At 37.3% G+C, this 60,948-nt stretch overlaps 2 long non-coding RNA genes across 2 annotated transcripts; both read right to left on the bottom strand.

Moving 5' to 3' along the window:
* Positions 1-24,430: 24,430 nt before the first annotated feature.
* On the bottom strand, positions 24,431-37,173 carry LOC127436549 (uncharacterized). The gene is made up of 3 exons (XR_007896425.1): positions 35,969-37,173; positions 30,990-31,106; positions 24,431-25,267 (listed from the first exon to the last, which is right to left on the bottom strand). It is a non-coding gene; the product is annotated as an uncharacterized LOC127436549 (long non-coding RNA).
* On the bottom strand, positions 27,733-30,975 carry LOC127436548 (uncharacterized). Its single transcript, XR_007896424.1, has 2 exons — positions 29,677-30,975; positions 27,733-29,382 (listed from the first exon to the last, which is right to left on the bottom strand). It is a non-coding gene; the product is annotated as an uncharacterized LOC127436548 (long non-coding RNA).
* Positions 37,174-60,948: the final 23,775 nt, after the last annotated feature.

Raw genomic sequence — 60,948 nt, 5'->3', positions numbered from 1 at the left:
TCAAACATAATTTTCTTCAAACCTCACTTGTCTAATATTTAATTTCAAGCACTCTCTCCACTGATTCCCCCCCCCCAAAAAATAAAATAAATATATATATATAATATTATCAGTGAAGAGAGTGCTTGAAATTAAATATTAGACAAGTGATGTTTGAAGAAAATTATGTTTGAATAAAGTGACATAAATTCATTTATATATAAAAAATTTTGAGAAATTAATAGAAATCAGTAGAGAACAACAGATAACGAAATGGTTTACATTAATTTCATTCTTTGTTTAGATTATCATAGTTTTAAACATTAAATAATTAGTATTTTTATATTGGATTTCCATAGTTTAATATTCAAAGTCTGGGTCTGGGACATGGCTAATACAGTACAATCTGTACATAAAAGGCAATTGAATAGTAACAAATAATAATAATAATAATTTCACTCTAAAGGTTATGTTCACATTAATGTCAACATTAATGCAAACATTTTCTCTTGTGGTCACAGACATTACCCCACTGAAGCACTATTTATTGGTCAAAGTACTCTTGTGCAAATTTCCAAACACCAAGACATAGAGGTTTTCTCGTGTCATGCCAGTGCATTCAAAGAGTGTAGAACATCTGATTTATTTAATCTGACTGGACTCTGAAAATGTTATCAAATATTCAAAGCTGTTAGCCTCTGACAAGTTACACACAAACAGTCTGCATTAAGAGTTTACCAAGATGTCTGTAAACTTCAAGGGCTCCTCCTCTGAGATAAATAAACAAACATGGCATACTCATCTAACGTCTGAATAAATGTTAATCAGTCTTTGTTTATATATGCCACGATTATGTTGCAGGATCAACGAGCTCTTATAAAATCAATCGTTGTTTTCCAAAATCAGTCAGTCAGTCTCTCCTTTGTCAAATGTTCAGGGGTTGTTTTGGCAGAACAGAACAGCTACAGGCATTGATGTTGCATCAGCACAGATTTTAATGAGCTAAATAAATGATGGACCTCAAAATATGCATGTACCAAATCTTCTGAAACTTTTGCAATATCCAGATCTTTAGGATCGATTCTAAGAAGCTCATTAATTCAAATCTTAATGCAAAGGACTTTAAAACCTGATCTAAGGCTATAATATTCCTAAACATTCTTGGAGTGTCCTGAAAAGATTGCAAGACCAAGTCTCTTGTAATGCCCATCATCTTAATCTCAGAATAGAGCTGTTCTACCACATATTTTCTCCACAGTTTGACAGAGGTAAAGGTCAGTACTTTGTGTCCCCCAGACGTCCACTGTCTCATTCAGGACAGCATTTCTGTGGTCGACTTTGCTGTTGCTTGGTTCACTTGGTTGTCCAGACAGCAGTGTGTGTGTATGTGTGTGTGTGTGTGTGTGTGTGTGTTTGCCCTTTCCAAACTTCTTTTCCTGCTAGTTGGTGGAAATCCTAGGGTCACAGGGTCACACAGAAGGGGGTTAGGCCACTACGGTAACTCACCAGGCAGATCAGACTAGATTTCTTAAACTCTTTTCACCCCATTTCTCTGGAAAGCCTTTCAAAATAGGCTTCTGATTGGAAGGGGAACCTTAAAATGCTGACGAGGAAGGCAGCTCACTATTTAGGGTCTATATCAGCATCATTATATTTACTCACCCTCATGTCAAACCTGTCTGCTGTTCTTTTTTTCTGGGGAACACAAAGGAAAATATTTTGAGGAATATTCACACAGACCTTTTCTACACTGTAAAACGTGGTAACATGCAATTGCTATTGTAACTATTTTTACTTGATCTAACCCCTTTTGTTTGTGTAACCTAATGCATATAAGTTGATTCAGTGATGTTAAATAATATACTTGACTTGAACCAAACCAGTACATTTAGATGTTACCACATGAAGCACATTTTTTAACTTTTTTAACAGTGTTATCAAAGACTAATAAACAAAAAGCACTGTAAAAGTGACATAAAAGTGTGATTTGTGTGCTAAATTCCTAAATCTTCTGAAGATACATAAACTTGTATAAACAACAGACAAAATTTAAGTCAATATTCACTGAAAATCCTGCTGGGGCGAACGTATAAAGACTTGCATTTTGGTCTGTTCCTCACACAGGCCCATTATATGACTTCAGAAGACTTGGAAAAACAGCATGTGAGCTGAACTACTTTTATGGTGTTTTTTGTCCTTTTTGGAGCTTGACAAACATTTGTCCTGGCATTGTAATTGGGGTTGAAGTTTAACCATGAAATCAGAATGATTTAGGAGAGAAGGACAGAGGTTAAAAAAGGTCAGTGTGCATTTTTCCTTCTCCGTCCACCACATGTATTCACATGTAGCGACCATTAATGTCTCCATGATGCAAGAACAGCAGTGAGGAAGAGTATATCTGACAAGATGATCTTTAGTAAACACTGCACATTGCACAATTATGTAACTGGGAACCCAGAGGAACGCTTATCATGTGAGGCCAGACCAATGGCGTCAACATGTAATTAATGAACGTGCAATATCAAACAGCTGTTTGAGGTTTCTGTGTCAGATCCAGTACAGCACAACCTCTGCTTTAGTCTCTCTCTCTCTCTGTCTTGAGCAGGAAACGCACAGCGTTGATCTTGGTGGAGCTAATGTTAACAGATGAACACCCAAATCATACAGCACGGATACTGTATAACTTAGAGAAGCTAGTGCAATGGAATAACTGCTTTAGGAAACTGTTGCTTTACTAAATGAATTGTGATTGGTCCAAACTGATTTTACAGAATAACGTTACTATACCTTCATTATTGCAATTCTTTTCGTGGCTCGTTGTTTGTCTCGTGGCAGTTCCTAGGCGCTTCAACAACGACTTTTATTCACTTTCACACAAATCACGAGTAAAACAGCAGAATATCATTTCATAAGCATTTACTTTTCGCACCGTTCGTCACACATTGTTGTCTTATGACATCTAAACACTAGTGCATGACTTCTTGACGATACATTTTAAAGTTTTCATTACATAACCAACTACATTTACAAGCTTGTTCAAGGCTGATAAAATTGCACTTTAGCTCAACTGATAGAGCGTTCCACTTGCGATGCATAAGACCGGGGTACGAGTCCTGAAGAGCACACGAGTCGATACATGAGCTGAAAGTGTCATAAAAGTACAACAAAATGATGTGGTTGCTTCACCAATCATGTCACATTTCATTTTTCTGACACTATTGATTAGGTTTAGGTTTAAGGTTTAGGGTAGGGAGGTAGGTAGGTTTTGTTGATTTAAAACTCAATAGAACATCAACCTTGAAAACCTCATCTGTTTGGGAGCAAATTTTACTCACTTTTAGTGCCATACATTGGACAGAAACGTGTAAGGAGCCACATAATATCATTTTGCAAAAGTGTCACCACAGAATATGGTGCAGTCTGTCTATGTCTGTCCCAGTGCTTGAAATGGCCGTTATTAGTTTGTTTGATTATCTGGCTGATATTTCTGCTTATTTTGTCTGTGTTGTTGCTAGGAGAACAGGTTTCATTCAGGGTTACAGAGTTCCTGCTTCATTCATTCCCTGCTGGGTAGACTTTGAATGTTGTGCATATTGACGGCCCCCTGGCTCACTGCGGCTTTGTTTTGTGTTTGTTTGTGGCGAGAATCAGATAATATATATAAACAAGAAAAAAAAATATTTGCCAATGGAATAAGGTTTATTTTCCATTGACATTGTTTTTTCTTGTTTTAAGCACAAACCTCACAAAAGTTCATTAGTTTTGATATCGTATGTCATTTCCCTTCAGAAGTAAGCATAAATATATCTTGTTTTTAAATATTTTTTGATATTTTGGTTGCTGGAAACCAAAAAGAATAATGGCATTCTTAATTAGGAAACCCTGAGAATTTGTGTTGACACATCACTGTGCTTTTATACAGTATTTGCTTGGTTACGGAAGCGTTGTCTCTCCATTGGGACTTGGATTTCAGCAAATGAAGCCAAAGCACACAGCTCTGGAAATTAACAGCCTCCCTTAAGCAATCTGTCTACACAGAAACTACATTCTGGTAGACAGATTCACAATAGATGCTATGAGCACCTTCCATCACCAATGAACTACATAATCATAAACTGTTGCTTACCGATCATTGATGCCGCAGTGAGAATAAAATTAAGCTCAGCCTAATTTGTATAAATGAAAAGATGACATTTTATTGTAATTTATGATTTACATGTTGTAAAAGAAAAACACTAGATATTGGAGTCCAATAGTGTAATAATCGTTTAACTGATCATTGCAGAATGTCTTAGAACTAGAATATGATTCGAATCTTCATTCTCTGACAAATAGCAAGTCAAGTGCATGGACTCTTCTTTTCCCCTTTTCCCCCTTGAGCTTCAGTATTAATATATGACTTACAGGAGCATGTGAAGGATTTGCAGGATGTGGTACAGTGCCATATGGAAACCCTGGAGCTTCACTGCTGTGCAACGCTTCTCACATCTTCTGTTAACCACACGTCCCTAGTGGAGTCCAGTCTGATCAAAGCACTTTAACCTGCATTTCCTCAAAATAAACCCATCCATATTGGATGAGCTGGTTATACAGTGTGTATGCCCAGTACCATGTGAATGCATCAATATTAAATAATATTTTACTTTGCTGGTACTCTCGTGCATAGATATACTGTAAAGAATAGGTCACTGGATACCACTGCAAATCTCGAACATTGAAGCTGCAGTTTAAATAAATGCATGATTCAAGAGTGAATTTCACATCTTTTGTATTAGTGCAATTGAAATCTTTGATGTTACAGAGTAAAATCATTTTATTATTTAATTAACATCCACAGTGCTACATTATTATACAATTCACCTCATATGTCCCCAAATCTATTGTATAAGATTATTTAATTACTAGACGTAACATTTTCCGAAGAAAATATAAGTGGTGCTTGTCTTGTGTAAACCTCTCCACAACAATGCTGGGGTGTATTTGGTGGTTGTCAGGACATTGCTTTGTGGTTGCTTATGTGTTCTGTTAGCGTGACTGTTAGTGCATTGCTATGTAGTAGCTAGGGTGTTCTGGTTTGTTGCTAGGGTTTTGCTAGGAAGTTACTAGGGTATTCTGGATGGTTACTAGATGGTTACTTTTTGGCCCAAGTCAAAAGTCTCTCTGATATTTTGGTCCTTATTTATGGCTTGAAATTGCAATGACAACAGTCATCTCTAAAATAAAATAAAATAAAATGAAATCCTTCAGGTCAAAAACATGATTGTATTTCTTCATGCAAGTAAATTTAAAAATAAAATAATAAGTCAAATAAAAGCCTTCAGGTCAATTTGGTAAATTTAACAAATCATCATAAAATCCTACTGAATTCCTCATTCAGATTAGATAATTATTTCAAAATTGTTCTTGACTTCCTGTTGCACACAACCTATTAAAATTCTGTGGATCCACTAATGCTGGATGAGTAATTATAAGCAGCATTAAATTATTGGACGCGTGCCAGCAGTGATTTACAAGCTTCTGAAGAGACTCAGGAAGACACTGTTCTGGGAAGGAAAGGGCAGGAATGGCGATAAGATCTCATCAAACAACAGCAATCAAACCACTGTTACTCTCGTCGTGCACTTTTGCCTCCCTTTCCACAATGGTTTCTTTATCCTAAGCACTGCTCTCAGCCAATCTGACTTCCTGTAATAGAAAGAAATACTGTCGTATCTAAAGAAATGCAGTTTTATTAAGACACTAGTTCACCTATCATTCTCGGCACCTATGATCCCGCGTTTTTCTCATCTTTTGTTGAAAATAATGCCGTCTCCATATGAATACTGTGCTCGTGACATGAGTAGGTAGATTTCCACCATTTTTGAGAGCGATTCGGCATATATTAAATGGACAAAGAGATGCATAAATCGTCCAAGAGCGCACTGTTTCCCATCTCTCTGTTATTAAAGGACGTCTTAAATTAGATTATCATATAGGATAGCTGTGGTTCATAACAGGATATTAAAGGAGAAAGAAATGTAGGGTGGGACTTGATTTTAAACGCTCGAAAATGAGTGGATAGTGAAAAGTGGCCGTTACATACCAGAATGGAGCCAGGTGGTTGAAGAGGAGTTTGGTGATGAAAAAAAAAGGTTCTGAGAGCAAAACTTTTTGAGACGCAACCATAAAAATAAAAAATAAAACATTTTGAGGAGAAAAAAATTAATTTGTGGATTTGCTTGTGAAAACTGATCTCACTGAGAATTCAGCGACAGCAGGTAAAAAGTTCTTTAGGTGAAATCAGTCTGTGCTTACTGAAATTCAAAGCACTGCCCCAGTGACCAACGCTGGAAATGTTGCCAAAAGCAAGTTATAAAGCAAATTGTTTTTAGTTGTAAATGATGTAATACAGTCAACGGAAATGCATATTTTATCTACTCTACCCCCTTACCGAAACCCCAACCCTAAACCTTACAGTCAGTGGAGTAAAAATGTAATCTTAGAAGGAAAATTAAACCTCAGAATCAGGCTCATCATTAATTATGTGAACACGATTACTTCCTGGATGTCTCTTAGGCTGCTTGAGTATCACGCTATCAGTTGCACTGCAGGAGTAACTTGGCAGAATGGGGTCAGTGTCAGGGTACCGGAACTTTGGGTATCTACATGTCAATTGTCCGTGTAACCATATTAGCTTGTGAAGCGTTTTTTTATGGTTGCATGAAAAAAGAGACAAAAAACATAACTCAATAAAACAGGCCTGAGCATATGGTGTTGTTAGCTTGGCTCGTCTCTGCTGGAGTCTGAAGAACACTTTAGGTTGTGTGGAACGCTGAGCTTGCGTTTTAATGTGCAGAGCGCATTCATTGAGTGGAATTTGTTGTCAGGTGATTCTCCAAAGCAGTTCTGCCATGTGAGGAATGCTGAGAATGCTGGGGTTGCTTACAGTTTATTACTGTGTGTGTGTTGTGTGTGTGTGTGTATACATGTTTATCCTACATTGTGGGGACCAAATGTCCCCACAAGGATAATAAAACCTGAGATCACCTACCTTGTGGGGCCCAGCCAGCGGTCCCCATGAGGGAAATGGCTTATTAAACATACTAAATAATGTTTATTTGAAAATGTAAAAATGCAAAAAGTTTTCTGTGAGGGTTAGGTTTAGGGGTAGGGGTAGGGTTAGGGGATAGAAATTATCATTAGATCGGTATACAATCTATAAAATGCATGGAAGTCTATGGAGAGTCCCCACAATGATATAAAAACAAGTTTGTGTTTGTGTGTGTGTGTGTGTGCTGTATGGCTTCTCAACAAGGAAGCAGTCAGCTTTGGCTTGATATTTGAGTCTTCAGAAATGTTAGAAAAGTGGATGAATGGAGTCACGTGATGCCATGCGAGGATCGGACGTATGAACGGCGAGTTCTGTGCACTTTGCTAGTTTTAATACCTTTTATGACATAAACCAGTGAGATTTGATACACTCTGTTCCATAACTGTTCTAGGAGGACAATATGCCAAATAATTCAAAATCCTCGGGCTCTGGAGACATTAAAAGCTGACACCCCTGGACAGGCTGCGTACCAGGGAGTCGATTTGGTCAGGGAGATGAGGGAAATGCGGTGAGAGATTTTGAACATGTCGGCAATGCTGACGAAGGTCGTTGCTGACTTGGAGGATCTTGCTGTAATATTTCGATCGATCACTGCCACAGAGGCAAAATTTACTGATGTGGTCACAAGAGTGGGGGATGTTAAGAAACGGATCAATTATCTGAAGTCATCAGAGAAGGAATTATCTGCTAATCCGCTAGCGACTAAGGTGGATTTGGAACGGGCTCTTTCTGAGTCTGCTCAACGTAACAGGCCATAAGCTGGAAATTGAGTGAGCTCACAGGGTTCCGGCTCGGTGATCCGCTGAGGGAGACAGGCCCTGATCAATTCTGGCCAAATTTCTGAGATCATCTGATAAAGATCTCGTGATACGGGAGGCGAGGAGTAAAGGAAGATATTCTTGGAAGAACCACAGCATTTTCTTGTTCCCAGACTTTGTGAACTCGACAAGAGAGAAACGTGATCGTTCAAGGAATGCAAGAAACATTTACATCAACGGAAGGTCGCTTTTGCACTGATATTCCTGGCCAAATGGAGAATAAATGCTAAGAATGGCCGCAAAACCTTCACATGCCCACAGCAAGTGATGTCCTTCATAAAGTCTATGGAGTGAGTAAGTCATACTGTGGTACACACGTCGCAGCGAATGGACTGGCTCACTGAACATTCGCTTGACTGTCTGAAGATTCTGCACGCTCTTTTTGTGCCGGTTCTGCCTAGTGGCTGGAGTTTATTTTGTAGAGCAACACACCTTCGGGACAGTTTTGTGGATGAATCTACACGCTCTTTGTGCTTATTCCGCCTATCGGCTGGAGTTTATTTTGTGGAGTATTTCTGGCAAAGTCATTGGAGTAAGTTATTTGCTTACTCTCATGTTGTAGCCGAGTGGGCCGGCGCACTGACCATCTGCTTGACAGTTTGAAGAACCTGCACGTTTTTTTTTTTGTGTTGGCACCACCTATCGGCTTGAGTTTATTTTGTGGAATATTTCTTGTGAGTGATTAAGTCATTTGCTTGCACTTTCTCAGGGGGAGGGACATATAATTTGTTATAATTTGATTCTGTGTGTGTATGTTCTGTTTCTTCAATCCTGTTTTTTTTTTTAATCAATAAAATGTTAATATAAAAAAAAAGAAAAAAAAAAGAAAAGAAATAAAAGCGGACGCATATCCTGATACCTCAAGGGTAATTTTTCACCCCCAATCTAAAGACAGAAATATTTTATTGCTATTTTAGGACCAATCCCCAATTTGGAAAAAAATATATATATATATATATATATATATATATATATATATATATATATATATATATATATATATATATATATATATATATATATTTATTCTTTATTTTTATTTTTATTTTTTATTTTTTTTGGTATTTACTACCATTATTGCAGATTTAAATGTGACAAAAAATAAGTGAATAATTACCATTGAGAATAAAGGGAATAACAAAAAGACACATTGCAGTAACGAGAATTTGCGTGGATGTGCTTAATTTTCATGAAATTCATAATGGTCCTTAAAAACAGGATTTGTGTTCTTCATGCTGAATAAAATGTCTTATATTTTTCGAACTAGGCATGTTTTTGTTTCACCTGATCATGTTCTGATGGAGTTCTTTCTCATTTTCAAAACAACATTCTCTTCTGCCCTTTCATTTTTCGGTGACATTTTGAGACGTGTAACTTCATTCCATACTGTCCATGGCTTTAGCTCTTGACGTGATGGCTGCAGGAAGTAATGTTATTCACTCTATGAGCAGGTGTATTTTGAGTTAAGAAATGAGTGAATAAGTGACTCAATATCGTGCCGTGTTTGGCCCTGCTGACTGACAACATTGCAGTGAAATACGATAGAGACAGCATGTGAAAACTGATCGTCACCCTGTGCTGACAGACAAAGTGTTATGTGGAGGAACAGTGTGTTTCAATGAGTCAAGTGATAAGACCGATCTGGAGGACACACTCTGACAGCTAGCATCAAATGCTAATGCTAATCAGTTGAGTTTATCCATTAGCTGCATCAGAACAGATTAATGTCACCTATTTATTCTTTTTGTATTTTGTATTTTTTTTTGCATGCAGACAACAGGAAGTAATTTAGTCTTCACAGGAACACATTTAAGTGATTGACAATAGATTATATTGACCACTGTGAATAAATTCAGTCCTTGTAGCATTTACAATGGGGCTTTTTAAAAGGAAATGCTTCTCAACACAATTTATGATCCTAGAACACGTATAGTTCCGGCATTTTACATGATGATAATGACTACATTATTTATTTCCACTACTGCAGGATACAACATTTGTTTTATCTTTTGATTAAAAAAGGAACCCTCGATCCATTACCGTAATTAGATAGATGAGCATTAGACATAATTTAAAGCAATTGAAGAGCTTTGAACACATGAATACATTACTGTCTGACTTATGAGCTGTTCACAATTCAGTGTGTTCCTCTCTAAAACAGCATTTGCTCTTTGGAGAATTAGTCATGAATATTCATAAGTTTGTTTCTGAGATAAAAAGATAAATTGGAATGAACTATTTTAATTTATGAAATACATAAATGTTATTTTTGTTCTGTTTAGAGTCTGGAAATACAGTGTTTTCCTGAGGACATATGCTGTGTTCTGTAACTTTGCTCTAAAACACGATTTGTCTTTTTTGTGTATGTGGATGTCTGTATCTTGTAAATCATTGTTCATGTCCACAATTTAAATGAGTATTTACACATTAATAATGGTTAACATTTGCTTGTTTGATTATCATGCTTACACGCAAATCATTCACCCACAAATCCATTTTAATCAGGATTAGCACCTAAAGTAGTAGAATCTGCCTTTAAATGTTAGACGATTACTGTGTAATTGTTGAAAAGAAAGAAGAAAAGTGTTTTTATCATATCAGTGAAAATCCCATTCATTTTGTCCATAGGGGAATTGATTTTTAATGATAACTTATAAACCATTAAAGAGAGACCTACCATGAGCTTCAAGGTTGTAAATCGATGGCATACGTTTCTACTGAAGCCATCAGTCTGCGTTATTTTAACTTTTATAAATATAATGTTTAACAGAGCAATTCCAGGTGAAGACCTACACAACCCATGATCCTGAAAAGAAATGATCCACCAATTTGGCAGCAAACAAAGTGTGCCAAAAGTGCTCTGCATTAAAGATTGTCATTAAATATGTTAAGTACACAGACTTGTACTTTCATCTTTTTTTCTGATTTTCGAATGCTGTACTTTTTTGCTTCAAATTAAATTTTATAATGCTGTGGTTCACCTCGGAACTGGTTGGTTTGGTTCATGGCTTAGAAAACTTTTATAAAATCCTTATGGAAGAAAATGAATGGGAAAAACACTTCTGGAACCAAGACAGCTGAAAACTTGGGCAGGCAGTGTTGGAATAATGAGTTGGAATGGCCCTTCCACTCAGCGTCAAGGTTCTCAATCTTTCAATTAGGCCTATGGGACGTCACTTGTCAAGTATCAATTGCGATCTGGAGAGCTATCCGCAATAAAAGCCTGTCAGTCATTGCAGCTTATCTTAAATTTATAGCTCCTCTTTCTACTTATAGGTCTTATAGAGCTGCCTGTGCTGTGGGTTATGAGTCGAGTACCTCATATCTACCAGGATGGTCCACAAGCACCGCTCGTCGCCACTCCTTTTTTGGGGTAACATTCAAACAGCTTTCATGCTAGCCTGTCAACCACTGAGTATATGTACAGCTGCCATTTTGGATTGCGCTCTCAATGGTGCAGCAGGCAGTGGAAGGATTTTCAGTTGCTCTGGCACTGTGCAGTCATGATCAGTATACACACAGAGGACAATAGAAAGGAAAACAAAGACAAGTGTTGTGTGCAGAGTAAAGAGAGGGCTTGTTTTCTTAGCTGGGTAAGGCGCTCTGCGTGGATTGGTGCTGTTTGCTTGCATGGTACTTCAGTAGATGACAAAGTGATGATGTTTTTTTCTTTTTCCATCTCTCTGCCCTCCCTCTCTTGCTTTTACTTCAAACTCTCCTTCTTCCTTGTTACCTATTTCCATTCAAAAGAAAAATATATCTTGCATGTTTCTCCTAGACAACAATAAAACTGAATGGTGAACAAATGGAGACTTTGGTCAAAGTCTTCTTCTTCTCAGAAATTTCTCCCAAGATCCAAGAGTTTCAGAAGAGATCTCATCTATGAGCGCATTAACATGTCCATTGTACATAGGTGCCACAGTTTGTTCCTGGCAGGCAGCAGATGCCCTATCCCCGCACCCACCCTAATCCTAACCATATGGAGCCTGTAAGGCAGAGTAGCCTGCCAGGAACAACGGATGGCACCTTTCTCCCATCACAGCATTAACATTCACGTTGTTACACCGATTATGCTTAATAAGCCAACAACAAATAAGGTCATGTAAACGTCTTAAACAGCTTTCCTTTAATGGGGTAATGTCATAAACGGTTTAAGAATAAACCGTTCTGCACACATAGATTTTTGCCAATTACCTCAATTTCACTCTGAATGTAAATGCCTTTACTGGTGTTGCTACCGGCTTATCCAATGTGTGGGAGTCTTGTGTGCATGTACATTTACGTTTCTATGTTAAAAAAAGAGAATAACCTGACTGTTTAAAATCTAAAGTAAACGCAGTTTTCTTGCATTGTCAGATATTTTGAATAAGCTAATGTTATGAGGTTATCGGCATATTGGTGTTCATGTAAACACACTCAAAGTCTCAAATTGTGCTCAGATTTGTCAAGATACAAAAGTGTGGGGCCTGGGTAGCTCAGCGAATTTTTTTATCAAAAATATTTAACAAATGACATCTTTCATTCTAACTGCTAATAGTCTTTGCTGAAGTCCACACTAATACATTTTTGGTTAAAAATGCATTGATTTTGGTATGTCTATGCCTCTAATCCACACTGCAACAGCATTTGCCTCCACTTAAAACAAAGACTTTTAAAAATGCTCTCTAGTACATGCAACATATTTTGAAAAAAAGGTGTAGTGTATTAGTGTGTCACACACTGCGTTTAACACATGGTGAAATCTTGCTGATGTGTAACTGCATTACGTGCCGTTAACATGCAGCGTTGCTTCCACTCCGCATTGCTCTGGTTCTGTTGGGCTCAGTCCAGATAAAGCTGAACTCAAGAGTTGCTGTAGTGAAATGGAGGAGTGCTTCAGCTACTGTAGCGGCTCTTCCACTGGCAGCTTTCTCAAGCATTAAGAGCTTTTAAAGTCTCAGTGCTCTTGTGGCCTCATGAATAAAACCTCGGCTTTTCTGTTCAAAAGCGACAGATTGGAAGTGTTCACAAATATCTTTTGAACTCTTAAAGTGTCCACAGAAATAAGCATGCACTTACTTGAGACAGAATTCAGCCCCTGCATGCATGATGCCTTAGGAAACTATAAACAAATACATTTCACATAGAGGATGTAAACAGTTAGGAAATAATATGTTATAACTAGACATTTTCTGAAGAAAATATGAGTGGTGTTTACTCGTGCACATGTTGCCACTTTTATATTAGCGTGTTGTAGGTGGTTGCCAAGGCGTTCTGAGTGGTTGCTTACTGGCTAAAGTCTAAATAGCTCAGCTAAGAGTTTATAATATTTTGGTCCCTATGTAATCCATACAATTTGAAGGAATATTCGTGGTTCAATACAAGTTAAAGGAATATTCTGGGTTCAAGTTAAGCTCAATCGACAGCATTATTACTATTACAAACTTAGCCTGAGTTTTTGTATCACAGATTTCCTTTCCAAGCCCCGTTCTACCAACATCTCTCTCCCTGACGTCATGCTTCTTGTGTAAAATTGCACTATTCCAACTCTATTCCAATTCCTTTTCCTGTTTAAACCAGAGCTTTGTGCTCACCATCAAGATCAGTATTTTATGAAGCATAAGAAATGGATGGAAATATTCATCCACGAGAAATATTTATCCTGAGATTGTTTCCCTCAAGACTGAACTTTCCTTGAAGGTACACATTTGTACTGCTTCCTCTGCACATCATAAATCTTTCTCTCACTTACTTTTTTCCCAGTGCAATCAAAAAGCAACTCTTAAAAACAGAATAAACAGAAAAGGTTGTCCTCCTCGTAGCTTTAAGCAAAACAGGTCTAAATAGTATATATATAATATACAGTATGTACACTATATTGCCAAAAGTATTCACTCACCCATCCAAATAATTGAATTCAGGTGTTCCAATCACTTCCATGGCCACAGGTGTATAAAATGAAGCACCTAGGCATGCAGACTGCTTCTACAAACATTTGTGAAAGAATTGGCCGCTCTCAGGAGCTCAGTGAATTCCAGCGTGGTACTGTGATAGGATGCCACCTGTGCAACAAGTCCAGTCGTGAAATTTCCTCGCTACTAAATATTCCACAGTCAACTGTCAGTGGTATTATAACAAAGTGGAAGCGATTGGGAATGACAGCAACTCAGCCACGAAGTGGTAGGCCACGTAAAATGACAGAGCGGGGTCTGCGGATGCTGAGGCGCATAGTGCGCAGAGGTCACCAACTTTCTGCAGAGTCAATTACTACAGACCTCCAAAGTTCATGTGGCCTTCAGATTAGCTCAAGAACAGCACGTAGAGAGCTTCATGGAATGGGTTTCCATGGCTGAGCAGCTGCATCCAAGCCATACATCACCAAGTGCAATGCAAAGCGTCGGATGCAGTGGTGTAAAGCACGCCACCACTGGACTCTAGAGCAGTGGAGATGCGTTCTCTGGAGTGACGAATCACGCTTCTCCATCTGGCAATCTGATGGACGAGTCTGGGTTTGGCGGTTGCAAGGAGAACGGTACTTGTCTGACTGCATTGTGCCAACTGTGAAGTTTGGTGGAGGGGGCATTATGGTGTGGGGTTGTTTTTCAGGAGCTGGGCTTGGCCCCTTAGTTCCAGTGAAAGGAACTCTGAATGCTTCAGCATACCAAGAGATTTTGGACAATTCCATGCTCCCAACTTTGTGGGAACAGTTTGGGGATGGCCCCTTCCTGTTCCAACATGACTGCACACCAGTGCACAAAGCAAGGTCCATAAAGACATGGATGAGCGAGTTTGGTGTGGAAGAACTTGACTGGCCTGCACAGAGTCCTGACCTCAACCCGATAGAGCACCTTTGGGATGAATTAGAGCGAAGACTGGGAGCCAGGCCTTCTCGTCCAACATCAGTGTCTGACCTCACAAATGCGCTTCTGGAAGAATGGTCAAAAATTCCCATAAACACACTCCTAAACCTTATGGAAAGCCTTCCCAGAAGAGTTGAAGCTGTTATAGCTGCAAAGGGTGGGCCGACGTCATATTAAACCCTATGGATTAAGAATGGGATGTCACTTAAGTTCATATGCGTCTAAAGGCAGATGAGCGAATACTTTTGGCAATATAGTGTATGTAGTATGTATGTATAATCTTGGTATACGTGTTTTGATTTGACACCATTAAGTTGGTGTAAACTGCTTCCTGCTGTGCCCAGGCGAACTTCCCTGAAGATACATTTTAAACTCTCCTTTGGCTGACGTGTTTTGTACTTGTCAGATAATATTATAATATAATAATATAATAGACACAGGGCTTATTTCTCCCCTCATATTTCCCTGATATGCAGTATACTTGATGTTGTCTCGATACAGTCAATATTTTCAGTTAAAAGTAATACAGTAAGCATAAGTCTGATGAAGTTGGTGTTCTTTTCGCATAGCGTGCACAGAGAGCGACTGAGCGAGCAAGACAGAGAATAATCACATAAGGACACGTAAACACGTGAAAACTGATGTGTGCAGTACGAAATACACAGAATATATAGTAGTCCTAACTGTAGAAATCACATATACATGAAGACAAAGACAAATCCTACACATCTCTAGCCAGTTTTGAAATCCCGGCCGGATGCTTTTTTTGGGGGTCCGAAAAAGAGGACATGTCTGTGAAAAAGAGGACGTTTGTATGGCAAGCCAATTTTGCTTTTAATGCATCCAGCGTAACTCGTTACAATTGTATCTGCACTAGTTATATTTCAATTATAGAGCTCTACAATTAATTTACAGAGCTCTACAATGGCATTAAACTAGTTAAAACTTCAATTAAAGAGATCTACAATTGATTTTTTACTAGTAAGAATTATAATTACAGAGTTCTGTAATGACATTGTTGCTAATAAAAATGCAATTGCAGAGCTCTACAACTGAATTACAGAGCTCTGCATTTGCCTTTTTACTAGTAAACATTTTATTACAGAGCTCTCTCGTTCAATTTTCACTAGTAAGAATTTCAATTACAGAGCTCTACAATTGCATTTTTACTAGTAAAACTTGTATTCATTAGATGAAAAACAGGGGCAAGTACACCCATTTCCCTTTTCAAATCCTGCCTGATGTAGGCTACATTTCAAAATAAAGGCCATGTTTGACATGGTAAGATATTAGCATGAAATATTTTTACAAGCTTATTTAGCAAACATATTGACTGCATTCACATAGTGTCAAGATTATAGAGACTACTGAGATGAAAACACAAATATGCTTTGTAATTGAAGGATAATATTTTATATTAATGAACTATATTCATTTACCTCTGTGTACTCTTGAAAAAAGTTAAAAGATGTTTTTTTCACATGTCAGAAACTCATGGCCCACTACGGTCTGCAGCATCTACAGTATAGTTTTTAGAAACCTGCCAGTCAGACACTTGTGGATTTTGTCCTGAAAATTTTAAATATTTTAAAAAAGAGGTGTACATGCAAAACAGTAGAAAGACAAGTAGTTTTAATGTTTTTTTTCTTAATGAATCATAAAGGAGGATAGCAAATTTTTTTTTCTTTTCAAAATGTTATAAAAAAATGTTCTGCATATTATTTCTTCATTTACCCTGGCACAAGTTGTGCCTAATGTACGACATACCGGACAAAAAGAATTTGTAATGATTGTAATCTTTTTGTATAATAAATGTATAATAATATATGATAGAATATCATATATAATAATGTATAATCATATACTGTATATTCATAATACATTTTGTGCCCCCCCCGTACATATTTATATACATCTTCCCACATGCCAATTTATACAAGCCAGATGAATATGCATGAGGCGCCATTACCATAATGAGATAGCACTAGTAAGAATTGCAATTAAAAAGCTTTTCAATTAAACATATCTTTAATGCTATTTTTTACTAGTAACAATTCAGTTAGAGAGCTCTTTAATTAGAATTATTACTAGTAAAAATTAAATTGTAGAGCTCTGTAATTGGAATTATTACTAGTAAAAATTTGATTACAGAGCTCTTATTAGAATTCTTACCAGTAATAATTCAATTGTATAGCTCTGTAGTTAAAAATGAATGAGAGTCAATGGAAACATATAATAAGTAAATATTCAACTGTGGCGCTCTGTTATTCGAAATCTTACTAGTAAAAATGCAATTGTAGAGCTCTCTAACTGAAATTCTTACTAGTAAAAAATCAGTTAGAGAGCTCTGTAACTGAAATTCTTACTAATAAAAATGAGATTAGAGAGCTCTCTAATTTGAAATCTTATTAGTAAAAATTAAATTAGAGAGCTCTGTAATTGGAATTCTTACTAGTAAAAATGCAATTATGATGAGTAAATCTGGGAACATTAAAAGATAATTTGGCCTTCCAGTTTGGTCACCCTAAATTTCTCAATGAAATATGATTTCTTTTGCTGTGGCGCTGTGGACTGACGCAGAAGTGCCAGTGAATAGCGCTCAGTTAGTAGTTTTAGTTATTGGCGCAGTTATCCACCTTATTTTTCAGTGAAACTAGGGCGCCGCCATTATCAACCTTGGATGTGGACCGCTTCCGGTATCAGCCACTTCCAGCTATTTTAGCGACACAAAAATACTACATATGCTGCTTTATATTACAGGCTGTCAATATATGTCGTCATATTATTATCATTAATTATGATTTTCATAAACGTATTGGTTTTGAACGCATATAGTTTTACCATATATCGCATTTTGCCATCGTTGTAGCACACTGAATGGGAGATCAGGCGCTGACAGGACAGTCCTCAGCGCGTCTGACATGCCTCCACAAACTTTACACAACCAGCAGAGAGGAAAAAGCCGGTGGGCAAATGCTTTTAACTTTCTTTGCACCAAAACTGCATCTTGTTTCATCTTGGCAAATTAATAAATGCATTATTACTCTCCGTTCTTGTCAGGGAGCATTCTCTCTTTCTTAGCAGTGTATAGTAAACAGACACGCAGATCTCGCATTCAGCATGGCTTATGAAACATCGCCTAAATGCATCATTGGAGGTTATGCATGTACATATGAACGGAGGTTTACATGGAGACAAGAAACACTGCATCGTCACGATCTCGGTAAAGTAAGAGGCAGATTTTATAACCGTCTCTTCAATACAGCATACAGCAACAAGTGAATGATTTACTTTCTTTTTTAATATAAAAGAGTTAGAAAAGTATCTCTATAAAATTATTGTTTTTAAAAAAAAAAATTTATCTAGTATTTATCACAATTATGACTAGAGATTCATGGAAAAATGCTGCGCTCCGCCACATTTCTCAAACCTCTTTGCATATTCTCATATTCAGGTATGCAGTACATACAATATTCAAATCTCAAGTGAAAATATGCAGAAGTGTGAATTAGATTAGTTCCTCAAACAAAGCTATTATAAGACGAACTGGAATACACTCAAAAAATATTTTAGCCTATTTTTAAGGTTTATACATTTAAATTTCATAGCAAAATTCCATCAAATATTTTTTTTTTTAATTTTGTAATTAAACAACATTTACAACATAAACAACAGCCTTGTGTAATTTTTAACAATGTTTAATTTATAATACTTTACATGTTTATTTTTATTTTATTTTATCTAGTTTAAGGCTACTTAATTCAATGTGATAAAATTTGTAATGCAATTGAAATGCGTCAATCTTCAAATTATTTTTTGAGTGTATACTGCACAAGTCGTATGGACTAATTTTATGGCACTTTTATATTTTTTGTCCTTTTGGGAGCTTGACAACCTTGTCTGCTATGAGAAAGAACAATGTGAACATTTTTCAAAAGTTCTACTTTTTGTGTTCTGCTAAAGAAAGTAAGTCATATTGGTTTGGAATAACATGAAGGTGAATAAATCATGACAGAATTTTCATTTTTGGGTGACCTACTCTTCCACGTTGCCATTTGAGATATTGAAGAGATCTCCATTTGTGATTATTCTATCTTTTGGGAGCAGTTGTCTGAGAAATCTTAAATGTCTGAGTTGCTCTGTCTCTTTCGATAAACTCTTCTCACATTCACACTCCATTTCACTTGATTCAGCTCAGAAACATTTTATTGTGAATTTTTATTAATTAGTCATGATTATTTGAGCATATAGAAAGGACCTTTTCATCCATTTTAAAGAGCACAAAGTGATTTTAAAAGCATTGAAACATGACACTTGATGCTACGAGTAAACTTTAATGAGAGAAAGCTTGAAGCTAATGGAGCTGTGCTGTATGGTCTATCTGAGAGGCTATTTTTGCTTTGCTAATTCTAACGTGTGGCATATTATCAGGAAACAAAAGTACAGCACAGGCCCAGAAATCTTACATCTTATTGAGTTACATATCATTTTTAAAGGAGCTTTGTTTTGTATTGAATTCTCCCTGCACACACATGCTGCCCACCAATCGCTAACATCATTAGCTTAAGATTCTTGGCTGGCACCGCGGTAATGGAGCAGACGATTAATTACCCACAGCCTCTGTTTTTTATCGATTGTCCAACCTGACACCCAAATCCAAGACATTGCAAATATGCACAGTATTCTGACAAACACGCAAGCCAGACAACAAAGGCACAAATAAAACCCATCATGCCTCGAATTTACACATTAAAAGCGAGTGGTTTACTTAGACATGGCTGACTGCCATATATTGCCACACAACTTAAAATACAGTGCTTACATTTTTAATTTTGTGTTAATTTAGCTGTGTTGTGGCTTATTTCTGTTGTGCTGTGGCTTTTCAATTGTGTTGTGGCTTTATTTTGTTGTGTTGTGTTCCTTACTTCCATTGTGTTTTCAGCTTTTATTTGCTTTGCTATTTTGGTTGTTGTGTACTTCTCGGCCACCACAGCCACTAAATGAAGATATTTCAAAGACATTACAATATTATCACAGATGACTAAAGCGCTGAATAGACATTAAACAAAACATGTTTATTTCTATTTCATTGAACATACTGTAAAGCTACTTCCTACAAAATCGAAGAGTGAACGGGTGACGTCATTTAGAACAAAATCTGTCCAAAAGAAAGGCGTTTTTGAGTTTATTTCGGTGGTTTGTAACAGCTCGCCAGCGCAAACCTTCAGGAAAACTTCTTAACGGCTGCTAAACACCTTCTTGCTGCCATTGGTCCACGTCATCGGTAGGTGTGACCTGGAGCTCCACCTTCTTTGAGGCCGACAGGTAATGCCCGCTAAGTCAGTTAAGATCAGTCAACATGAACACACCGGCGTGCAGAGTTATTAGTGAGCTGCCGCACATTTACCTAAATCTGTACGATTGTTCCCATAGATATATTTTCCAAGAACATGTCAAGCGATTTTTCTTTTTTAATTAGTCTACAAAAGAAATCAAACCTCAAATACTCTTAAGTGCCCATTTACTCTTTTGTTTTTATATGCTGCTTTACTCATGTGCCTTTTGCAGCGAAAGCCATCCACACATCTGCCCAAAGTAAGATATGCCTTTCATTATTTTGTCTGTATTCTACCCATTTTATACACCCATCTTTGCAGTAGTATTAGTGTCATCATAAATTACGACAACTCCATGATTTAAAAATGTAAACAAGACAATTTACACATCATCTATTCTACGGCATATACTGTATATTACTTTAAATCATTGAGTGGTTAAAAAAGCATCTTTTACTAATCTTGTGTGAAATCTCATAGAATGAGGCATTGAAAACACATTTTAATGTCATTTTAGTTGATGTATTACATGTAGTCTTGAGCTTCCTCATATTTAAATGTATTTCTAAACGCCTCCCCCTGCAGTAAATGACAGTATGTCATTGCTCATGTGTTTCGAACTTCTTTTTGGCACTGAATGAAGACGCACTTCTCCATAAGTATGCTGGGGCCTTTAAGGGGGTTCATATAGGATGTGTTATTGTATTCATCTGCACAATTTTGAAATAGTTGATCTATGTACAAAAGCGTAACTCCATTGGCTGTTGCTCCTTGTCTAGCTGTTATTTCACAAATGAGATTTCCACAAATCTAAACACTTTTACTATATATCACATTATTTTTGCAAATAATTAATTGTCCTAAAGTAACATGTTTGCTTCATGCTCTATGTTGTACGTTCCTATCCTTTATTTTCTAGGTTTGCTTTACCCCAATGACAACCACCAGTATAAAGATGCTATGAATCACATTTTCATCACATGGATATTGACAGTGGTGTTATGTTGGTATCGGAGCATGGCGACAAAGTTAATTAGAGGATTATCTATCAAAAGTGAAGGCAGATTAAAGGCTCTTTAGCCTACCGGGTGTATCTCTGATATCTGATATGCAGACTGATATCACTTGTTAGGGTAATTGGACAAACATTTTACACAGATCCATATCTGTCTGGCACACTTGGTGTGAGATCAGGACTCAATTTTACTCAGAATAAAAGCATCTAGTGCCTATTTAGGCAGCATTTTAAGGCATCATAGGCATGCATCTGATGCAAAGCTGTTCCAAAAAGTAGGCAGCATAATTATGCTCCCTTCTAAGATATCTTCTATAGGCCACAATTTAAGGCAGCATCACGTGTATCTTTTGCATTGAAGGCAATTCCACATTAACTATGGAAATGTTTCAACTAACGTTTGACAACCAGAAAGTGCCCATACACTTTTTGGCCTCATTTTATACAGAATTTCTATTGTTTTATCAATTAAAATCTAAGAAACATTGTCGTCATTTATTCCTAATGAACTTTTGACCTTTTGTGAAACTAGCAGTTTCAAAAATTGTCAAAACATATCACAGTTTTGACATTTTTAGACATTAAATTGCTGCTCAAAATGTCTCTTGAGTACTAGCAGATGTCTGCGTTATCACAAAAACACATGCCGGGATGTTACCCGGCAGTAACTGTGGTAAGGAACATACTGTTTAACATTTCCGTTGCCCTGATTCCATCCCAGACACTTAAAACACAGAGGCAGTGTGGATTTATAAACGTAATCACTGCTTATACATGATATTTTCCTCATTATTTCAAATCACTCATTTGTCATTGCATGCACATTCAGATGATCTGAGCACCCAATCGATCAAAGTGAAATATAAGTTTTGTCAGACATATCTGAAAGCTTTCATTAAAGTAAGTGGAGAAGCGGCGTACTTGTAAAGATTGTCGGATTGCGACGGCTTTTGCTTCGGTTTAAATGAGGAGAACAATTCGTCATGTCGGTGGCTTTTAGAAGCTCGTTAAGCCTGCACGATTAGAGGCTGATCATGCACAAAAGAGATAATGAGACTTTCAGACTGTCATATAATTTTCCTTAAAGACCAGCAAAGGTCTTCAGTGCTCCATTGCTTGCTTTAATATTAACTCTGTTACTAGTGAGCTGTCTACCTAGACAGCATTTAAAGGCATCATGTGCACATTACCAATGAGAAAGGCTGTTCCAAATGCTAAGATACCTCAGTTTGAGTGAATTAAAAGGCAGGATTGCATGCAACCCTTGAGGGGAAAACAATGACAGAATGCACAGCACTGAAAGCAAAAAAAACTGGTTGTTCAAGATGGCAGATGAACTGAAAACTATTCATTAATGTTCAATCCTGGGATGGTTCTAGAGTCAGTGGATATTCAGGGCTTAGCTCAGACCTCTGTGGATAGGTCCATCCTTTTATGAAATATTGCAGTATAATACACTTTATAATAAAAGCTTAAATGTTGCATCCTGGCTCATGTCTTAAAGTTAGCAAATTCCTTAAACACATCTACCTATATATTGTTATTTTTTTGGGGGTTATTTATCTAAAAATATTTGCATCTGGATGGAGCAACTTAACACAGTTTCCAGTATCTTATTAAAACAGGCATTTTGACTAGTCACACAGTCACAACCGTGAGCGCTTCTTGCAAGGGCACAAATACGTAAGCGTGCAAGAAAGCAGGAACCAGACTAACTGGGTAACAAATTGAGTCTGTATTTGGTATTACCGATAGGCCTACCATAGAAAGACCGGTAACTTATATACATTACTTAAGCCCCTGCAGCTCACCCTATTATTGCCTCAAAAAAGACCCATATCATTACTTTTAATGTTGACTTGATACCGAAGTTCTAGTACTTTTGACATCTAAGATGATAAACATTTGGAGATTTACTAAAAACACTGGGAGCTTAGGGGCTTAAGCCCTGGTAGCCCACCCCTATTGCTGCCTCAAAAAAAGGCCGGTATCATTACTATTTAATATTACCTACTATGAAAATATATTTATATTTTAGTGTCGAATTGATAACGAAGTACTGGTACTTTTGACGTCCAAGATGATAAACATTCAGTGCTTTACTAAAAACACAGGAGCTTAGGCCCCGGTAGCCCACCCCTATGGCTGCCCATGATTCAATCTAATTAAAAAATGTACTATTTTACTCAATTTCTCTGTATACTATGAATTGTTATGCTTATAGAGAGTTTTGTTTTGTAATATAAGTTTTGTTTTGTAATATTAAAATAATGCTACTACAGTTTCATGGCCGGTAAGAAATATTTATGGCCGATACATTCTCTATTCCAAACATTTTGGACCCTGCCTGTGCATGATCTGCAGTCTTATTTAGCTAAATACAGAGGGGGGAATTCACTAAGAATGAATTGCGGCCCTTAAATGCCATTTAGTTGAACACGCTGTCTGTGCAGGTTTAGCGCCCGATTCACTAAAATAATTATGGAGATCAGGCAACAGCGTAAACACGGCCACAAACTCTGTGCTGAACGCCATTTGCACGTGCAATCCCGAACTTGCAGGATGGTTCTGAGCGCTATATACCTAACCAGAGTGATCTGGACTGTACAGCATCACTCCACTACTGTAATCCAGACACCTGAATCATCTCTTTAACATGCAGAAATGCACGTGACTACACCGCGCATCTGTATACAGTATGTCAGGTTATAATGCTGTTATTCATCATTTGTCCATTATTTGATGAAATACTTCTGCCATGATCAATTGAAAATGCACACAAACTTCTCTTTTGAATAAAATTGCGCCAGACAAATACCACAGAGATTTGTGAACAAAGCGCAACCTATAATGAGCCTAATTTACATAGAAAGAAGCTGTATTTGCACGGAATGTAATGGCAATGACCTAATTGAAATACTAAAGACGCAGTGTTATTTCAGTGCTGATTGCACCTGCCAAAAATTAACCTGTGGGGAGTCAGTGATTAAGACGCAGGTTTTTTGCGCTGAAATACGACATGTAAAAGCTGTGCAACTGTTTAATGCATTCACTCCTCATATATCTTCAAACGCAGCATGTAGTATGGATGTTTTCTATTGTCATATCATTGTAGAGGATACGTTGGAATGTTGGCTGGCATTCTGCGTAAGGTCACTGTGTTCCCATGGGCCAATTTGTTGACTTCTGGGCCCAAAGCCAACATACTCAGCAGATGAGTGGACGGTTCCTGCTCGTGACCAGTTGGACGAACATTTCACAGGGATTAAAGATCAATGGCGACAGTGTATAATATGAGACAGCAAGACTTCACGCTGTGCTTTCTTCATGAACGAAAGTCAAGTCAAGTCATTTTTATTTGTATAGCGCTTTTCACAACACACATCGTTTCAAAGCAGCTTTACAGAAAATTATGCTTTAAGAGAAAAGTCTTAGAGTCATCATTGTGTGATTGTAAATTGTGGATTAAAATGAATAATTAAATAGTTAAATCATAATTGTATTTAGAACCATTATGAGCAAACCGAAGGCAACTGTGGCAAGGAACATCAAACTCCATAAGATGTTGGTTAATGGAGAAAAATAACCTTGGGAGAAACCAGACTCACTGTGGGGCCAGTTCCCCTCTGGCTAAACAACATGAATATAATGCCAATATTAGTTATTTATGTACAGTGCAGGTCATGGTTTAAGATTAGTAAACTAAGTAAGTGTTACGGGCCAGTGATTAAACAAAGATTTTTTATGAACTGTAAGATTAATGACTAATGTCTTTGAAGTTCATCCTGGATTAACTGCAGAAGTTCACATAGATGCACTGTCCTTTGTTAGTTGGCTGATGAAGGCTTTTATTGGCAATTAATTGATAGTCTATGTATTCAATTTCAAGAGTGTAGTCCATTAATAAACAAAGGTGATGCAGGCGGAGATCAGTGAGGTGCATCGCAGTTCAACTGGCAGGTCATTTCAGTGAGGTCCATCCGAAATCCAACGTTCAGGCAGTGGCATATGAAGTATCTGATGTTTTATGGTTGGAGTTGGCATCAGTTTATCCTCTGAAGTACATCGTAAAAGACTGAAGTGATGTCTGACTAGCACCGGCTGCATTTAGTCATCATTAGTCAGAGACACGTAGCAGTGGAGTCCAACACCAAGCAGGAATAGAGCTGGATCTTGCTGGCTCTGGAAACCTCGGGATATGAATCGAGACAGGGTTGAGACAGGGAAGCAAATAGAATAATATTAACATAGAATGCATTCAGTGTATTGCAGAGTTATAGATTATGAGAAATGTTTCTGAGAAACGTTTCTGTTTCTGGCAGACCTAACTAAAGCAGCCTAATTGTGTGGTGAAGAATAAATTAGGTGTATGCCTGGCTAAATAGATGAGTCTTTAGTCTAGACTTAAACTGAGTGAGTGTGTCTGCATCCCGAACAGTGTTAGGGAGACTATTCCATAGTTTTGGAGCCAAATAGGAAAAGGATCTACCTCTTTTTGTGGATTTTGATATTCTAGGAACTATTAACAGGCCATTATTTTGTGATCGTAATGAACGTGATGGAATATAGCATGTCAGAAGGTCACTGTGGAGCTAGACCATTCAAAGCTTTGTACATAGTTAAAATCATTTTAAAATTAATATGAAATTTAATAGGTAGCCAATGTAACAGCAATAAAATGGGGCTAATATGATCATATTTCTTGGTTCTAGTCATCACTCTGGCTGCTGCATTTTGAACTAATTGAAGTTTATTTATTGAACTTGCTGGACATCCTCCCAGTAATGCATTACAGAAATCTAGTCTTGAGGTCATTCGTTTTTCAGCATCAGCAGCAGTGAGCATGTGTCTTAACTTAGCAGTATTTCTGAGGTGGTAGAATGCTGTTCTACAAACAATGGAAATTTGATTTTCAAAGAAAGAAAGTCATGTGTGTTTGGAGCAACATGATGGTGAGGAAATGGGTGAACTATCCCTTTATTAAGCTGGCCTTTTGAGTAGGGATGTCTACATTTTGTCTCTCCTCAGGGCCTCTTGCCGATGGCAGCTTAGCACAGATACAGATCCAGCTATGCTAATAAGTCACCTCCTGCCCACACAGAGCCTTGTATCCAATTAGCATTCTCTTCATGAAGATACACTTTCTCTACCGCCCAGGGAGACTTCACTAACAGACACTGGTCCTACACAGTTCTTACAACACCTTCTCAGCACCACATTTAAACACTTATTCACGGGTTTCCTTTTCCCCTAGTCATCCATTTACACCTTTTAAGGGTGCATTGAGCGGTTGCCAGAAAGCGTGGCTTCATTTAGCGCCCCCACTCACATACAGTGTGATTTTGTACACTCGAGCATAATAGGCGCCTCTCTTTAACACATATTGTCTCTCTTTCTGAATTTAATTGCAGTAGCGTGAATAGATGCTATTTGTTCTTTCGGCTAACGGGTTTCCTCTTGAATGCGTGCTAACTGGCACCCCACAAGCAGTGTGATTAAGCAGAATCGCTTTGAGGTTGAGTGTGTCAGTGAATGGACCAGCACCTGAGCGATCCATTAGGTATCAGGATCCAATGTTGCAACATTGAGAAGCACTGGGAGTCAACCGCTGTCAACTTTCACTTAAATGCATGCCACTACCTCAAGATACACATATTGTACAATAATGTATCATGATACTGTTAAAAAAACAAATTCGGAAATAATGCAACTTAACTTTAATTGTATCACAAAAAGTATTGAAAAGGTATCCTTTAGGGGTTGCTCAAACCGATCACAATTTAGCATCCATCCACGCCTTTTTTAAACTTTAAAAGTATTACAAAAAGTAGTGAAAAGGTATCTCTTTAGGCCGTTCACACGGCACACGTTTTGCGTCCATCCATGCTGTTTTTAAATTGTTTTGAAACTGTTTTTCTATTTGTAAACATGTCCTAGATGGACATCTTTAACCGAAAAAATCACCATAAATATCATATTATATATATATATATATTCCTAGACCCCTAAAGAGTAAAATACCAAAATTTAGGTTGTTATTCATTGAAAATCTTGCCCTCTGTCATAGCTCTCAAAGCTAGTTCAGTGCTTGCAAAAATTCAAACGATGAATTTGTATTCAAACCTCAACAAATGCAAGCTCAAGCACATTTCTTGCACTGTGGCACTTTAGTGTCTGTAGTAGCTGTTTGGGCTTCACAAAAGCATAATGGATGAAGTCATTCAGGAATTGGTCAACGATGCACCTGAGGAAAATTATATGGTGTTCAACATTGAGTAGGTGAAATGGCTTACAAAGGTCCTCCCTGATGAACCTGCACAACATTTTATGCTGAGGTATGGCAGTTTGCACAGTTGGTAAATATGACAGTATTCTGGTAGGTTCTCTCGGCCTCATGGCATTACGCTGGCATTTGCCCAACGACTTTTGGCTGTTAGCATTCTGGTACCTATTAGCATGTATTGACCCTTTTTTGCTCAGTGGAATACAATCAACCCCTGCAGTGCATGCAGATCCAAAGGAAAGGAGCCGTTCTCACAGAACAATTTTTTGTGTCCATTTGCCCTGTTTTTTAAATAGTTTTTCTATGTAAACATGAGCTAAGTGGACGTTTTTGACCGTTGCGTTGCTTCTTGCTGCTTTTTAGTGGAGTGATGTGTCTCGCGCGTGAGAGCTGCATTTTTACAACTTCGTATCTAGTTAATAGAACTTCAACTTTTAAAAACACGTGTTGAGGCACCTCGATGCGTTGCACTGTTCCATTTGTCTAGGTTTTTTAGCATGAGAACGCATTCTGTCTAAACGGCCCTTAAGAGAGAAAAAACAAACAAACAAAATAACTGTATCCAGCAGCACAACAGCACATGAGCAAAAATAGTAGAAATAAAATCACATAATTCCAGTGTTACGAGCAACAACCGAACAACTGTCATTGAGATGAATGGCTTTCTCCAGGTATTATAGACCTCCCTGGATGCTACCATGGTGCAATAATGGTATCGGATGGTAATACCATGGTACTGTGAGATACACCTGGTTTCTGTATTAATATGCAGTGGTAATTTGCATGGTATTCATAAATGGTATTACCATTTATGTTGATGCATTGTGCAGTAGACACAATGATAATATTAAAACATGAACTGGAAATACAGTATACACCAAAACTTGAAAATTTCTGTCATGGTTTCGAAAATCAACGAAAATGGAACTGATGATAATCTGAACAGAGTAAATATCTGTACACAAGATCTGTTAGAATACTAACACAGATGTCATGTGATTTCTCTATTGCGGTACAGACTAGCTTGTGTAATAAATGAGTGAGACTGCACTGGAGACTCTTGGCTAATCAACATCAAGTACTGCATTTTCAATTTACTCTGAAGTATTACAATTTAGGGGGGATTTGAGCTAATGAATCCCCTATCTGAGACTCATTGCTTCCAATTAAATTTGTGGTGCCACATTTATCCATATAAGAGAACTGAATGCAAAACTCAACTGCAAAAACATTTTTTTAGACAGTCTACTGAAAAGGTTACTATTAAGATACATTTATATTACTCTAACCCTTGAGGCTGACTTGAGGAGATATTTAAAGGATTTTGACCTACAGTAACACATTTCAAATGGGGAAAATGTTTTGATTATTAGTGGTGTTTGCTAAGGCAAGCATCACTAATAATATTGTTTATTAATAGGTTTAGAGGTATGTTCAGATCCCTACCACATAGTATTAAACTTGGGTGCATGACTCGTCCTGCACCATTTGTGCTACAGACATGAAATAATACCTCAAATCATGTGGCTTGGTAAGTAGAGGTGTGCTATTACTTTTCTTAGCAATCAGACTGGTGGACAATAAAGCAGGTGAAAAAGTCATATAGACTTACATGGGCACTTTTGACATGTGCCAATACGCATCTAGCAACCATTCAAAACACCCTAGCAACCACTTAGAACACCCTAGAAACCATCAAACAATGTCCTAGTAACCACCAGAACACCCTAGCAACCACATTGCAACACCCTAAAAATCATCTACAACACACTTGCAACTATTTAACACCATATCAACCTCCAAGAACACCCTTGCAACAACATAGCAGTACCCTAGCAGCCACCCTGAACACCTTAGCAGCCACCTTGCAATACCGTAGCTACCACCCACAACACCCTAGCAACCACCTAGTAATACCCTAGCAACCAACCAGAACACCCTAGTAACCTAGTAATACCCTAGAAACCACCCAGAACAACCTAGCAACCACCTAGCTGCCACCCAGAACATCCTAGCAACCACCTTACAATACCCTAGCAACCACCCAGAACACCCTATCAACCACCTATCAATACCCCAACTACAACAAGAACACCCAAGTAACCACTTTGCAATAACCTAGCAACCACCCAGAACAACCTAGCAACCACCTAGCTGCAACCCAGAACACCCTAGCAACCTAGCAACCACTTAGCAATACCCTAGCAACCACCTAGCTGCCACCCAGAACACCCTAGCAACCTTGCAATACCCTAGCAACCACCCAGAACAACCTAGCAACCACCTAGCTGCCACCCAGAACATCCTAGCAACCACCTTGCAATACCCTAGCAACCACCCAGAACACCCTATCAACCACCTATCAATACCCCAACTACAACAAGAACACCCAAGTAACCACTTTGCAATAACCTAGCAACCACCCAGAACAACCTAGCAACCACCTAGCTGCAACCCAGAACACCCTAGCAACCTAGCAACCACTTAGCAATACACTAGCAACCACCAAGCTGCCACCCAGAACACCCTTGCAACCTAGCAATACCCTAGCAACCACCCAGAACAACCTAGCAACCACCTAACTGCCACCCAGAACACCCTAGCAACCACCTAGCAACCACCCAAGAACAACCTAGTAACTATCTAGCTGCCACCCAGAACACCCTAGCAACCATCTAGCAATACCCTAGCAACTCGCTCAGAACACCTTACTAATCACATACGTAGCAGTACCCTAGCAACTGCCCAAGAAACATGCTAGCAAATACCCACAACCCCCTAGCATCACAGTTGCAACTTTTGCACGACCAAGAACCACTTGCATTTTCTTCACAAAATGTAAAAATCAAGTTTTATTTTGGAAGTATGAAAAGGTAAATCCAACCAAACCAAATAAAATCAGAAGTAATTTTTCACTTCCAAAGTCAGGATGTTCACTTATTAAATTTTTTTTACCTCGCTTCTGCAGATCTGAAAGGCAGCCGATATTGAGGAAATGCATAAACATTTATCGCTCGTCTGTGCTGCTGTGTGTGTGTGTGCGTATCGTTATCATCCCTCCGCATCTCACCCCGGGACATTTTGGTATCTTCAGAGAGCAGCTTCTCTCTCAGTGATGGTCACATCATGGTCAGCGAGCACAGGAGTGGGGCGTGAGCAGTTTGTCTGCCTCCTGCCCTCTATTCCGGGGTCAGACCACATCTCTCCCCTACCTGTGCACTGCTCACGCCTCACAGGACAAAGCCGCTTTCATCCCACACTACTGTGCCTCTGTAATGCTAATACAGTTCCCTTGCTTAGTGGATTTATTCTAAATGTGTGCTTCATCTTCCTTTTTGTTCTTAAACTACACAGGCCAGAAACTAACCAAATAGCAAAGTGATATTAAAGGAATAGTTATCCCAAATGTGAAGTGTATAATTTCTGTGCGACTAGTATTATGAAACAAAATTATACAAAAATAATGACAAACTGGTTTCCAGAACACTTTTGAAAGCATCAGAGTCACAGTGTTTACACTTTTGGAGGGAATAAACCTACAAGTGGCTTAATTATACAGTAGTTGACTGTGCATATTATGCTGGGATAGGAGGATTTTAACATAGACAAAAAATAATAATAATATATACTAGTTTCACATTGCCATGGAAAATCTCCCCCCGAGGCAGCTCTCAAATCGTTGTTGGAGCTTGAAAGACCCAGCCTTCATCCACTTTCATTGTATGGAAAAGAGCACCTGGGACATTCTGCAAAATAAATCCTTTTGTGATACATAGAAGAAAAAAAGTCATACAGGTTTGGAATAAAATTAGGTGTATTTCTTTTAAACAGGCAAAAACAACAGAAGCCAGGCAAAATGGATCCTCTCAGGCTTAACATTGTGTTCTCACTATAAAATAGAACAAAAGGTAAATCAATAAGATATACAGAAGAATGAGAATTTGGACTGAGCTGAAAGTATGTGAGGAGAAACACAGTTTGAAAACAGGGGAACTCAGTATATCAGTGAGATTTTAACGAAACCCTGTGGATATCCTAGCATGTGTTAATTATTCATTGACTTCATGAGAGGAAAACAACTAAACTCACATTCATTTGTTCCTGAAATTTTTTCATCACCAAAACTGATCATGATGTTCTTATTAATCATCCAAAGAGTCAAAGAAATGAACAGAACTGAAAAATATGATAACTAGAGTATCATGAGGAAAATGTGAGTGGTGCTTGCCCATGCAAAATTCACTTCCACAATGGTGTTATGAGTGGTTGTTAAAGCGTTGATATGCGGTTGCTAGGGCGTTCTGGGTGGTTGCTACTGTAGGTAGTTGCTCACTGGCCCTCCTCAAAGTCTCTATGATAATTTGGTCACTAAGTGGCATGGGTCCCTCACTTATTGTAAAATTATGGGATTATTTTGCATGTTTTATCATCCAACAGTCTGAAAATAATAGCGGCTCTTCTCACCAAGTTACACGATTTGAGGTATCATTCATGTACATAGCACAAACGATGAAAAATCCCTAGCCTTAAGCATGACCTATTATAACAGGAGCCTGATCTCATGAAAATTAAGTGACTGTGGTGACACTTTTGCAAAACGATATAATGTGGTTCTTAAGACGTATCGCTGCAGTTCTGAGATGAAATGTCCACTGTGTGGAGCTAAAAGCGAGTTACATTTTCTCCCAAACAGATGCTCTATCGAGTTTAAATCAACAAAACCATCCTTTCTACCCTAGTGCTGGGCAGTATGTCTTAAAACATAATATTTCGATAGCCTATTGATGATATTCTATATAAATCTTGATAATTATGTATTTTATCTAAAATGGTTCAAAAGTGTTTTTATTTTAATCAGAGGAACCATCATTTCATCCAAACAATTTTAGCCAAGTAGATTCAATATTTTAAAGACATTAAATAAAAATCTATTTAAAAAGAATTAGTTTTTCATTAAATAAACAAAGGGAGAATGAAATTCAATCATTTTCATTAATATGCACTTTATATTCATATTTCATATACAGTGATACATAGAAGCTTAATAAAAAGCATTATTTACCTTCATATGTTTTTACTAATACATTTTTGTGAATGAACAAGGTTCAGACTTATTTTTGAAACCCCAGTTGAATATTGCATAATACTAAATTATTACTGTTATAATATAATGCTGAATTATCATTATTATTCTGATTATTAGATTTGCGTTATACAAAAGTAATATATTTTTGTCCTGTTTACTTCACCTCCACCTGGGGCACCGAAAGTGCTGTCGTATTTACTTCAATTTCACAAGGAGCTTTTATTGTGACACAGAAAAGGCGATGTGTATTTGACAATTTACAATATCCCACATTTCCTGAAACGCTGTAATCTCCTCCTTTACTGTTATTCTGTGCCACGTTTGTAGATTTGTATAATAACTTGTAGCGGTTACTAATGTTTGAAATTGTGGGAATGCTTGAACCTACATTACTTTGATTTCACTATGTACGTGAACTGATCTGAGAGTGCCGCCATGTGCGTGCACACAGATCAGCGTGTAACCGGTTTGTCCTGAATCACACAGAGACCGTGTGTATCTGTCTTTAAATCACAGCCTTTTGTGGATTAATAATCACATATGTCCAACTCTCCATTTTTATGTTATTTTGATTAATTGAAGGATCGTGAAATTAGTTTACTGATGCGCTCTTTATGAAACTTAATGGCCAGATGAAAGCACATTAAAATCATCGCGATATTCATGATATTGGTCAAATTTACATCATCAGCAAAATTATCTAGATTATATCGTTAATATTCAGTATGTCGCCCAGCTTTACTCTACCTTAAACCTTAAACCTAAACCTAACCGATAGTGTCATAAAAGCAAATGTGAGATGATCAATTGCTGTAATTTTGTGGTGCTTCTACGACACTTTCAGCTCACGTCAACTTGCTTGCTCTTCGGGACCCGTACACTAGTCCTTTTGCATCGCAAGTGCAACGCTCTATCAGTTGAGCTACTGTGCGATTTGATTGCTCTCGAATAAGCTTGGAATTCTAATTGGTTATGTAATGCAAATGTTAAAATGTATCACCTCACAAGTCATGCGCTATAGAAAAAGTGTTTGAATGTCATAAGATAGCATTGTGTGAGGAACAGGGTGAAAAGTATTTATAAACTTATAATCTTTAGTAGTGATTTCTGTGAAAGGGAATAAAAGCTATTGTTGTTGTAGCGCTTCTAGTGTTCATTTCATCAGGAAACTGCCGCAGTACGTACTACAAGCCATGTAAAAATCATTTTGCAGAATATAGATATAGTAATGTGATTGTATGAGACCAATCGGATTGCTTTGAAAACATAGCACCATTGTCAAGAGGAGCTGGGCGTTAAGAAGGTGATCACACCTCTGAGATGCCATAGATGCCAACAGGAGCTTGGCACAGCTGTTGGCAGACTACACAAAGTGCCCCTGTGCACCTGTTGGGGCCATATAGTGGGGACAGAAGCAAGTGCCCTAAGTCACAAGAGTGCCCACTTCAAACTGGCACAGTGAGAGGGTGGTTATGTCGGACAAGAGATTGGGGTGACATCCACTCATGCCAAAGTTGGAGTGGTGTCACTTGAAGATAAAGCAGTGAATTATTAGTTTCTTTACAGTGGAAACGGTGGAAAAGGACAATGCTGATTTAACTTGATTGAAAAAGACACGGCGCCTGCTCCAGATGGCTATTTATTAGTCTTGGTCACAGGAGATCTGTCTCCTTTGTCTCAGAGTCTGCTTGTAACATATTTGTTTCTTCATTTCTGTTAATTCGGTTGCCAGGTATTTTAACAGTGAAACATCTGAATCTCTCAGCCACAGATCTTGACCTTGGCTATAATGCAGACAGTGAAATATTCTTTTGCAACAAAAACGTTTACACTAGAACTGCTGGTGAAAACTACTGGTCTTAAACTGACTACTTCCCTTCTGACCTTGTCTTGGCTGGTTTAAGCTGGTCTAGCTGGTCTCCTAGCCTGGATAAGCTGGTCTTCAGATGGTTTAGCTGGTTTACTAGCTTGTACCCGAGCCATGACCAGATGAAAAGTGCCCAAAACACCTGGGAGACCAGCTAAGACCAGCAAACCATTTTAGGCTGGTTTAAATGTTTTTTATTTAATTTTAGCAGTGTTGCGCTTACTCGGAACACCCTGCCGGAAAAAAACAACTTATACCAGCTTTAAGGGCTATTCGGGGTTCAATACAAGTTAAACTCAATCGACAGCATTTGTGGAATAATGCTGTTTACCACAAACAATGATTTCGACCTGTAACTCTCCACCCTCTCGGGAACTACTGTCGCCAAGGCCACAGGGACCGCCTCCCTCCAAGCTTTTAGAAGATTGAGGTGGTAAACCCGACGTGCCCCATCCCTTTCCATTTGCTTAACCTCATAAACTCGTTGTGTGACCTCAAAGGGCCCTTGCCACTTGACAAATGTAGTAATTTAGAGCTTGAGGTGAGCAGCAATACAAGCACCTTATCTCCCGGTGTGAATTCCCATAGTCGAGTGCCCCTGTCATACAGCCGGCTTTGACGTACCTGAGCTTGGAGCAAATTCCCCTGTGTTAATTGACCCAAAGTGTGGAGTTTTGCTCTAAGATCAACAACATACTGAATTTAATTTTTACTGTTTGAAGGTCCCTCCTCCCAAGTTTCCCATATGACGTTGAGCACGCTGCGTGGCCGACGACCATAGAGCAGCTCGAATGGGGCAAACCCTGTGGATGCTCGTGGGACCTCTCTGAGATGTTGCGCAGGAGCACTGCTTCCAGATATTGCATTGCATAGTCCACCAGAACTAATGCAAAGCGACGACAGCATGCAGCCCGTTCTAATGGCCCGATGAGGTCCATACCAGTTCTTTCGAAGGTGACCTCAATTAAAGGTAGAGGGTGCAATGGCGCTTTTGGGGTGGCCAGTGGATTCACCAACTGACATTCACGGCACTCCGCACACCACCTGCGAACATCCCTGTGAATGCCTGGCCAAAAAAACCAGGCCATTATTCGGTTAAGTGTTTTTTCCTGTTTTATATGGCCGGCCATTGGATTATGATGAGCGCTTCCCGACGGCTCTTCGGTACTAATAACTGGGTTGTATTCTCTTTTGTTTGAGTGTCCTGCGTCACTCGATACAACCGATCTTTAATAATTGAAAAATATGGGTACTCATCATGTGACTGCTCTAGAGGGAATTCCTTCAGGGAATCTTGATGCAAAGCAGACGTAGAGGGCCCTGGCACTGCCTCTCCAGCCATAGTATCGCACGTCACACATTATTTCACAGGACCCATCCGCACAAATTTCCCTCAATAAATTCTTAAAATCAGGCCAATTCATCTTCAAAATCAGCGGATGGGTGGGGCGGGAATTAACCTCAGCCTGTTTTCTCACCCTGAATAGTACCTCAATGGTAACCATCAGATACATGTGAATATCCCCGTGCACACACCGCACCTTCACCTGATTATTTGTGCCCAATGTCCCATCTTGTATCACGCGTTGGTGGATGGAGGTTTGGGAACAGCCTGAATCCACCAAAGCTTGATATATATCCCCCTGGGTACTCACCAGTATCCGATATGCCCCAGCTCGATCGGGGGTGGCCTGTGGAGCATCGGGGACCCAGACAAGAGTGCCCACCTCCATTCCTGTAATGCCCTGGTTTCCCTACCACTCCTGTGGGACTGGGCTCACCAATCTGGGAGGGATAGTGGAAAGAGAGAGGGTTAGCAGGGGGAAGAGATTTGGGCATGGTACTGCCCTATCTCTTGGGGGCAGGGATGGGATGGAAAGAGCACGGGCAGGGGCGGGGTTTGGGGGAAGGAGAGAGAGAGTGAGAGAGAATCTGCTTCAGTGGTTCCTGGAAACGCCGTCATGTAGTCCTCTGCCAACTGGACTGCATCCTCCAGCGATGCTGGACGGTGGCACTGGAACCACTCGACATGCCACGAGGAAGCTGGGAGATTAACTGCTCCAGTGTCACCAGATCTACAATATCCTGGGCACCGTAGGTCCCCTGCGTGAAGGCGAACATGCGGCCGTGCCTTCCCAGCCTCAGGGAACAGAAGTGTTGGCGAATTTGTTATGGACTTCGACCGACCCATTGCATGATGGCTCTCTTTAGATCGGCGTACACGAGGAGGTTAGTGGTGGGGAGTTGTTGAGCTGCTAGTTGTGCTTCCCTGGAGAGCAATGGCAGTAAGTGGGCCGCCCACTGGTCCGGTGGCCATCTCCACACCTCGGCCGTCTTCTCGAACAGATTGAGGTAGGCCTCCGGATCATCAGCAGTGCTCATTTTGACAAGAGTGACCAGTGAGATTTTCGGTGAGGGCTCCGGGGTCGCAGCTGCAGCCCCTTCGTGTGTGATCAGACTCCAAAACACCTGCCGGTCTTTCACTTGGGCCTTTAAAAAACACTGCTCCTGCTCCAATCACAGCTTGATGAGGGCATGATGTTGATTCCGTTGGATGCCAGCGAGGGTCTGGATCACTTCGGCCAGTGGTGAAGACTCCATGACGATGTAACTCCTTCCACGAGGTCCTGGGTTTCAGCACCAGTGTAACACAATTTAAAAGTTTGGGTATGGAAGGAAGAGACGGGGAGCTGTGACGTGCTTCAGGTAGGCTTTTATTCTCTTTGCCTTTGTGTGCAGCAGATGCACTCTTTTCAGACTTTTCACTCAGTTCAATAATTTACTCTCAAAATAAACATAAACTTCTTCAAAATACTTAATATAACAAACACTCAATATAACAGACACCAATGCTGCACACTCGTTCTCTCTCTTCTCTCTGGCTTGTTTTGGCTGCTTTTAAGGTCTCTCCCCGCTATCACTGTAACAAGAAACAGCTGTTAGAAATCATGTCAACCAGCATATTGTTTATGTCTTGTGGCTATGCTTTATAAACAGTGAGTATTTTAACAGTTACAAATTGGCCCCCAGTCACTTCCATTGTAAGTGCCTCATGGTAACCCAGATTTTTGCCTGTTTAAAGAAAAGGAGGGGCGAGTCAAAACTATTTTTTGTGGTAATCAACATTATGCCACAAATGCTGTCGATTGAGCTTAATTTGTATTGAACTTGGAATATTTCTTTAAGCTGGTTTGTTGGTTTTGGCTTGTTTAAGCTGGTCTAGCTGGTCTCCCAACAAGGATAGCTGGTGTTCAGTTGGTTTAGCTAGTCTGTCAGCTTGTCCCCTAGCCAGACCAGCTGAAACATATTCAAAACTTCGGGAGACCAGCTAAAACCAGCAAACCACAATGGGCTAGTTTATTTTATTTTATTTTTTCAGCAGGGTTGCACTTACTTAGAGGACCATGCTGAAAAAAAGCAGCTTAAAACAGTTTGCTGGTCTTAGCTGGTTTAAACTGGTCTCCCAGCCTGACCAAGCTGGTCTAGCCAGTGTTCAAAAGTGCCCAAAACCCTTGGGAGACCAGCTAATACCAGCAAACCGTCTTAGGCTGTCTTAAACTGTGTTTTTTTTTCAAGAGGGTTGCGCTTACTTGGAGGACCCTGGTTTGCTGGTCTTCACTGGTTTAAACTGATTTAGCTGGTATTCCAGCTTGGCCAAGCTGGTTTTCTGACAAAGCATTGACATGCATATTACTGATTGCATTGCAAGTGGTCTTTGATTTGCATTAAATTAAACATGCAGTAGCATCTATTCAATAAGTCCCAAAGGTGTTTGATAGCAGAAGAGTTTGTATTGTCTCTTAATCAACTCGTTCAGCTGAAGTTCACACAGGCTAGAGTGTTTGTATCTGCGAGGTTTGCAAATCTGACATGACATTCAACAAACAGTCCAGACGCAATTACTGCTGCGTCCATTACTCATGCATGCAGTTTTGGTAGATGAGATTTTTGTTTTGTTTACGTGTACATGTGTAATCATTTCTCATGCAAATCACAGCAAATGTGTTTTAATACAGCGTTTCATTGGAACTCCTTTACTACCTTCATGGTAAAGGCCAACTGAAACCAAGTACAAACGTAGCACACCAGTTAACGTGCGTTTCGCTTTTTGATAATCTGGGTTAGTTGTGTAATGGGGCAGTTGTCAAAAGGGTTATATTCATAGTAACAAGTTTTTGAGTCAAAAGTCCAATTAGACAATTGCTTGTTTTCTCTAGCAGTCGTTTTGCAAGTTGGTTTCAAACATCTAGTTCAAAACTGTCTTAAATTAATATAAGTTTTGTAAATCCCACCCTCCAAACTAAAATTCCAATATCAGTGTAACAACTTCACAGCAAAATGGAAGGAGAACACAGGGAAGGGGGTTTTCCAGGCTCAGATAAGACTTTTAATCGGCCACTTCAGTGCTTTACAACTTCACAAACTCATCAGCTTCACAGGTACGTAGTTACTTAAACACATCAGCTTTCACCGGCACGTAGTTACTTAAACACATCAGCTTCACAAATACAACAGAACGAACGTAACAGCATCAGGAGCACTGTGGACTTCCTTGTGCCAAACTCTCTCTCTGCTCTGCTGATGGCGTGGCTGCTTATATGCCGCTCTCCCCATGCTCACTGGAATTAGAGACAGGTGTTACACATAATCTAGCTCAGGTGCAAGCGCCCTTACCGCTTTCTCTCTCTCCGGACGGATGCTTGACCATGCCCCCGCTGCCACAATTAGATTTTTTTATAAAAGCTGTTGGGTGAACAAGCAAAGATAATAAAACCACACTGGCAAACATTCAGGCAAGGGACAACAACATAACGAAGGTAAACTTAAGTTCTCAGGTCAAGGGTATATTTCATAAATGCAGGTTGAGGCATGTCCTCACATTTTATAAACTTCTTTTAAATATACAATTTCTGTTGACCAAAACAATAATTTTTTTGTAACCTCTTCCACTTTTTACTATTGCATGAGTTTGTTTTTGTGTGTGTGTGTGTGTGTGTGTGTGTGTGTGTGTGTGTGTTTCATAACTGTTACGGTTACACTTTCTACAATAGGTTTGTATTCATTAACTAAATTAGTTATCATTAACTTAAACAATACAGTGCATTCATATTTCTTACATTATAATTGTAATTAATGAACTAACATGAACTGATAATGAACAATTGTACAAGTATTTTTTATAAATTAACATTAACCAAGATTAATACATTCTTTAAAAATATATTGCTCATTGTTAGTTCATAATACACAATGCATTTACTACTGTAAAAAAACAGAGCCTTATTGTAAATTGTTTCTTTGTATGATTGCAGAAAAACCATTAAATAGCCTATTCATTTTAAAAACATATGTTGTGGAAGATGGCTTCTTTTTTAATCTTAAATTGGTATTTCATGTTAAAAAAGAATCTATTTGTCTCAGCCAATGTCAATAAACAGCAGATTACCAATGTGACGACATGCCCTTCTTTAAGTTTAAAAAGCGAATGTGTTTTAAATAAACAGTATCTTTCTGCCAATAACAGTGGAATACCTTTAAGATTTTAACCTACCCTCAGAAATATTCATTGGAATAAAAAGTAGCACAGCACCTAACCCCCTTTTTCCTATTAGATATAAGTTTATGAAAAAGCAATACGCCATTGCTGTGGCAGTAGCTTTCCAGTGCACGAATTAACTGATGGTGTTTGTGTATTTAAACTCCTTGGCTTTACCCAACCACGCCTGTCTAATTGATTCACACAAGTGCTATTGCTAAGAAACTCTCTGAGCTGTATCAAGAGCTAAGCTCTTTCATGCACACACACACACACACACACACACACACACACACTTTCCATCACATTAATATATAAAAAACACAATCAGTAATTTATTATCCTAAATTACAAAATAAAAAACTGTTTTTGAGGTTGATTGGAGAGCTGATTTTGTAATTGCGAGGTGGGGTTTGGTTTCATGAAAGTTGAAGTTAGTCAGCAATGACAATAATGTATTAACCACAATATTGATTCTCTGCCTAAAACCTCTTAATGGCCTCCTGATTGCTGGTTCGTCCCTGCAGTCCCTTAAAACCTCTAGATAACCATCTGCTCTTATCAGCTCCAGCGTTTGGACCGTACGCCTGTATCTGCACCGACATCTCTGAAGGGCTTCGCTTAGTGTGTCGGACGATAAGAATTATTGATAATTACCTGCGGCATTTTCAGAATTGCTTATTTTGTGCCCTCTACCCAGATATTGATTTATTGACTCTGAGAACTGTATAATAGAGTTCGTAAAAGATAATCATATGAATTTTAGAAGGATTTAATGTTATATGAGTTTCATATGTTGCAGCTTCATGTTAAACATGGAATTATGGAGAGATAATATAAAAATACAAAATAATCGTTCACAAATAATACGTCCATTGTAAGGTTCACTAGCCGTCAGCAAACATGTTTACATGCATGATCTTACACCGATAGTGCTTAATAAGCCAACAATGTCTGTGGTCATGTAAATTCCTTAAATGGCTTTCTTTTATTGAGGTAAGGTCAACAATGGTATGGGCAAAAAAACTATCCACACATGTAGATTTTTGCAGATAATTACAAATTTGCATTGCATGTTAATTAACACCTTAACTGGCATTCTTACGATATATAAACACGGACAATGTTACATAGCAAAGATCATCTGACCCAAATTTCAAGAACATTTTTAGAAGAGAAAAAAAGACTATTTTCAAAGCTATTGGACAAGCAAATTGTTGACCTTAGAAAGAGGTATACACTTTCATAACCTCCTGTTTTATGTTTTATCTGATCTCTTTTTTTCACTTAACATTTTTCTTTAACAAACCTTTAACTTTTGTAACTGAGATATCATTTGAGTTTAAGCATGGAGAGTGTAACCTTTGAGGCCAATGGACTGTAGCCAGTTGAAGTCTCTTGTCTGTCATCTAGAACTAGTTAATAATCTATATTTCACATTTCTTGTATAATCAAGATCTCATTGGGATGTCCAAATAAAAAGAAGTATCGGTAACACTTTCTATGAAGCCCTTATTTATAATGCATTGTAAAGGCATTATACATGCATTCATAATGTCTCATAATACACCTTACAAGAAGTTATAACTTCTCATAAATATTTATAACTACAGTTATAATACATTATAAGAATTCCCCTATTCAAGTTATACTTTAGAGTATAATGTATTATTACACAAGCAACATCCATGTTTAACGCAGCAAAAGCTAAAAAAGTTAATTGTATAAGTGCTGTCATGCAAAAGCAGCATAGTGTAAACAGTCAAAAGGTTTTATGACATGATCATATTATAAGTGGTCTTTGCCTGCTTTAAATAAATTTACAAAAGCAATATCTTCTTATAAACAGCCATAAAATAAACTTGTAACATACAGTACAATACATTACAAGTCAGACTTAAACTATGGAAGTTATATATAAAATAAGTCTCCAAATAAGATTCATTAAATTAAAGTGTATTAATATTATTATATATTATTAATATTTTAAACTTGTAGCTTTACAAGCGTTTTTCGTAATATCTCAAAAGGGGTGTTATTTTGTATTTTATGCATGCATAATGTATATAATTTCTTATAACCACTTAAAACTATCTTAAGGATGTTTATAAGATGCTTTTGTCACTTAAAGCATACCTATTATATATATATTACAAAAATATATAATACATTACAACTTCTGCAGATAAAATTGGATGTTTACTGTTATAATGTATTATAATCTAAGGTATAACTATGAATAGGTAAGTATTATAATGTATTATAATTGTGGTTATAATTATTTATGAGAAGTTATAGCATATTATGAGGTGTATTATAAGACATTACTAATGCACTATAATGCCTATACAATGCATTATAAATATGGGCTAGAAAGTGATAGAGTCATAGAAAGTGTTACCGGAGTATCATCCAAGTGTGGGAATAGAGTCTGCAATCGGTCAAGCCTTGTGCCAAAAACCCTAAAGGATATAGTCATTTAGAAAGGTGTTTGTAATGGAACGTTCTGAGTGACTGGAGATATACTACTGGTTCCTCACATCCTCGGGCGAGTCAATGGTTTCTGTGTTTTATATTGATTGTCTGGTCTCAAACCCCGGGTCAACGTGGCCCATAGGAACGTAGCCGACCCGTGGCTAAACACACAACTCATTGTCTTTTAACAGAGTTTATCTAAAGTCACCGCAAGACTGCTGGTGTAAATCAAATAGAAATGGCATCAGGATTTTTCTTGCTCTTTTGAAATAAAAGAGTTTGTAGACACTATGGGAGCTACTGATGCAAACCCGGATCGGTTTGACAACAGAGTTCGGTTCTTTTAGTTGGTTTTAAAGCAATTTTTTGAACTTGGGTGCACACCAGCAAAACGGTGGTGTGGTGTAAGGCTCATGTGGATTTCAGTATGGTTCACAATTGGTAGGAACATAATCAAGAATAACTTCTGCCAGTGAACTGCAATTATGACATATAAAAGTCATTTTGAAGAAATGATCCGGGTAAAACACAAGTAAAGGTCAGTCAGCAGCATTTGTTGGTATTATGTGCATTACCACAAAAAATTATTTGAACTCGTCCCTTCTTTATTAAAAAAAGCAAAAACTGCCCTCACAGTGAGGCACTTACAATGGAAGTGAATGGGGCCAGTTCATAAATATATAAATACATACATTTCAAAAGTATAGCCACAAGTAGTAAACATTATACAGGTTAACATGATTAGTGTGATACAATTACTTACTAACCTTATCTCTGTAAAGTTATATCCAATATTACAACTATGTTGTCATGACAACGGAACCCTGTAATCCCCATATTGGATATAGTTGTTTACGTCTTGTGGCTATACTTTGAAACTACGTGTATTTTAGTGTTTGTTCCATTGTAAGTGTCCTACTGTAACTGCTATTGTTTTTTTTCCCTAAATTATTTATTGTAGTAATCAACATTATGCCACAAATGTTGTTATTAGTGCTTAACTTGTATTGAACTGGGAACATTTCTTTAAACAGCCAGTTAAGTTCTAATGGTCAGAGAGAGGGTGGGAAATGGCCATGAAAAACTACATTACTAAATTATAAAATTACAAGTGGACTTTTACATTTTTATTTAAAATTATCCCTATCTAAAGAAATAATAGTCTATACAGAGATTTCTTTCTGAATCTTTTTTTCTCTATCTGCCGACTGATTTGGGACTGATTACAAATGAGTCAACACAGTAGTAATTAGCACTCGCTGAGAAGTTACGTCTCACAATTCAACTGCAAATGTTACATCCAAAAACACTGGAAAAGCACACTGATAACATTAGGGCCATGTCATCACCGACATGATTTTCTAGTTAATTTGCAGGAAACCGCACAATGCAGGGCAATTCTGTGTGCTGCTCGTGTACATAAATGCCTGATGCATCCATGTGCGTCTCACAGCAGCTGCCGCAGAAGATCAAAAAAATTATATTACTTTATATTCGCTTGAATGGCAGCTGCATTGGTCTGCAATCAGTCTGAAATCTTTAAATACCAACCAAAGAAAATTTCATTGAGCTTGTCTTTAACTGCAAAAACTAAATAATTTTGAGTCATAAATTTAACAGAATTGTCCTTCAAAAGTGTCAGAGATATAGCCTAAAAAAAGACGTGCATAAGTTACCTGGTGGTTTACAATAAAAACAAAATAAAATAAACATTTAAAATAAAATCATCATAACCAACTAAATGAAGTTTAGCTTCATACACAAACTCTGTCATCGAATAATACATTTATTTTATAGTCTATAATTAAATTATAAACAAAGCATTTCACTGCCCAAAATATCCTAATATTTTATTGTGCATGGTTGAATGTGGTGAATGTTGGACAAATGCTGTAAAAGAATGTATTTAAAGCAGCTCGTCAATGCTTTGAAAATAGTCAATCATTAATAAATAGGTGCTGTTTATCTGTTTAGAGTTGCTGTCTGCTTTAGCAATAACGCTTTTTTCCTCCGATTATTTAAAAAGTTACACAATTCATTTATCAAGCTATTATGGACCGGTTCAATCTGACAACACTGTGTGGACCACAAGAGACTACAGAAGCCTACATGTGTGGACACATTACACCTAAAAAGTCTTAATATCCAATATTAATACTATTTGTATGTATTTTTATTTAAATAAGCTGTTTTTAGTAAACTGTGAGAGACATGATGTGGGTGACTTGATTCAAGGAAGTTCTTGATTTTAAGTTTTTAACCACGATGAAACCGCAATGTGAGCATCTTGGCTGCACAAATGCCACACGCGTTGTCAGGTCCTGTATTGTGTGAAACTGCCTTGTTTAGTTTCTATTACATTGGATACATACCCGTTTTTTATGTTTTCGTTGTGCCAGCCACCTCGGTAGTTGATGTTATACAATAGTCTCTGTAGTAACATTCAAGCGTATTGGTTGACTGATGAGTGTACCTGTGCATGTGTATATGTGTGTGTGCATGTTTGCTTAAACACAGTGAAACAACTCTGGCTATGTCTATGACTTCAGAGGCTAATACAGCTGCATGCAGACAGAGATGTGTCAATTAATTTCTGTTTTGTTATTTATTTTTATTTTTTCATTGCATCACAAATGTCATGGACTCGGCTGGACTCTGGAAAAAATCCAGAGTCTCAAAGTCTGAGTCCATACTCGAGTACCCCAACTCTAGAGTACGGTGCCTTTAAATGATCTCACAATCATTATTATTATTATTATTATTATTTTACAATTGTAACCACTGAAATATTGATTACACTGTTCCAAAAGACAGAATTAATATTCAGGGGAACATTTCTGCTTTGATGAGATGTTAAACCACTTCCCGAAACTTTAAACAGAAATAGTTCTTGTTTCTGAAATGCTATCGATGGAGGATTTAATCTGTCACTCATGTCATAGGGGGTGGAGCCTAACAAGGTTCTCACAGAAATCTAATCGGCACCAGAAACCCAAGGTCAGTGTCTGGTCACTGTATCCCACGACAAAACAAGAATAAATCTCACATTGCAGGACTGTCAGAAAGAATTGGCCTTATCCACACTTTACTGCACAAGACGATTGCGAAATGTGTGTATTCAAAGACTCACTTGACACTTTAATCTCCTTCTACAAAACACATACATCTCACAAAGAAATATCCAGGTCATATTTTACCCCAAAATCACATATACATACAGTATATATCTTCAGCTTCGGGTACTTTAAGCACTGTGGACTTCAAAAAAGTTAAAAAAAAAATTCTCACACTCTCACCATTTTTTTTGTCCACTTACAATGTCCAACAGTGTATGTACATGCATCTCAAGAGATTATGTAATTTTTTAATCGTTTTTTCTGAAATTCATGAAAATTCCCACCACAATATAATTTCCAGCACATCTCAAATTTTGTGTTATAATAATAGAATAATAGAATTCTATGGTGGAAATTACGGTGAAGGAAATTACATTTGTAACTTTTTACAAATAAAATAGCCAACTCCTTTGTCTTGCTTAGGCTAATTTCATAGCTAACATTTGATGTAATTTAAAGACACACAATTAAATGATTATTATTATTATTATTCTTTTTGCATAATTTAGCTAAACTAAAGCTTGATTGGAAAAGATGGCTTGCAAAAATACTCTGATACTTACCTTGATTTTTCTTTGTTTCCTTTAAACACCACATATCTCATATTTCATCGCAAGCATGCTTTTCAGTTTTGTCAACTTGGTCAACAAGTACACAAACTTTTAAAGAACAAAAATATGCAACATTTTTTGGTGTACTGGAAAAGACGCTAGATGATAGAAATCATTTTTTTACATTATAAATATTTGAATGGTTTATGTTTATTTCTCTCTTTGTTTAGATTATCATAGTTTTAAACATGTAAACACATTTTTATAATGAATTATCATAGTTTAATATTGAAAGTCTGGGTCTGGGGCAAGGCTGAAACAGTCAAATCTGTACATAAAAAGGCATGTGAAAAGTACCAACACTAATGAAGGTCTGGTAAAAAAAAATTTCCAATTCAGTTTTAAAGAGATCTTCATATAACAAAAATAAAAAAGGTGAAATCTGTTTGTTTGAATTAAAACAAACCCCTAGGACACAAAAGTGCAGAAGTTGAAGAAACAAAAATTACAAATGCACTTCACAGTAGAGTAATAAGAATCAGATTTTTGTACAATATAGTAGGCAAAATGAGTAGACAATTACAGACAGCTGAAATACAGAACTGTATTTTTGCATTGTGACATATTTGTTGAGAATTACCATTGAGAATAATGAGAATTACAAACAAGATTGAAATAAAAACACTTTACAATAATGCAAATTTTGTGTGAAATGTGCTCAATTGTCACTGAAATAAAAGTTAATGGTTGTAAAAATTCATTTTTGCTGTATATATACTGAATGGTCATTTTATTTAGTTATTTATTTATGAATTTATTTATACCGTATATGTACTGTATATACTCTTTTCATTTTGAGGTGGAGTAATACTCGGACATGTTCTTGACAGTTTTTGTGAGATTCAACCACATGTGAGCATACATGCAGATGTGCTTAGTATGCATGTAAGTGCATGCCATTGTGTTTGAATGCTGCTTTAGTTTTATGCATCATGCGCTTTTATGCAGAAGAACAATGCTTTTCTCGCCGTCTTTTTTATTATACCTGCACTGGAACAGAGGTGTTGTGTTAAAGATGTGCAGATAGGGCAGACTGTTTGTTCAAACGATTACACCATCGCCCAAAACCACATCAAGCTCCCGTTGTCTTAGGCATTAAGGATGCGTCTACCCCCCTCTGAGGCATGCAGAATGTTGTGTTTGCTTTGTTTTTTTCTGCCTATTGCACTGATGTCTGATGCACTATAAAGAATGTGCAAAGTCTGAATACAATAAAGCCCAAATGAGATTTGAGAGTTATGGCGGAGGAAGATTTTGTGAATAACAAATTAAATTAAAGACTGTTCCTCACACTAAGTGTTGTATGGCTTCAGAAGACTAGAAATATAGTCGCATATGGACCAGTGTTTATTTTCACTTTTTTTTTCTTGAGACATAAATGTCCCTTAAATTTTGTCAATATTTCACCATATGAAATATATGTCATATTCATTCCTTTTATTTAATTTTACTCTAATTGAAATGACATATCATATTTAGTTGACAAAAATAACATAAAAAAAATAACAGTTGAGAATTATGTGCAAAATGACAAAAACAAATATCAAACTGTAACAGAAAAACTTTAACAAATATTCAAATATTTAAATTTATAAACTAATTATAATTATTTAAACAAGTACCAAATATATTAAAGATTAATATGTTTTATATGTAAGTTTAAACAATAGCATGTAGCATATAATAAATATACTATTAGCTACTTTTTAGAATTTACTCTGTTGTGAATTCCTCATTTTTAGACAGTTTAGGATATTACGGTACCTGTAGCATGTTTTAAAAGAAAAATCATATTCACAACACAAGTTATGCATTCTGATAAGGGTGTAATTTAGTTCAAGTTCACCAGCATTTTCTTAATTGTCTGTGCAGATGTAAGTTGTAATATTACATTTATGTTGTGAATATAGATGATAAATGTTACAAACACAGTCAGAAATACATTTTCAAAAATTGTACAACAGCTTGTCACTTGGGCGGTACTCTTAAAGGCACACCCACTGTAGTTTTTTTTACACCTTAAGGTACTGATAAGATATTATCAGTATATAAATCAATATAAATATTTTTAATATTCACGCATTTGAATTTCATAACAAAATTCCATGAAATTGAATTCGGTAATGTTTAACAGAATACAATTTATACAACTTAAAATATAAAAAGATTTAAAAAAAATATTTGATTAAAGATTACTCAATTCGGGGGTCTGGGTAGCTCAGCGAGTATTGACGCTGTCTACCACCCCTGGAGTCGCGAGTTTGAATACAGGGTGTGCTGAGTGATTCCAGCCAGGTCTCCTAAGCAACCAAATTGGCCCGGTTGCTAGGGAGGGTAGAGTTACATGCGGTAACCTCCTCGTGGTCGCGATTAGGGGTTCTCACTCTCAATGGGGCGCGTGGTAAGTTGTGCGTGGATCGCGGAGAGTAGCATGAGCCTCCACGTGCTGGGAGTCTCCGCGGTGTCATGCACAACGAGCCACGTGATAAGTTGCACGGATTGACTGTCTCAGAAGCGGAGGCAACTGAGACTTGTCCTCCGCCACCCGGACTGATGACAAGGACTTACTAAGTAATGGGAATTTGGCATTCCAAATTGGAGAGAAAAGGGGAAAAAAACATTAAAAAATTAAATAAAAATTAAAAAGATTGCTCATTTCAATTTGATGGAATTTTGTTATTAAGTTGAAATGTGTAAATTTCTTTTTTTTTTTTAAAAAAAAAAAAAACAGTGTTAGTGCATTGTTAAGATCTCGTGATGTTATTTTTTTCTTGTCATATTTTCATCAACAGTCTGTTTTAAAACCATTTGATTATCATCATGATGTGTCCTTATAGTCTTGTCTTCGTGATTGTTGACAAAATTCAGAAAGCCTTTGTCAACAAACATGTACGTTAGTGATTTCGTTGATGGGATTAAGACTGCTATGGAATACTTTTATAATGCTTTTATGGTGGTTTTTTTTTTGTCCTTTTTGGAGCTTGACAAGGAGTCACTATAACCACTTTTGTATGGAAAAGAGCTGCATAAACATTCTGCAAAACAGAAGAAAGTCATACGAGTTTGAAACAATATAAAGTTGAGTAAGCGATGACCGAATTTCATTTCTGGGTGAACTACCCCTTTAACTGAGCATGTGTCCTATCTTTTTGTGCAGTTTTGGACTAAAGAGAGAAGAGCCAGAATCCATTACAGTTTTGCTGATATATCTGTATGTATTTTAAAATCTGACCCAGATCTTGCAGAATTGGCTAAAAAAGTTATTGTGCCCCTTGTGTGAAGGACACTGTTGGTGCCATCAGACTTTTGCCTCCCTGAATACTTAGAAGAAGAAAAAAAAAAAACATGAGATCTCTTTAACATCTCAATTGTTTCTCCGAGACAGAAATTAGATTCAATTAAGCTTCTGCTAAAGTCTTCTGCTTAGATTGTTCTCCTGAGAAAAAAGTCGTCATTAATCTCACATGTGAGCCTTTCAACAATATCAAAAGAGGGGGGCCTGGGTAGCTCAGCGAGTATTGACGATGACTACCACCCCTGGAGTTGCGAGTTCGAATCCAGGGCGTGCTGAGTGACTCCAGCCAGGTCTCCTAAGCAACCAAATTGGCCCGGTTGCTAGGGAGGGTAGAGTCACATGGGGTAACCTCCTCATGGTCACTATAATGTGGTTCTCGCTCTCGGTGGGGCACGTGGTGAGTTATGCATGGATGCCGCGGAGAATAGCGTGAAGCCTCCACACACGCTATGTCTCCGCGGTAACGCACTCAGCAAGCCACGTGATAAGATGTGTGGATTGACTGTCTCAGATGCAGAGGCAACTGAGATTCGTCCTCCGCCACCCGGATTGAGGTGAGTCACTACGCCACCACGAGGTCTTAGAACGCATTGGGTATTCCAAATTGGGGAGAAAAAGGGAGAGAAAAAAAACCCAATATCAAATGAGGGGGCCTGGGTAGCTCAGCGAGTATTGATGCTGGCTACCACCCCTGGAGTCGTGAGTTCAAATCCAGGGCGTGCTGAGTGACTCCTAAGCAACCAAATTGGCCTGGTTGCTAGGGAGAGTAGAGTCACATGGAGTTAGAGTAACCTCCTCGTGGTCGCGATTAGTGGCTCTCGCTCTCAATGGGGCGTGTAGTAAGTTGTGCGTGGATCACGGCGAGTAGCATGAGCATCCATGTCTCTGTGGTGTCATGCACAATGAGCCACGTGATAAGATGCGCAGATTGACTGTCTCAGAAGCGGAGACAACTGAGACTTTTCTTACGCCACCCGGATTGAGGTGAGTAACCACGCCACCTAGAGGACCTACTAAGTAGTGGGAATTGGGCATTCCAAATTGGGGAGAAAAGGGGGTAAAAAATAAATCAAAAAATATCAAAAGAGCCCATTCCAAGTCTCTATTATATTCTGGTCTCTAGATATGGCTTGAGTCGCTCTTCAGTGTAAGTCTATGGGATGTCACCCATTTTTTCATCCACCAGGCCAATTGTCCAATGTCCAATTGCTTACAGTAATAGTAATAGCATACTCCTTGAAAAAACTCAAGCTTCAAGCTCCGCTAATAAGGAAAAGAAAGCATTTTTTCCTCTTATCCTTAGAAAAGCATGTTAAAGCGATGCCTGGTTTACACATCTTCTATCCTATGGTTCAATGGCTGCTTGGATGTTCTGCCCATACAAACTGTAAAACTGTAAATATTATGGCTAAGTCAATGTGTGCTAGTGGAGGAAGACCATGTAAGGACACATCCTCTAGAGAGGGGACATACTGTATCCCGGGTGCCGAACACACACACATACACTCACAGCGTTGTGCAAACAACCATGGGTAATATCACAGGAGAAAAACATTGTTTGCTTTGTGAGTAAGACCTTGGAAAAGGGGTTGGGTGTAAGTGGCTATCATAGTTTAGTGTATGTGGGTGTGTGGATGTTAGTTTGAGGCATCATGTCAGTCCTAAACACTCATTTGTCACATTTAGAAGTTTCTGCTCTGGATGCTTTTCATTCCAACAGGCCACATAGACAGTGCTGTGTTTTCCCTTTGAATCTTGTCTAATACACACAGTCTGGTGCATAATACTGATAAGCCTGTGCATATGTGGTTGAGGTAGAAGAGGTTTAGTTTTGATCAGTGATTGTGTTGGTAACACTGAATCATGGCCCAAATGCACACTTTTTTAGTGGCCTGGAGTTGGGAAGTATGCATATTATAGGAGAGATCAGGGCTAGATAAATAGTGAAGTTGTAAAAAGGGTTGTTTCCCAGTAACTATAAGGTTTTGAGTCAAAAGATAAATCACTAAAAATAAAAAATAAATCACCAGAATGCAAAAAAAAAAAAAAAAAGAGGCTGTTATGCATGTGTAAGATACATGAATCTCATGAAACCTATCAAGAACATGACCCAGCCTTACTTCAAATAAAAAAGATAAGGATTTTTGTTGTTGTTGTTGTTGTTGTTTTGCATTATGACATAATTTTCATTACAATTATGCACATTAGAAAGCACATATGTAAAGAACACATTTCAACATTTGTTGTATTATCTTTAATATATGCTGATTTTAAAATAAAATAAATTATTTTTATGATGATATATATTTTTTATTAGAAAATACTGTATTAAAAAATAAGAATGTAAAGAAAATAAACATTAAGAACAAACAAACAAACGCATTGGATTAATGAAAAATAATTGCTTAATTGCCATGGAAATAATGTAACAATGCAGAATAATTCTAATGGTCAAAAAATAGGCAGAATTTTCTTTATGCAAAATACACACACTCCCAACCCCTTTTCCATTCCATGTGTGTGTGTGTGTGTGTGTGTGTGTGTGTGTGTGTGTGTGTGTGTGTATATATATATATATATATATATATATATATATATATAAAACAATACAATAATGACTAAATTATTATAGTTATATTTAAATAATAATTCAGATAATAAAAATGCATTACATTATTGTGGCAGATGAGTAAAGCATTGAAAAGACCATACAAAATTGGCTTTAGAGTACAATATATTGTTTATTTCCATATTATTGAGCCAATAATTGGCCTACAGTCCAAAGCAATCCAATCTGAAATTGAATTTGTCAATCTTTCCAAGGTAGATTTATTATGAGGGCTTTTCTAAGGACACATCGATTTACACGAGTTTCAGACGGACACGTTTTGGTTGCATAGCATCATCAACACAGCGCTTTTAGGTCGCTGTGTCAAGTTAAAAGTAGTTTGAAACTTAGAAAAACAATTCTCGAGATCCCTGCATTCGGAATTGCACTCCATCCAGCTGTGTTTGAAAGCAAGAACGCATTTTCATCTTGTGCTGGAGCTAGTGTCAAGCAAGCCTGAGTGTGGTTTTGTTGTCTGTACAGCTGGAGTTTTGCTTACAGCCCCTGCTGAAACCACACACAAAAAATGATTTTAGATTTAGCATTTCAGTTTCATAACAAAATTCCATCAAATTGAATTAAGTAATCTGAAAAAAATTACAAATATTAATTTAATTTTGTTGAAGATTACACACTTAAATTGAATGTAATTAATGTAAAATATAATGTAAACTTGAAATGCATAAAAAAAAAAGAAAACAAAAAGGCTAAAATATTTTTTCGAGTGCAGGTTGTACTTCAAACTTTAAATGCTCAGGTGGTATGAATATTATTTATTATGGTCCAGAGAAATTGAGTAATATATATATATATTAATCACAGTTATTTTTATATAATAAATCTCACCAAGTTAACATGTTAACAGCCCTACTATATACACATCATTTATTTTTCTTTTGCTTTTTGTGTGAATTGTGGCCTGGAAATTTTTTGGTGAGATTCACCCATAAATATATGACGTTTTTTTCTATTATAATACTTTAAAGAACTCACAATGCTTAAAATACTGCAGGACACACTGTTAATTTAATATAATGAAGAGCACAGCCCATCTCTGCTGTGTCCTGACTACACACATCTTACAATGAAGGGTGCAATGTCAGCAGATAAACGTCTTTGTCTTTATAATTTAATAGAGACAGGTTTTTTCACTAACAGACTGATTGTTTTGCATGGCAAATTTACCAGTACAAATGTTCTCTCACCCATGATCTCTCCCTCTCTTACACACCAGCAGACTCACAAAAACAAAGCAAGGGAACATTTCATTCAAAGTCAGGCTCGGCTCAGGTCAAGGGTTTCTGGATTCCCATGAATGAGGTTTGAATTGTTTATCAGTTTTGCTTCAAGGAAGTTGCACTGAGATTTGGAGGAGGATGACTTTTCATCTTAATTTAGTTCACCTTGCAAATAAATCATGTGGTTGTCAGCTTAAATCAGCCGTTTGGAGAAATTGAAGTGCTTTATGACTGTGCAGACTTTATTTTGATTCATTCAGAGCAAAATTGCCTGCATATTACCTAGCAATGTATATCAAGTTTGTCGAAACTTTTCTGGCATCTAAATGCAATTTCTATAGTATCTTTGAAAAAAGTGAGTGGTGCTTGCATATGCAAAAGTCACCTCACAAATTCTAGTGTGTTGTAGATGGTTTCAGAGCTTTGCCATCCAGTGCTTTTAATGGATTGCTATGTGGTTGCTAGGGTGTTTTTTTTTTTTTTTTTTTTAATGATGTTGCTATAGGGTATTGCTCTATTATTTTCCAGTCTCAAAATATGGCTTGATTCCCTCCTTCAATTTGTCTAAATTTTTTCTTTACCTGTTTTATTGTCCGCCAAGTGAAAACCGCACGTTTAATTGCTTAGAAAAGTAATACACACCTTTCCTCAACAATCCGTACAATTTGAAGTTTCAGTCATGTCTGTAGCACCAACGTGTGCAGGACGAGTAACGCAACAAAGTTAATTAATGCAGATTTCCCCAAAAGTTTTAATACTAATCCAAAGTTGTTTGCATTAGCAACCACCACTAATAATCCTACATTTTCTTGACTTGATGGTAACTGCTACTGTGAGTGGAAGTATTTTATTGTACCAGTGAGTTCTATCAGTATGTAGATCTCTCTCTAATACAAAACCCTCAATGTTTCTGTGTTCTCTGAGTCTGTTCTCACACACACACTCCCTCACAGGCACTACAAAACAAAAACAACACTTGCTCCCCATCGATTCAAGGGCCAACTGATACATTCTCACCATTTCCTCTCTGATCACGCCCCGCCATCCTTCACTTTCTGACCTCCGTTAGGGAAGTCTGAGTGAGAGTGCAGGTGGGCGATCTCTCCTTATCACCCTTGTCTTTGAATCTCTCTCACTGTATTCTTCCATCAACGTACACTGCGGCATTTGCTGTTGCACGCTGTCTCCGTGTTTATATCCACGTCTCCCGCTAAACCCGTTTAGATGCTCTCTACAATATGGATCAGACTTTCTATCCTCAAGACCTGGCCCTGGACAAGAGGTCCAGTTGTCCCCCCCTTATTGGTGGCCCTGCACATGGGTGGGCTATATCTTACTGGTCTAGATGCCATTGACCAAAGTGGAATCTGGCTGCATGCAGTTTAATTGAGGGGATGTAAAGTGACTGATTACTATTACAATGGATAAAATGGATAGATATGCCTGTTCTTTGCATCATGCTTAAAAACACACCTCAGCCATGGTAAAATATCCGTAACACCCCTCAACTTTGGGAAAAAAACCCCGTAACACCAATCAACCACTGTAAAATAATCGTATCATCCTTCAATCATTGTAAAATAACCATAACACCAATCAACCATGGTAAAATAATCATCTCACCCCTGAGCCATGGTAAAATAACCGCAACATCTCTCAACCATGATAAAATTACTGTAACATCAATCAACCATGGTAAAATAACCGCAACACCTCTCAACTATTGTAAGATAACCGTAACACCAATAAACCATGGCAAATTAATTGTATCACCCCCTCAACTATGGTAAAATAACAGTAACACCAATCAACCATGGTAAAATAATTGTATCACCCATCAACCAAGGCAAATTAATCGTATCACCACTCAACCAGGGTAAATTAATCGTATCACCACTCAACTATGGTGAAATAATAGTATCACTCTTTAACCATGGTAAAATAACCGTAACACCGCTCAACCATGGTAAAATAATCATAACATCCCTCAACCATGGTAAAATAATCGTAACGCCCCTCAACTACGGTACAAATAACCTTAACACCAATAAACCATGGTAAAATAATCATATCATCCCTCAACCACAGTAAATCGTATCACCTCTCAACTATGGTGAAATAATAGTATCACCCTTTAACCATGGTAATATAACCATAACACCAATCAACCATGGTAAAATGATCATAACATCCCTCAACCATGGTAAAATAATTGTAACACCCCTCAACTATGGTAAAGTAACCGTAACAACAATCAACCAAGGTAAAATAATCGTATCATCCCTCAACCATAGTAAATTGTATCACCCTTTAACCATGGTAAAATAACTGTAACACCCCTCAACCATGCTAAAATAACCATAACGCCCATCAACCATGATAAAATAATCGTAACACCCCTCAACCAGGTTAAAACAACTGTAACACCAATCAACCATGGTAAAATAATAGTATCACTCTTTAACCATGGTAAAATAGCCGTAACACCCCTCAACCATTGTAAAATAATAGGATCACCCTATAACGTTGGTAAAATAGCTGGAACACCCCTCAACCATGGTAAAATAATCGTATCACCCCTTAATCATCTTAAAATAACCGTAACACCTCTCAACCATGGTAAAATAATGGAATCACCCCTCAATCAAGGTAAAAAAAAATGTAACACCCCTCAACCATGGTAAAATAACTGTAAAACCAATCAGCCATGGTAAATTAAACGTAACACCAATTAACCAAAGCAAAATAATTGTATCACCCCTCAATCATTGTTAAATAACTGTAACCCCCCTCAACCATGGCAAAATAATTGTATCACCACTCAACTATGGTAAAATAATAGTATCACCCTTTAACCATGGTAAAATAACCATAACATCCCTCAACCATGGTAAAATAATAGGATCACCCCTTAACCATGATAAAATAATCATATCACCCCTTAACTATGGTAAAATAATTGTAAAACATATGGCCACAAAAGTACAGTAAATCTCACAAAAACATATCTAGGTGATATTTTTGCTATATAAATGTAAGATATTTTGCATTGTGACATTATATTCATGACAATGAAATACACATAAATCAACATGTGTTACGAGATCACCTGGTTCAGTGGTTGTGTGAAGGGTAGAAAACATCTTCAGCTTCACGATGACCTTACTAGCATTTAATTAGCTGCCACACTTAGTTTATGGTGCAATCATGTTCAGTGCACAACTGCCCATGTGAAATATGGATGTCTACCTCATGTGTGGGCTGTGTCTCATTGGTCTAGATGCCATTGACTCAAACACTGAGTGGAATCTGGCTGCTTATGGTTTCACTGAGGGGATGTAAAGTAATTGATTATTAATACAACAGATGACGGATAAAATTGATAGCTACGACTCTAAATTCTGATTGGGTACCGCCTCTTCTTTGCATCACGCTAAAAAACACCCCTAAACCATGGTAAAAAAAAACTTTAACGTATGGCATCTCATGGCATCTAGAGTGAATCTCATGAAAACATGACCAGGTCACATTTCACCTCAAAATAAAAAGTTATAAATTGTTATATCCATATATTGTTCTCATTAATCTAATGCAAAAAATTATAATGTTATTTTATTTAATTATATTGGTATTCTCATTAATGTAAAACAATAATTTTACTGTATTTCAACAACAAAAAATGTTGAAATACTGTACAATGATTATTTTTTACATCAGCATAAATTAAAGGCAGAAAAACAAATATTACCATTATCAATAAAAACTTTCCAGTTAACAACTGACAATAATATATCATTGTGTTTTTACATTACAGTAATGAGAATGAGATAATGATTATGATAATTTGGGGGGAACGTGTTAAATGTAAAAAGTTGAATTATGACAATTAAACAATTCATTTTCACAATTCAGTGAATAGTTCACCCAAAACCGATGATTCTCTCATCATTTACTCACCCTTAGGTCGTCTCAAACTCTTTCGTCTGCGGAACACAAAGATATTTTAATAGAGATATAATGTGAATATATCCAATGCAAGTCAATTGGGTCCAACACAATCAACATTTACATTTTGCTTCAGTCTGCTTTAGAAGACGTGGATAAAACCAATCGAGTCGTACTGTATATGGTTTACCTTTATGTTGCCTTAATGCCCTTTTTTGGAGCTTGAAAGTGTTGGATCCCATTGACTTTACTACATTGTATCTACATAAACATCACATCTCCATCAAAAAATCAAAACAGAAAGAAAGTCATACGAGTTTGAGATGGCATAAGACTGAGTGAATGATGAGAGAATTATTATTTTGGGTGAGCTATTCCTTTAATGGTACTAAAATAGGCTTTGTTCTCTTTAAACAAAATAAAATGTATTTCGATTTTGAGGTGAAAAATGACCTGGACAATTTCTAGAGAGGTTTCATGAGATTCACCCTCATACTGTATAAACATTCATCTAGGCCAGAAAGTATCCATCTCTGTCTGTTGGGTCATAGGATTTCTTATTGTGTATCAGGGTCAGAGTTCATATTGCCAATGATACCCAACAGATGGTTTTTGGCCTGACCAGGTCATTTATTGGGCCGCTATCATCTCCTAATTGAACCAATAAGCTTGATTTGGCCGCTGGCCATCCGCCGGATGAGACCCCTGACAGTTACGGTCTGATCTTAATCAATGGCCATTGATTTGCCATATATCTCGACCGCAGATGGGTCGATGCTTTGGGTGGAGGTCTCCGCACATAATGCCGTAATGGAAGCAGGCTCGGAAATTACGCAGTACTTCAGTATCTGTGCCACTGAACTCTGCTCCCATTTCATTCCCGGTCAAAGGACGGCTGATTAAATTTTCATCTTTGTTCGAGTGCAGCACAAGATATCGATAATGCGTTAAAGACATGACACCGCAGCACAACACAGCAGTCTGGGATGGATTCTCATTTATTATCTAATGATGGAGGCACATGAGCATGTGTGGTAGGGGATTATAAGAGAAAGTCATGTGACATTGGGAACGGTACTATGATATACGGTGCTGTAAATTATATTATCATTTACTCACCCTCCATATGACTTTCCTTCTTCTGTGGAACACAAAAAAGAAGTTCAGCAGTATGTCCAAGCTCCTCTTTTCCATACAGTGAAAACATGGGTATTATGCACCATTTAAGTATTCTAAAAGTAGTCCAACTGATTTAGAATGAACTAATAACATAGAAGAAGTGTTACTATTTATATATTTGTATATACCATTTAAAATATCATTGCAATTGATATTAATTAAAATATCTAAAATGGATGTGCAGAAAACAAATAGGGCTTTGTTAGTCATTTCCATAGATTAATTCATACAGTATATCATCATCATAGATTGTTTTTGTTGATATTCATAATATTCCTCTCTGCTGCATGTGCAAATTGAATGTGTTGTAAATGTAAACAAAACCAATGATTGCAGAAGAGGGTATGGGAATCTGTTTTGCATTAACTACAACATAGGTGTAATTTCAGAACAGAACTGTATTAATATAGCATATAATTTTTGTATGTATGTATATGGACTGCAGGAAGGAAAAAAGCAATTTGAAGAAATTATTTTAATGTGAACAAGTAAACCGTTTGCCCTGTAACTCCCTGTAGAAGCCCTGTATTTACATTGTCTGTTTTGTTATCAGTGCAGAATAAATCTTACAAATACCATAATGTTTCTCCAACTGGTGATGGTCCAACACAAACAAGCACAGCAATCAACAAGTTCATTTTTTTATTTTTATTAAACTGACATAATTTTTCTCCTCTCAAAGACATCAGTACACTGTGCTATAGTCTTTTCTGTCTCCGGCGCCATGGTTATGTACTCTTTTTAGCTTGCTGAAGACCTGTTTTATAGTAAATTCACACAGAGTGCTGCTTTATCACAGTTTCACACTTTCTATCTAGTTTGAGAGTCTAAATGTTGCTATGTGAACTTTTTAAGACACTTAATAAGTTTCCATGGTTAAATTAATGAAAGTGCAAAAAATATGCTATAATCATCATTTGTTAACATCCATTTATACCATCTAGATTGACTAAATAGTCATTCACTACTATGCAGTACATTTTCGTTTGCATTGTATATTGGATAAAGTATTAAACAAACTATTTTTAAAGATATAAATCGTATTAGTTACTTTGGAAAAACTGACAGTATAGAAAAAAGGTGTTTCTTAATTTTTTACTTTACCAAATACAATTATCAAGAAAACATGTTTTGATTAGAGAATCAATTTCTATGGTTTCCCTGTCTTCAATCTCACTTTTCATCCATCCCTTTAAGTGACAAAAAGGCCAGTCCTTTAATAACTTTATTGACATCATCATACAGGAGGTGACATTAGGCTTGGTGGGAAACCAACAGCACAAATGTCAGTGAGTATTAGCAATGGATTTAATGAATTCTGTGATGTTTTGTGGTATTAGTTGGTTTATCTCACTCTAAAACACTCCCCCTTGTTTGTTTACATTGCAGAAATCTGTATTACAATTTTAAAAGATACATTCATGCATGCTAACTCTCAATCCCTCACTGAGCAGTGAATTTTAACTCCTTGTTTCCAGTTTGTTAATTTTCTCGCCAGTGTAAGGTATAATTAATAAAGTTTAAGAGCCTGAACTTCACCAGAGCATATTTGGGAAAGTCTTTTGTACCTTTTCATAGAAACACATCCTTACAGCACAAGTATAAAGGTACTGCATAACAGAAATTACCCACCAACAGTATGGTTTCAAATTGGAACATTCAAATCATGGGAATGGGCTGTGTCCTGGCTAGTCCGTGTATACTGTATGAAAAAGCAGTTGTTGTTATAAGTATACATCATACTGATCGAAGTAAAGCTGAACATGAAATGAGAAAAATCCTTGATTAAAACAGTACACAGTCAGAACTGCAGTCAGTAGTGTGGCATGAATTTCAATCATATAGAATCAGTCACTTTCTTCAGTTTAATGTCCTTTGTGCAGTTCTTTGAAGTGCAGGAAAGAGCAAATTCTCAGTCAAGGGACATAATATGATTCCAGGATTTTTTAGTTTGCTTTTTTAGTCTGTCTTGGTCATGGAGGAAACTCTAGTTTCTGTTCATTAATTGCAAGCGAAAGAACCTACTTAAAAAAAAAAAGAAAAAAAAAGATAATGCTTAAATCCATTAATGAAAATAGCTAAAATGAATGGAATCATGAAACTCTTATGTCGTTCTAAACCTGTATGCTGTATGTATTTATTCAGTGAAACATAAAAGGCGAAAAATTCGTCAGAAATTTTCCTTTTGTTTTCCACAAAACAAACAACAACATAGAAGTTTGGAACGACATGAGGGTGATGAAATAATTACATAATTTTATCCAGTTAAATTCAAATGAAAAGGGTGAATAACAAATGTTTTAAATGTCCTTTTTTTATTTATTTATTATTTTTTTTTTTTTTTAAGATTTACGCATTTCAATTTCATAACAAAATTCCATCAAATTGTCCTAAATGTTTTTTTTAAAAAAGCAAATATTTTAAATTTTATAAATTTATTTTTTTTAAACATTACACTATTCAGTTTAATTTATGAAATTAAAATGCATACATATTTTTAATTTTTTTTTGTTGTTGTTGTTTTTTTTTTTGAGTGTCGAATAACTTAAGAAAGAGTTTTCTTTGGACTTTTTTTAGTCCTGCATTTTGTTCCAGAAAGATAAGAAATCCTCAACAAATTGCAGTTATGATT

This window comes from Myxocyprinus asiaticus, chromosome 47 (genome assembly GCF_019703515.2).
Source record: "Myxocyprinus asiaticus isolate MX2 ecotype Aquarium Trade chromosome 47, UBuf_Myxa_2, whole genome shotgun sequence".
NCBI classification, from domain to species: Eukaryota; Metazoa; Chordata; class Actinopteri; order Cypriniformes; family Catostomidae; genus Myxocyprinus; species Myxocyprinus asiaticus.
The sequence above is the reverse complement of the archived record's forward strand: the minus strand, read 5'-3'. Positions and strand labels throughout refer to the sequence as shown.